This window comes from Elaeis guineensis, chromosome 2, assembly GCF_000442705.2.
Source record: "Elaeis guineensis isolate ETL-2024a chromosome 2, EG11, whole genome shotgun sequence".
Taxonomy (NCBI): Eukaryota; Viridiplantae; Streptophyta; class Magnoliopsida; order Arecales; family Arecaceae; genus Elaeis; species Elaeis guineensis.
Window position 1 is genome coordinate 72,053,152 of NC_025994.2, and position 72,089 is coordinate 72,125,240.

The 72,089-nt window shown below is 37.6% G+C and overlaps 4 protein-coding genes across 5 annotated transcripts; 2 read left to right on the plus strand and 2 right to left on the minus strand.

Annotated features, from left to right (window-relative positions):
- Positions 1-22,822: 22,822 nt before the first annotated feature.
- Positions 22,823-27,146, minus strand: LOC105058713 (uncharacterized). Its single transcript, XM_010941733.3, is given in 8 exon segments — positions 22,823-23,161; positions 23,703-23,810; positions 23,903-24,146; positions 24,903-25,138; positions 25,989-26,083; positions 26,086-26,178; positions 26,316-26,553; positions 26,696-27,146. Coding segments are annotated over 8 exon segments (1,377 nt in total). The 5' UTR covers positions 26,915-27,146; the 3' UTR covers positions 22,823-23,017.
- A 4,219-nt stretch (positions 27,147-31,365) lies between these two features.
- On the minus strand, positions 31,366-36,985 carry LOC105058674 (uncharacterized). Of its 2 annotated transcripts, none has more exons than XM_010941723.3 (7): positions 36,579-36,985; positions 35,735-35,972; positions 35,395-35,585; positions 33,447-33,682; positions 32,475-32,718; positions 32,207-32,314; positions 31,366-31,697 (listed from the first exon to the last, which is right to left on the minus strand). In XM_010941723.3, the coding sequence occupies exons 1-7, from the start codon at positions 36,795-36,797 to the stop codon at positions 31,560-31,562; spliced, it is 1,374 nt and encodes a 457-aa protein (XP_010940025.2). In that variant the 5' UTR covers positions 36,798-36,985; the 3' UTR covers positions 31,366-31,559. The 2 variants fall into 2 exon arrangements, with proteins under 2 accessions (XP_010940025.2, XP_010940010.2); XM_010941708.4 differs by having other exon boundaries at positions 35,395-35,606; positions 36,579-36,981.
- A 2,903-nt stretch (positions 36,986-39,888) lies between these two features.
- LOC140855633 (LOB domain-containing protein 37-like) lies at positions 39,889-40,999 on the plus strand. Its single transcript, XM_073251833.1, has 2 exons — positions 39,889-40,267; positions 40,382-40,999. Exons 1-2 carry the CDS (start codon positions 40,084-40,086, stop codon positions 40,774-40,776), a joined length of 579 nt encoding a protein of 192 aa, XP_073107934.1. The 5' UTR covers positions 39,889-40,083; the 3' UTR covers positions 40,777-40,999.
- A 7,448-nt stretch (positions 41,000-48,447) lies between these two features.
- Positions 48,448-49,041, plus strand: LOC140855268 (uncharacterized). Its single transcript, XM_073251137.1, has one exon. The coding sequence runs from the start codon at positions 48,448-48,450 to the stop codon at positions 49,039-49,041; it is 594 nt and encodes a 197-aa protein (XP_073107238.1).
- The last annotated feature ends 23,048 nt before the right edge of the window (positions 49,042-72,089 follow it).

Consider the following 72,089-nt stretch of genomic DNA (forward strand, 5'->3'; position numbering starts at 1 on the left):
ACTCGTATCAAGAGAGAAGTGATGCTAGAAAAACCAGCATCCTAGTCTTCTCCTCAACATTCTCACAAACGCTGAGGAGATCGGTGAGGATCTTTTGGAAGTGACTTAGATACTCTTGCACGCTCTGTCCCTCAGCCATCCGTAGCTGGTAAAATTGCCTCCAGAGGAAAAGAGTGTTGGTGAGAGATTTCGTCATGTACAACTCCTCGAGCTTCGACTATAGTACCATCGGGAAAGTCTCACTAAGCATATAGATCACTGTCTCATCCATTAGATACATAGGATGGTATTCACTGTCTGTATCTGTAGCTGTTTTCAATCCTGCACCTCCATGGTGGTCGGCTTCTCCTCGCACAAGAGAGCATCGATCAACCCTTGTTGGATGAGCACGTCCTTCACCCTTGCCTGCCACAAGGAGAAATTACTCTTTCCATCAAACTTGTTGATCTCCATCTTGATTGATCCTGTCTTCTCCATCTTCAGTCTTGCTCACCATCACTGTAATCTGCATCCTTGTACCTCCTTACTCTGATACCACTTGTTGGATGGATGTCTGGCCAGGACACCATCTCCTAAGACTTTTTCGATACTGTGCGATGCAGCAGGAAGAAAGAAGAAATAAACAGAAAACAATCAAATACGTGGATCAACCAAAAAGGGCTCGCCTCTACGGGGCAAATTTCACTATGAGAAAAAGAAATATTACGAAAGGAGATCTTTCCCTCAACCCTCGTACACCCAATTTCTCCCTCACAGAAAGTTTTTCCTCACAAATTCTCTCTCTAGGATGACCCCCTGAACCCCTGAAGCGATCGCTGTCCGTTGTCTAGGAGCCCTGCTCCTTCTTTTCTCAGCATCACGTGCTATCTCTCTTCCTGGGTTCACTGCTTTCCATGCAAAATCGTTCGCGGTTGCATCCCGTGTCTCCAGGTTATCAAGCACGGGTCCTTTCTCGTGAAAAACTAAGCCACACCCTCTCTGTTGGTATATAGGCCTTTTATAGGCTTAAACACGTCTTAGATTAGGATTAGGAATCCTAATTAAACCCAAACAAAGCCCAGAAACCTCCCCAAGTCTTTGGATCAAGACCGCAACATCCAGAACCGTCCGATCATGATCGATCCATGGAATAATATCATGGACCGCGAGAAATACCTGAAAAATGCCCACATGGTCCATATGCCCGATCGTGGACCACCCGATCCACCGTGGATCGGAGAATCGGGCTGCTGAGCCTGCCGCGCGCGTGCGCATGGGCCTGGGCCAGCCCGTGCCGTGCACCTGGTCTCGGGCGGCACCCCGTGCGCCAGCACCTGGGCCAGCCCGTGCACCTGCATCTGCACCGCGCCCTGCACGCCCAACCCGCCATCGGCCGCCGACGGTCCTCTATCGCCTCGAGTTTCGTGCCGACTTCAAATGCACGTATCTTCTCCATCCAAGTTCTGTTTGCGCCGGCGCCGCGCCCTGCACGCCCTGCCCGCCATCGGCCGCCGGTGGTCCTCCACTGCCTCGAATTTCGTGCCGACTTCAAACGCGCATATCTTCTCCGTCCGAGTTTCATTTGAGGTGATGTTGATCTCGTTGGACTCCGTTTTTCGTCGTGGACCTCACTGTGAGCTCAATGTGGACCGAATCTTGAGGCATCAAATCTTAATAATTTTTAATTAGACTCACTTATCATGTTCCTTCTGAATCATGTTCCATCTAAACTAAATCCAAGTATAATTCTATAGTTCAAATAATAAAATTATTAAAAAATTTAATAAGTCTAAATCAAAATTAAGAGTTTAGTGTAAAGAAATCAAAAATTAAATTATCAAACCAAATCGAATCATAATTATTTCGATTTGATTTATTTAATTTTAAATTATTTCAATTTAATTTTAATTTTATAAATATAAATTTAAAAAATTAATTTTTTAAAATTTTTATTTAATTTAAATTTAAAAAAAAATGCACGTCCTAACAGAAAATGGTCGTGACTATCGTCGGACAAAGTTAAAGTGCATAGAATCCTCTTATGGTGAAGTACGGAAACTTGATCAAAAAAAAAAAACAGTAAGATCTCGGAAGTACAATCTAACATTTTGCCTCTAGTTTTTCCTTTCGCGGGTGACATCAGTGTTATCGCTGACTTGGATGACATGGATGTTAGATGTGGACGTTTACTGCATGCAACGCTTCTTCAAAATATGGGGTGCTCTTATGGCTTTGTTTAGAGTAGATCACAGTGCCGAGTGAATTAGATTCGTCTTGCTTCAAACAAATATTGTTTCCTGACTAGGTCTCGGCAAACTGATTTTTTTATTTTTTAACTTATTTGCGCCATAGCTTGGTCAAATTTAACTAAGCCTATACAATTAGGTAGGGCTAAGTTCAAGCATATATAAGATTGTTTACATGCGCTAAATATGTGATTCTAAATTAAGTGACGTTTTTTGCATGACTTGAAATGATGAGGATGCAAAAGCTAGTAGAGTAATTGTTAGAAAATTATTTTAAGTGTCTGGCACGCCCCGGCATGCGTAAGTGGCCGAGCCATTTCTTTATGTTGATCATTAGTCTAAGAAATTTCATATTTAGGTCACTGTAAGTGCTTTCTCGGCTCCTTTCACTACTTTTCTATAATACAAATTCAAGTCATCCTCTTTACGATCGTTCATCAAAATTTATGTTGTATGCACTTGCATAACCATAATCAATTATTGAGATCACCAAAATTCTTATCACATGCACTTGTATAATCACAATCACTTGTTGACATTTTTATGACCAGATAGTGTGACCTTATTGAAGAATGAGGAACATCAACAACATTATTTTGTCCCTATAGAAATATTGTTCCATATGTTTCATAGTTCAAGAAACTGTTTGATTTGAAGCATGCTTGGTGCATGCAAATATTGGATTTAGCAAAAGAAAAATATTGGTTGAAGTATGGGCACTATAGCTATGCTCTATTGTGGTAAATAAGTCGGGTTGAGGATGTTTCAACTGGTTCTTTCCAAGATCTTAAGCACAAAGATGTTGAAGGCATGTATCATAATTTTTTTTTTCTTTTTTCCCCAAGCAATGAGGAAGTAAAACTTCCACCAATTTATTAGGATGAAGAAAAGCTGTATAAGAGATGGCAAAAGCAAGAAATGGAAGAGTTAAACAAGAGAATGGAAAAAACAAGAGAATGAGAAGGAAACATCCCTTCTAAGAAGCCAAAGTGTTGTCCAACAAAGCAATCTGAGGGGCCAATCTAGCAACTCTCCTCTAGAGAGCATGAAGACTTTCAATTCCTTTTTCTGCTAAAAGACGCTCCACTATTTGTAAGAACACAAAACCTTGTTGAGGACTGAGTAGATTGAACAATGCTTCTTCACGAAGACTCTTTCATTGGGTTCCGACCAAATGTGCCAAAGGAAAGAGATTAGGAGTTGATCCAATGCCTTTCTCTAAGGCGGCTTAAACTTAATCCTACTCCAAGATGTTCATAATCCATGCAGATTGAGACCGCAGCCTCTTAGACTCAAACATGCTTGAGCGTTGTCCAAATACTTTTGGGTACCCAAGGAAAAGGTCGGGCTGGCTTCTATATATCTTATAACTTAAGAACTAATATTATATCCTTTCATCTATCTCATATCTGTTCGACATATTTTCTGAGAGATAAATAGAGTGGCAGCGCTTCTTCTATTGTTGAGCACACCGAAAATTAGATCTAACGATAGGATGAGATGTGCTCACAGGCCCTACAAGATCTTTTTTTTCTAACTTTATGAATTGTTTTTACACTAGAATCGTGTGATCACTCACCCAAATAAAAAAAAAAGAATATTATAAGCAAACGAAGATTTAATTTGGAATCCATTAATGGTTTATTTTAAATATATTGCAAAACAAGTGAAGTTGGTAAATTTTATTTGCCTTACATCAAAAATCATAAAACTAAAAATTAAATTAAATTTTTATCGTAGATGTGAAAATCTTTTTTGTCACCACATACATGAAATAAGCAAAATGTGACAACTTGATGTGGAGGAGAGGTAGCGGCAAAAATTGACACCTAACGATCTTATCTTACACTTGGGCACTGGGCCATGCCTGGCACGGCCCGGCCCAGGCCCATTGGGCTATGGACCAAACAGCCCATGCCGAGCACAGCCCGTTTACGGCCGATTTCGTAAACGGGCCATGCCTAGCACCACCCGATCACACCAGGCCCCAGCCTGGCACGGCCCTAGGCCCGAGGCTTGGCGGGCTGTGCCTATGGCCCGTCAGGCCCGTGGACCTGATGGCCCGACCTTTTTATTTTTTTTTTAAAAAATATTAGTCCAAATGGATCGTGCCTTGTGCGGCTTATTTGAGCCCATTATAAGCCGTGCCAGGCATGGCCCGTTTAAGGCCATTACGGGTCAGACCCGGTCTGTAACGGCTAAAACCTTTTTTCTTTGAGGGGGTTATAATGGTTATATTTGAAAAAATGATCATTTTGATATTAGTAATAAAATTATGTCTGCTATATATGGTATTAGTAATAAAATTATATCTATTACATTTGATAATGCATCTAATAATAATGTACCTGTCTAATTATTGAAGGGCTCTTTTCATGACATTCTTAATGGAAATTTGTTTCATATTAGATGTGCATGTCATATTTTTGAATCTTTCTGTTCAAGCTAGAATGGATATTGTTCAAGATATAATTGTAAGAATTAAGAATGCAGTATCTTTTATTCAATTCTTCAAAAGCACGATTCCAAAAATTTAAACAATTATGTCTAGACCATGATAACCATTTCAAAAAATTTAAACTTGTGTAGTTACCCATTAGAATTCTATATATACAATGACGCATAATGCATATTCATACAAAAATCTATTAAGTGCATATATAAATGATCATAGATTAGGTTTTATTTTGACTGAAATTGATTGGAAAAAAAATTTTTAGAAGATTTTTTAGTTAGTTTTTATAATGCTACAAATACTCTTTCTGGTATTTATCTTCTAACCTCTTGTATATTTTTACAACAAGCATATATAATTTATGATCAATTTGCACAATATAGATATGATGATGTGTTACTCCTTAGATTGATTTTGATGATTACAAAGCAGTTGAAGGGGTACTAATGTTTCTAACTTGAAAAAGACTTATTGCTCTTCAGGGGCAAAATTATAATTTTACCAAAACCCTGATTTGAAAGTATCAAATGATAGAACAAAAGATTTGTGATCCACTGATAAAAATTTTATTGATTTTGGACTTGTATTTTGAAAGATATGCATGTTTGAAAATCATGAGTCGACCCATGAGTCGACTCATGGCACATGAGATGACTGGCACGCTGAAATTTCTGGCCGGCACAGACTTGACACATCCTGTGAGTCGACCCATGAGTCGACCTCCAAGGCATGAGTCGACCCATGAGTCGACCTCTGCGGGTTTTAAGTCAGTTTTACAGAACCTTGCATCCCGTTCGATTCTCTGATGTTTTTCCACAGAGGTCGACCCATGAGTCGAGCCCCAGGCATGAGTCGACCCATGAGTCGACCCCTGTGATGAGATTTTTCTGCAACGGCTAGTTTTTAACCCATTTTAAATACTTTTAATGCTCATTTAATGTGGTCTAACGGCTCTTTTTCAGCCTAGAATATTTTCCACTATTTCTTAAAGCTATAAAAGGGACAAAAAGGTGAGAATCAATGAGAGAAATCAAGAAGAGAGATTTTGAAAAAGGATTTCAAGCAAACTTTTCAGCCCTAAGCAAGAGCTCACTCAAAGCATTCAAGAAGCCTTTAATCCAAGCTCACTAACTCCTCAAGTGCACATTCAAGTCTCCAACTACCTTGAGGAAATCAAAAAGAGTCTTCTTCTCTTTGAGTAAAGTGTATTTAAAATCTTATTCGCTCATTAAAGGAGCTTTCTTTGTACTTATTTGTGCTATTGATTGTTATACTCGGTTTGAGTGATTGTTTTTGTTTTGGAAGCATTCCAAAACAAGAGAAGGTTGATCCGAACCTAGAATCGGAGTGTATTGGGTTGGCTTGTATCCGTGAAACAAGTGGTCTAGCTTGGGATAGCTAGAGTCGGAGTTTTCGATGTTTGTATTCGGGTTGAATACAAGATTAGTGGATTGAAATTCCCAAGTAGGAGCTTGGAGAGTGGATGTAGGTGCAAGGTTGGCACCGAACCACTATAAATCTTTTTGTTTGTGGTGTGTCTAATTGCTCTTCTTTAACTCTTCATTATTCTCTTGCATTCTTGCTCGTAGCCATTAGTCTTGAATTAATTTTACTCTCCCTATTTATTTAGCTTTGTCAAACATTTCTCATAAGTCATAAGTTAAGCTTAAAATTTTTAGAAACCCAATTGACCCCCCCTCTTGGGTTGCATAGCTGGGCAACAAGTGGTATCAGAGCTCGGTGCTCTAGCCCTACTTTGATTTAAACAATCAAAGAGCCAAAGATCTATGACAACTCAAGTCGGCACTTCTCTAGCCGAGGGGCAATCCACCAACCGACCTCCACTTTTCAATGGGTCTAATTACACCTATTGGAAAGCTCGGATGAAAATATTCATTCAAGCACTCGACTATGATATGTGGAGTATCATAGTGAACGGTCCTCACACACCCACTAAAAGTATAGATGGTCTGGAATCAGCCAAATCCGAGAAAGAATGGGATGAGATTGATAAGAAAATGGCTTAATTAAATGCTAAAGCAATGAATGTTCTTTATTGTGCTCTTGATGCTAATGAATTTAATCGCATTTCTACTTGCTCATCTGCTAAAGAAATATGGGATAGGTTAGAAGTAACCCATGAAGGAACCAATCAAGTAAAGGAGTCTAAAATCAACATGCTTGTGCATAAATATGAATTGTTTAAAATGGAGCATGATGAGTCCATAACTGAAATGTTTACTCGCTTTACTGATATTATAAATGGTTTAAAGAGTCTTGATAAGTCCTATACTAACAGTGAGTTTGTAAGAAAGATTCTCAGGTCCTTACTAAGAACTTGAGAAGCCAAAGTGATCACCATCCAAGAAGCCAAGGACTTGAACATTCTATCCTTGGAAGAGCTTCTTGGATCATTGATGACTCATGAGCTAAGCATGAAGCAACATCAAGAGGAAGAAGTCAAAAAGAAAAGAATAATTGCCCTCAAATTTACAGCTCCACTAGATGAAGAAACTGATGACACTGAAGATGAAGAACAGGATGAAGAAATGGCACTCATTATCCGAAGATTCAAGAAATTTTTGAGAAAAAAAAATAAGGGATGAGGAAGAGGCCATTCACAAAAGGGGAACAGAGCAAAGAAAAGGAGAAAGACCAACCCCTTATCTGTTACGAGTGCAAGAAGCTGGGATACTTCAAATCCGAATGCCCACAACTGAAGAAGTATCCCAAGAAGTACAAAAAGAAGGCCATGATGGCCACTTGGAGTGCGAGTGATGACTCAAGCTCCAAAGAGAAAAACTCGACTGAACAAGCTAACCTGTGCCTTATGGCACACGAAAATGAGGTAATATCCGAAACTCCTGGTGACTTTACATTTGAAGAATTACATGAAGCTTTTTATGATTTAGTTGATGAATTAAAGAAACTAGGGATGAAGAATAAAGATCTAAAATTAAAAAATTAATCTTTATTGAAACAAAATGAAAGCATTTCAGTTGAAAAATCCACCCTGCTTCAAGAAAATCAAAGTTTAAAGGATGAAATTGCCAAGTTAAAATCATTAGTTGAAAAATTCACCTTGAGTTCAAATAAACTTAATATGATTCTTGAAAATCAAAAGGCCGTGTATGATAAGGCTGGACTTGGCTATAACCCCTTGAAGAAATAAAAATATCTGAAAAATATTTATGTAAACTCTTTAAGTAACAAGTCTTCTAATATTACTTGCTTCAAATGTGGTAGAGTAGGACATAAGTCATACACTTGCTTCTCTAACAAGTCTGTAAATTTAAATATAAAGAAAATATGGGTTCCAAAAGGAACCATTATGACTAACCAAAAAGGACCCAAGAAAGCTTGGGTACCTAAAACAAAAACTTGACTTTTGCTTGCAGGTGTGTCTAGCATCCCAAGGAAGAAACAGAAAATGGTATCTTGACAGTGGATGCTCAAGACACATGACTGGTGATGAATCCCAATTCATCACTCTTGATGCTAAGAATGGAGGGATGGTTACCTTTGGAGACAATGGCAAAGGAAAGATCATCGGTATAGGTAACATTGGTATCACTCCCTCCAAATACATTGAAAATATTTTGTTAGTAGATGGTTTAAAGCATAATTTACTAAGCATTAGTCAATTTTGTGATAAAGGATATAAAGTTATTTTTGAATCGTCTGTTTGCATTGTAACTAGTCCTATTAATGATGGTATTAAATTTATTGGACATAGACATGGTAATGTTTATATGGTAGATTTAAATGATCTAGCCAAAATAAACATGCAATGCCTAGTATCCTTGAATGCTAAAATCAATGAGACTAGTTGGCTTTGGCATCGCAGACTTGCATATATTAGCATGCATTCTCTTTCAAAATTAATTAAGAAAGAATTAGTTCTTGGTTTGCCAAAATTGAATTTTGAAAAGGATAGAATTTGTGATGCATGCCAACTAGGTAAACAAACAAGAGTTTCATTTAAATCCAAAAATGTTGTTTCAACCTCTAAACCTTTAGAGCTTTTGCATATGGACTTATTTGGACCTAATAGAACCACTAGTCTAGGAGAAAAACGATATGGTTTTGTAATTATAGATGATTACTCTCGTTTTACTTGGGTTTTCTTTTTAGCACACAAAGATGAAACTTTTCATGTTTTCACTAAATTTTACCAAAAAGCCAATAATGAGAAAGGATTTTCAATTCAAAATATTCGAAGTGATCATGGAACTGAATTTGAAAATCAAGATTTTGAAAATTTTTGTGATGAAAAAAGAATTGGCCATAACTTCTCTGCTCCTAGGACACCCCAACAAAATGGGGTAGTAGAAAGGAAAAACAGAATCTTAGAAGAAATGGTCCGTACCATGCTATGTGAAAGCAACCTTCCAAGATATTTTTGGGCGGAAGCAATTAACACAGCATGTTACATTTTAAATCGTGCTTTGATTAGACAAATTTTAAAGAAAACCCCCTATGAGCTTTGGAAAGAAAGAAAACCTAATATTGCTTATTTTCATATTTTTGGTTGCCGATGTTTTGTGTTAAATAATGGTAAAGAAAGACCTGAAAAATTTGATGCAAAATCAGATGAAGCAATCTTTCTTGGTTACTCCTCCACTAGTAAAGTTTTTAGAGTTTTTAACAAAAGAACTTTAGTAGTAGAGGAGTCCATACATGTTGTCTTTGATGAATCTAACGATCTTCCTTCAAGGAAGAATGAAGGTGTTGATGATGCAGATCCTCTTATAGATGGAATGAAGGAGATCACTCTGAAAGATCCAACAATTCAAGATGACGAGAACATGAAGACAAACAGGATGAGGGAGGTGAAGAACATCAAGAACAACCTCAAGGTACAAATGACCTACCCAAAGAATGGAGGTATGTTCACAATCACCCTAAGGAGCTAATTATTGGTGATCCTATGCATGGGGTAAAAATTCATTCTTCACTTAAAGATGTATTTAATCATTGTGCTTTTGTCTCTCATCTTGAACAAAAAACTATTGAAGAAGCTGAAAATGATTATAATTGGATTAATGCAATGCAAGAGGAACTTAATCAATTTGAAAGAAATAATGTATGGACTTTAGTATCAAGACCTAAAAATTATTCAATAATTGGCACAAAATAGGTCTTTAGGAACAAATTAGATGAACATGAAAATGTAATAAGAAATAAAGCAAGATTGGTTGCTAAAGGTTATAATCAAGAAGAAGGAATTGATTTTGATGAGACCTTTGCACCTGTTGCTAGATTAGAGGCCATTAGACTTCTACTTGCATATGCTTGCTTTATGAAATTTAAATTATTTTAAATGGATGTCAAAAGTGTATTTTTGAATGGATATATTGCTGAAAAAGTCTATGTAGAACAACCCCCAGATTTTGAAAATCATGCTTTTTCTAATCATATTTTTAAATTAAATAAAGCTCTATATGGTTTGAAACAAGCACCTAGAGCTTGGTATGATAGGCTAAGCTAATTTTTACTAAATAATAATTTTTCAAGAGGTAATGTAGACACAACCCTCTTCATTAAAAGAAATCAAAATGATATGTTAATTATACAAATATATGTTGATGATATTATTTTTGGATCTACTAATGAATCTTTTTGTCAAGACTTTGCTAAGCTCATGCAGGGGGAGTTCGAGATGAGCATGATGGAAGAACTTACATTCTTCCTCGGACTCCAAATCAAACAAACAAAGGAAGGAATCTCCATCACCCAAAGCAAGTACACCAAGGAATTACTCAAGAGATTTGAATGGAGAACTCCAAAGCAATTGGCACACCCATGAGCCCCTCATGTAAGCTTGACAAGGATGAAGAAGGTAAATGTGTAGACTTAAAATATTATAGAGGTATGATTGGCTCTCTATTATATTTGACTGCAAGTAGGCCTGATATCATGTTTAGTGTTTGTCTGTGTGCTAGATGTCAATCTAATCCTAAAGAGTCTCACTTGAATGCTGTTAAAAGAATCCTTAGATATTTAAATGGTACTCAAACTCTAGGATTATGTACTCTAAGGATTCACTAATTGATTTATTAGGATATTCAGATGCTGATTTTGCTGGATGTAGATTAGACAGAAAAAGCACTAGTGGAACTTGCCAATTTCTTGGAGTTAACCTAATCTCCTGGTTTAGCAAGAAACAAAATTCGGTAGCACTGTCTATGGCTGAGGCCGAATACATTGCAGCCGAAAGTTGTTGTGCTCAAATCTTGTGGATTAAGCAACAACTCGAAGACTTTGGTATCAAACTTAATGAAACACCCATAAAATGTGATAACACTAGTGCCATAAATTTTACTAAAAATCCAATTCAACATTCAAGATCTAAACATATTGAAATAAGACATCATTTTATAAGAGAACATGTTCAAAATAAAGATATAATTCTTGACTATGTTTGCACTGAAAATCAATTAGCCGATATCTTTACAAAGACCCTAAGTGAGGATAGATTCTATGAAATTAGGAGAAATCTAAGAATTCTTGATCCATTTGCTTAAATATCTCTCTAATTCTAAGGAATCAATATCAAAATTTTCTTGAGCTTAATTTCCATCATCTCTCTTGGACCTAAAAGCTCAAGATTATCATTCTCACAACTTGTCATTGAGCAAAAATTCTTCTTCCAAAATTCTGAATTTTTTCAAAATTTATTCATATTTTTCCTAAAATTTTGTGAATCATGAGTCGACCCCCTAGGGTCGACCCAATGGCATACTTGAAATTTTTAGCCAACATCCCACGGGTTCATTTCTTTTTAACTTAAAGCCCGTTCATGAGCCGACCCCTCCTTCTTCGTCTTCCTCCCTCCAAAACTCGTCGTCCTCATCTTCATTCTCTCCAAATCCAAAGTTTTAGCCCAAGATCCTTCTCCCATCACCTCTCCACCTCAAATCGCCCATTGGGAAAGGAGCTTTTCGCATTTTTCTCCCTTGATTGAAGCGGTTGGAGTGTGCCCTAGCTTCCACCATTCTTCTCCAAATCGGGATTTCTCTCCGCCAAAAATTTCCTTCCATCCTCTAATAACCCTCCTTCTCCTCACCCATTTGATCTTCCAAGTCTCCTTGCTTGCTCTTGTGGTGAGAATGGCTCCAAAAATGAAACTCCCTCAAAGAAGGAAATCAGTCCGTGAGCTAGAAGAGGGCGTGCGCAGGAAAAAGCAAGCTTCTCAGACCTCCTCTGCTCCCATTCCTGCTTCAGCATCTGCACCTGGTTCCTCTTAGTCTCCTCTCAGCCCTAGCAAAATTCCACTCTCTGACAGAAAGGTAGAAACCGGCAAAAATGTGGACTTCAGATTCTTTGAAAAAGAAGGTTTCTCCTTTGGTTCAAAGATCAAAAATCAAGGTTGGGAATTTTACTGTTCTCTCAAAGAAGTTACATATGTAGATTTTGTTAGAGAGTTTTATCTGAATCTGTGCTATGGCAATGGAACAGTAACTTCTACTGTTAAGAGAATTGATATCTGCTTAGATCCTATTATTTTGAGAGAGATTCTATATTTGCCCTGTGAGGGATATTCAAACATGAAACTCCCAGTGAAGGAAGAAGGGATCAATGTGATTTTAGGAGGAACCTACTCGGAAAGTCTAAATAAATTAGAAGCCAAGATCTTGTCAATTGAAATGAGAATTCTACATCAATTAGTAATAAAGCTTTTCTTCCCGAGAAGTGGTAGACATGACCTCCTTTCTGGCCGAGACATATGTATAATGTTTCATATGATCACCCAAACCCCCTTAAACCTCCCTGCATTAATGATTGAGGCCATGAGAGAAACACTAAATAGATCCAAGGCACATCTGCCTTTTGGTATGGCCCTCACTCTGGTATTCAGGAGGTTTGGAGTTAGTTTTGAGGGGGAGGCATCTGCTAGGCTCTCTCACTCTGACACCATCAACCAACACACTCTGCACCGCATGGGATTCACTAGGATTGATGGTGGTTGGATCAAGGATACAGAAGAAAGAGCTGAGGAGAGAGCTGAGGACAGAGTTGAGGACAGAGCTGAGGAAGAAGGTCCCTCATCACCTCTCCATGACTTCAGGGCAGCATCTCCAGACATCCAGTTTGTTTCAGATCCAGAGGCTGGCCCTTCAGAGTCCACCAGGAGGCACACACCATTTCAGCAGCCAGACAGCAGAGCACCTCCCTTAGAGGTCAGATTGGCTGATGATCAGATTGAGCTGATTTCTCAACGTGTGGCTTCCTTGCTTTCTCGTCAGTGGAGCACTTCAGCTTTTGCATCGGGATCCATATCATTAGATGCATCTGATCAGACCTTGATCCCCCATATCTCCACTGTATTTCAGATGATCTCAGATCAGTCTGTTCGGATTCAGCAGCTCGAGGATTACATTTTGAGACTGACTGGGAGAGTACTTGACTTGCAGGGGCAAGTGTTAGTCTGGCCCATCCACAGCCACAGGAGTGCACTATTGAGGTCTCAGACCTAACTACGGAGGTAGGCAGACTTAGAGGTGTATTGGAGGGTGGATTTGATTTCTTGAGGAGAAAGATCAGAGGCTCTATGAGCATGCTTCTACACAGTTCACTGCACTGCTTCAGTCTGTTTCGAGAGCTCTGAACCTTCTTGACACCATCAGGCTCTCTCTTACAGTTCAGTCTATTGCTTCACAGCCTTCAGGATCATCTCGTCCACCTACTCGTGCCAGCACCTCCACTCGTGGCAGAGGCAGATGGGGTAGAGGACGAGTCCTTGGTCATGATCCATCATCTCCCCACCCCATCTTTGATAACTCTGATTCTGATCCATCTAGTCATGAGCTCTACTAGATCCTTGTAGCTAGCCTTGTCTGTTGTTCTTTCTAGGATCTATCTTTTGGACCATGTAATGATATTAACTGGTTGACTTTTATATTATGGAATATGTATTGGAACAGCTATGGTATCAATCACTTTTTGATTATATATCCACTCTTTGTTGCTATTTCATATCTATGGTACTCAATGGTATATTTTGCTTTATGATTGTTGTATTCAGGGGAAGTAAACATTAATGTCAGTAAAATTAATGATTAGCACAAGAAGTTTAAAAAAATAAAAAAGAGAAAATATATTCAAAAAAAGAGGGAGAGTTAACAATGTTTAATAATGTCAAAAACAGAGAGAAATTAAAGAAAAATATTAAAAGCAAGATTAATAAAAGACTTAAAAAAAAAGAGTGAATTGCTAAGCAAAAAGTATCAAAAGCAAGATTAATAAAAGACTTAAAAATAAAATGAGTGAATTGGGAGAAATTAAAGAAAAGTATCAAAAGCAAGATTAATAAAAGACTTAAAAATAAAATGAGTGAATTGTTAAGCAAAAAGCAAATGAGCAAACTTTAAAATTAATTCTTAGACATGCTCTGATACACCTTAAAATTTGACATGCTCTGATATACTTTAAAATTAATTCTTAGACATGCATTGATACACTTAATTTTTAAACATGCTCTGATACCAAAATTAAATAATCAAATGAGAATGAGCGAATTTTTAAGATGCTAAGAAATTTGAAAAACAAGCAAATGAGCAAATGAGATATTTTCAAACACGCAATTTTCAAATCCTAAGGTAAATTCTGCTTTGCTCTGATAACAAAAATAAATTTTCTGCTCTGATACCAAAATCACGTAATCAAATGAGCAAATTTTTAAATCATTAAGCAATAGGCAAATTATTTATGCAAATGAGCACATGTATCACATACCAAAAGAATCAATCTTCTTTTCAAGCAAATGCACTTATAAGTTGGTAGTAAATTCCTATTTATCTTCAAACTACCTATAATGCATTTCATTCCTTTGAAATTCATGATCATTGATTCATATAAATGCTTTTGTTCAAGTGTTTTGTCATCATCAAAAAGGGAGAGATTGTTGCTCCTTAGATTGATTTTGATGATTACAAAGCAGTTGAAGGGGTACTAATGTTTCTCACTTAAAAAAGACTTATTGCTCTTCAGGGGCAAAATTATAATTTTACCAAAATCCTGATTTGAAAGTATCAAATGATAGAACAAAAGATTTGTGATCCACTGATGAAAATTTTATTGATTTTGGACTTGTATTTTGAAAGATATGCATGTTTGAAAATCATGAGTCGACCCATGAATCGACTCATGGCACATGAGATGACTGGCACGCTGAAATTCCTGGCCGGCACAGACTTGGCACATCCTGTGAGTCGACCTATGAGTCGACCCCCAAGGCATGAGTCGACCCATGAGTCGACCTCTGTGGGTTTTAAGCCAGTTTTACAGAACCTTGCATCCCGTTCGATTCTCTGATGTTTTTCCATAGAGGTCGACCTATGAGTCGACCCCCAGGCATGAGTCGACCCCTGTGACGGAATTTTTCCACAACAGTTAGTTTTTAACCCGTTTTAAATACTTTTAATGCTCATTTAATATGGTATAACGGCTCTTTTTCAGCCTAGAATATTTTCCACTATTTCTTAAAGCTATAAAAGGGACAAAAAGGTGGGAATCAATGAGAGAAATCAAGAAGAGAGATTTTGAAAAAGGGATTTCAAGCAAACTTTTCAGCCCTAAGCAAGAGCTTACTCAAAGTATTCAAGAAGCCTTTAATCCAAGCTCACCAACTCCTCAAGTGCACATTCAAGTCTCCAACCACCTTGAGAAAATCAAAAAGAGTCTTCTTCTCTTTGAGTAAAGTGTATTTAAAGTCTTATTCGCTCATTAAAGGAGCTTTCTTTGTACTTATTTGTGCTATTAATTGTTATACTCGGTTTGAGTGATTATTTTTGTTTTGGAAGCGTTCCAAAACAAGGGAAAGTTGATCCGAACCTAGAATCGGAGTGTATTGGGTTGGCTTGTACCCGTGAAACAAGTGGTCTAGCTTGGGATAGTTAGAGTCGGAGTTTTCGACGTTTGTATTTGGGTTGAATACAAGATTAGTGGATTGAAATTCTCAAATAGGAGCTTGGGGAGTGGATGTAGGTGCAAGGTTGGCACCGAACCACTATAAATCCTTTTGTTTGTGGTGTGTCTAATTGCTCTTCTTTAACTCTTCATTATTCTCTTGCATTCTTGCTCTTAGCCATTAGTCTTGAATTAATTTTACTCTCCCTATTTATTTAGCTTTGTCAAACATTTCTCATAAGTCATAAGTTAAGCTTAAAATTTTTAGAAACCCAATTCACCCCCCCCTCTTGGGTTGCATAGCTGGGCAACATGATGTTTTAATATCTATTTTTTATAAAATGAAAACTAAATGGAATCAGTATTGAGATGTGGTATGTCTCATGCATAACTTAGGTGCTGTATTTAATCCATGGATCAAATTAAGTAGCGTACATATTTTATTTGATGAAATTGGTAAATATATGAATCATGATTCTGAAGTATCTAAAGTTGAAGTAACTCAGCTACTTTATGATATTTTGGCATTATATGATGAAAAAATTCATGGATCTAGAGAGTCTACATCATCTTCACAACTCATTCTTAGTACCTCTCGTTCATCATCTGTTTTCTCATTTCTTGCACATAGGAGATATTCACATACATCTTCTTCATTTGCATCTTCTTCATCTTTAAACAATGAATTAGAATTTTATTTATGAAATAAAATCTCTTCTGCATTAGATGAAAATTAAATAGAAAATCTTGATGTGTTGGTCTAGTAAAAGAGTATAAAAAATTAATATCCTATTATGTCTGCAATTGCACATGATATTTTAGCTATATCGATGTCTACAGTAGTATCGAAATCAGCTTTTAGTGTAGATCAGTGCATTTTGGATGAAAAGAGGAGCAGGACGACGGATGAGATAGTTGAGATGCTGCTCTGCTTCAAAGATTGACTGGATGCGGAGGCGAAACTTCAGGACAGAGGAGGATATGATATTGGATCTGATGATAAGGACGACACAAAAGGCATAGATAATTAATAAGATTTATTTTTAATTCTTAATTTTTTAAAATTATATATTTTTATTTTTTATTTATTGAGATGAGTCATCTCTATTTTCTTCTCTCTCTCCCTCGTTGTATTCTGGAGGTCAGGCCTAGCCCTCTTCCTTCTTTTGTATAATTTTGATTTATATTAATAAACTGATAGGGATCCATGTCAAACCTTCCACTATTTCAAGGTGGGCTTTACTTTTATAAAAAAATTTCAATATCTTCTATTTTTTTTAATTTATCCCCCAAGTCTCCAATCTATTTTATTTTATAAAAAATATTTTTAAAATAAAAATTTTAAAAATCTGTGATACCAAATGGGCTGTGCCAGGCCCGGGCATGTGCTGTGCCCCTTGAAAGGCCGTGCCGAGCCTGGGCCACGAGCCACCAAACCCCCAGCCTGATCCGGCCCTTAGTATTGGGCCGTGCCAGGAACGGCCCAGTTCGTGCTAAGCCGGGCCGGCCCATTGGTGGCCCGGCCCGATGCCCATCTCTATTTTGGTAGGTTGGGACCAAGGTTTTCCGGTATAGACTTAAGTGCAAGTCAAATTTTTTTGAGTTAAAATATGAATATAGAACAAAAACTTTAATATAATTTGAGCAATGAGAGTGACATTCTATTTGGATGAGACAACTTAGATTGGGTTGAGTCATGACATTGGATAAAATTTTATGGATGATTAGTTCTTTTTAATTTTAACTATTCAATTTATCTTGAAAATTAGACATATAATTGTTCTAAAAATTCAGTTAGATAAATTAATTTGGATTGACCATAGGTCAAGTATTATAAATTAAAAATTGTCTTGCGGATTAAATGGATCAAATTGGGTCACGGCGCTTGATGGTACAAAAAGAAGGGTAGAGAACATAATATCCGTGGAGTCTGGTACCACCAACGTTTTTAATATATATATATATATATATTGGCAGAAAGCCAAGGTTTTGTGAAGCATGAGACTAAGAAACCTACTAGTTTTACTATTCACTCGGGTCTCCCACCATACTTATTCTCCCCCTTCTTTCCTTCCATCCTTCACAATTCTCTCATCCATTCTCTTCTTTTATAATGACACAGTCTGGTTTGATTCGGGGGATGGGGATCTGGCGAGCAAGACTGGAAAGGTGGCGCCTTTGGTCGTCAGCGATCCTGGCGCTCCCAAGGCGTTTGTCATTTTGTTTAGCTGCAAGTATTTCTTTTATGTTCTTGCGATTTGTACTTTAGTGTATGCTTGTAGTTAGTTGACGTGGGTTTTTGGAAGCGCCGGCAATGCTTGCTGCCACTTGCTTCAAAGAAATTTTATGGCCAATACTTAGTGCGTTGTGGCATCTCGGCGCATTTAACAATTGGCTGTCTTCATTTGTTCATCAGTTTGCAGAACTATAATAGAAACTAATCTGTAATGGTGTCTTGGGATTAAAAACAGAAATAACGCCAATTTAACCGAACAGGACCTTAAACAACGAAGACAAGTTATAATCATGTAATAAGTTATCAGTATTTTATATTTAAATGAGTGGGACTTTGAAATCTCAATGATTGGATTAGAGATAGTAACGTGGATATCTACGTAATGTTTAAATATTTTAAGGTTTAACCAACATTTCTTTTTTCTTGACATAATTTTTTGGGTAGATCTGTTGAGTATGACATCATTTGTGTTGGATAGTCCATCTTGATGTGGGACTTTAATTCCTAAAATAAATGGTAAAGAAAAGAGAGTCCTTCCATGGCTCTATTAAAGGCCTATTTAATGTGGTCAGAGGACTTTGAATGGTGTATGCGCGAAAACCAAAAACCTTCAGCGTGCATGAAAGCCTGGTGGCGCGCGGAGAAAACAGGGGCGTGGCGTGGAAGAAGAAAAAGAAGCGTTGTTGGAAGTTTCATGGGAAGGTCGGATAGTTGATTCTATATTTATTTTGATAAAATTTTAATATATTATTTTTAATATTAAAAATTATAAATTAATTAATTTTTAATTTTTTTATAAATTATTTTAATTATCCACACGTCTAGTGAGATCTGTTTATGTTTATTTTTGATATACACTTTATTGATGATGATTATTTTATTATAAAATTAAGATTTATTCTTGATGATATATATTTGTATAGCCTTTAATTGATTTAGAGAAGATATATAGTAATCCCATTATATTTATAGTAGAAGATTTCCAACACAAATATGGTGTCCTTACGCTAGATTTGATTTATATTCGTTAAATTTGATATTGTTGAGTTATTACCTATTTTAATTTATACATAAAGGATAGAATTTATCTTGGATATAATTTTATTTATGATCCTTTCATTCCAACAACTGATATCAGACTATTGTGGATAGACAGTTAGTGTGGTTTATACTAATTAAAATAGAGGATAAATTCAGTATTATTAAATTAACTTCATCGAATTATTTCTTGTGGAGAATGATGATGGAGGATTTGTTATATTATCGAGATTTGTTTGAGTCGAGTGAATTGCAGGAAAAAATGCCAGATAATGTAAAAACTGATAAATGGAAAAAGTAGAACAGGAAAGCCACGACTATGATCAGATAGTAGATTCATGTGAGTGTAATCCATAATATTGCTACAAAGACAGATGCTTACTAGGTTTGCAAGAAACTAGAGGATCTATATTAGCGGAAGAATATACAGAATAAAGTTATCTGATCACAAGACTTGTGAACCTGAAGTATAAGGATGGGTAGAATACTTCAGAGCACTTAAATAATTTTCAAAAGATCCTGAATTAGTTGGCTATGATGAAACTACTTTTTGATGATGAGGTGCAGGCATTGATCTTGCTGAGTTCCTTATCAGATGGAAGACATTGATGGTGACACTGAGTAATTCTACTGTCAGTGATAAACTTATTTTGACTATAGTGAAGGATAGTATATTGAATAAAGCAAACAGATAAAAGGAGCAAGATTTGATAGATACAAGTTTTGAGATACTGGTTACAAAACAGAGGGGGAGAAGTGGAAATAGATCCTCCTACAGCAAAAAGGATGGTGAGTCCCATGACAAAAAAGATAAGAAAAAATCCAAAGGCTGATCAAAGTCCAGGAGGTGTCACTTGCTGCTACCGTAAGAAATCAGGATATTTTTAGAGAAAGAGCTGATAGTATAAGAGGAATCAGGATAAGAGTGATGAAAAAGAGAAGAGATAGAGTACAACTATAATTATATTTGATGATGATGTCATGATTGTCTGTGATGACGAGTATATTAATGTCACGTGCCAGGAATCCAGTTGGATAATTGATTCGACTGTTTCATATCATGTTACATCTCGGAGAGACATTTTTTTGTCCTACTTTAAAGATGATTTTGGGCATGTCAGGATGGAAAATGATGTAGTGGCTTAGATTGTTGGCATGAGAGATGTTTGGTTGGAGATTAACATTGTGTGTAAACTGCTGTTGAGAAATGTGAGGTATGTTCCTGATATCTGGTTGCACTTGATTTCTGCCTGTGTCCTAGACGGTGAGGGCTACTCTATTTGTTTTGATGAAAGAAAACGGAAGTTTACTAAAGATTCCTTGATTGTAGCAAAAGACAAGAAAGCTGGATTTTCAGATTGTAGGCTATGGTATGTAGTGGAAATGTAAATGCAGTTGAGGAGACCTCTATTGACTTGTGGCATCAACGACTTAGCCATTTGAGTGAGAAGGGACTTGATGCTCTATCCAGGCATAATTTGCTTCCTTTAAAAGATATGTACTTGAGATCTTGTACTTACTGTTTATATGACAAGCTGCATAAGATTTTATTTCATAAGCTCTCCTCATATAGGAGATCACATGTATTAAATTTAGTTCACACCGATACATGCTCCATGATCACAAAGACATTTGATGGTGCACTATATTTTGTTACTTTTATTGATGACCATTCTCAAAAGTTGTGGACTTTTGTTTTAAGATCTAAAGATTAGATGTTCGATGTCTTCAAAAAATTTCATACTAGTGTTGAAAGGGAGAATGGAAGAAAACTGAGATGCATCCGAACAGATAATGGTGATGAATACTGAGATCTATTTTGACAGATACTGTAGACAATATGGTGTTAGATTGGAGAAAACTATCTCAAAGACACTTCAACAAAATAGAGTGGCAAAGAGGATAAACCATATCATTATTGAAAGAGTCCAATATATGCTTTCTCATTCGAGGTTGCCTAACTCTTTCTGAGGTGAAGTTATGAGGACTATGGTTGACTTGATTAATCTTTTTCCTTCATATACCTTTAAGGGGTCGTTCTTTGGTGGGTAAATATCATAAAAAAATTGGTTAATTTTTTTATTGACCAACTTATCCATGTTCTCATACTTTTCAAGATGGATAAGTTACTTTATCATGGGCAATATTTACCCACAAAATGAAAAAATTTTATCCATCCAGGGGGTGGCTAAATCATTTTTCCATCAACCAGTAAAGTAGGCATTTAATGCTGTACCTAAAATGTCCATCTTCATTTTCAATGTCTCCATCATTCAATGCTTAATAACTTAGTCAAATCTAAAAAGCATAAGGAATATCATCAAAAATATGGATAAATTTTATCAATTTATCGAGAAAAGTAGTAATGTAAAAAAACATGAGTAACAAATTTCGAAGCCACTTTCCTATGTGTAAAAGAATATAGGTAAATTATTTTTCTATATAAATAATGCCTGAAAAATATTTATCCAGAAAAATATGGATTTTCAGGCAAATTTTTTATCTGTAAAAGAACGGGCCCTAATAGTGATGTTCCTAAGAAGATATGGACAAGAAAATCAGTTTCTTATGACCATCTCAGAGTATTTAGATGTAGGGCCTTTGTTCATATTCCTAGAGAAGAGCGATCAAAGCTTGACAACAAATTAAAGGAGTGCATTTTTCTTTAGTATGGACATAAACAGTTTGGATACAGGCTATGGGATCTAATAGCGAAGAAGCTAGTCAGAAGCCGAGATGTAGTATTCTTTGAGGATCAGACTATTAAGAACAAAAAGAAAGCAGATAAGCCAGAATCTACTATAGAGTTATTTATTGATCCACCTCCTGTATCTCAAATCAGAGCAAATGTTGATGATGGACAAACTGCAGAGGATGGTAATGTGATGAATGATAAGCCTACATATGGTGATAGTATATCATATGAGCATAGTGAGTAAGCTTCTACACAGTAAATGATAGAACAGTAGCTGAGAAGGTCTATCAAATAGCATCAGTCTTTTCAAAGATAGTCTTCACACGAGTATGTGATGGTGACTGATGGAAAATAGTCAGAATATTTCAAGAGGCTATGTCACCTGCATAGAAAGGAAAGTGGTTAAAAGACATGCAAGATATGATCAAATTTCTATATGAGAACTGCACTTTTGAGTTGGTGGAAACTCCCATATGATGAGGGGGATATTTGTTGGATAGTCCCTCTTCACGTGGGATTTTAATTTCTAAAATAAAAGAAAAAGAAAAGAGAGTCCTTTCATGACTCTATTAAAGGCCTGTTTAATGTGGACAAGAGAGCTTTGGATCGTGTGTGCGTGAAAACCAAAAACCTTCAGTGTGCGTGAAAGCCTGGTGGCGCGCTGAGCAAATAGGGGCGCAGCATGAGGCGCAGCAAAGAACAAGGAAGAAGAAAAAGAAAAGTTCTTTAAAGCTTTTTTATCGAATGATGGGATTATTGGTTCTTTTTCGATTTTGATAAAATTCTAGTATATTATTTCTAACATCGAGAGCTACAAGTTAATCAGTTCTGATCTTTGAAAAGTCTTCTCCATAAATTATTTCAAGCATCTACATTTGATGAGATCTGTCCCTATTTATTGTTGATATCCATTTTATTGGTGATGATTATTTTATTATGAAGTCAAGATTTATTCTTGATGATATATATTTATATAGCTTCGAGTTGATTTAGAAAAAACCTACAGTAATCCTATTATTTTATATAGTAAAAGATTCACAACACAAATCTGATGTCTTTGTATTGAGTTTGATTTATATTTGTTAGATTTGATATTGTTAAGTTATTATCTCTTTTAATCCGCACATAGGAGGTAAAATTTATCTTATATATAATTCTATTTGTGGTCCTTTCACCCCAACAAATTGTTCATGGCTCTTGACATGAATCACCTGGGCATCGAGGGTGAATGTATTTTTATTGATTTAAATAACAGCCACAGGTCCGCAACAGAGAATAAATTTTTATTTTTACTGAGAGAAATATGCCACAATTAGCCAATAATACTTTTCAACCCTGATTTTTGCCTTCTGAAGGGAAGCAAATGGCAATTCATGCATGAGGCAATTGACTGTAGTAGCATTAGGAACTGCATCAGGAGCTACCTTCGATCCACAAATTAATACAAAGCAACAGCATCAATCATCACTAAGTAGACTTAGTCTTGCCCCTGGGTTTGGTGTGATGGGCAAATTTCCATCATAAGTGCACTTTAGGACGTCAGGTGTTCTCTTCACAATTCGCGGTCCTGCTGGCACTTTCCTAGATTTCGGCCGTACGTCCTTCGCTCCCATTGCATAATAGTTTCATACATACAATAGAAAAAACAAAAGCACAATATTAGTTATGATCAGCTATTGCTTGAAATTCCCCCAGAGACTGGAATGAGCTGAATACTTCAGATTGCAAGAATAGTTTAGCTGGCTGCTAGGGAGTGTGAACTTGTATCTTGAGTGTTTTTTACAGGAGAAAGAGTTTTGCAGCAGCAATACGTGTTCCTAATTGAGAAGCTCCCAAGAAAACCAACTCTAATATTACTGAGGTGGGTGTGGTGACAGATACCAAGAGAGGGCCCTTAGTATCTTTTGCATTTGATCTCTTTAAGTGCTTCTGGGGAATGAATTTATGTCATTTCTGCAGAAACTGGCACGCGTACCTTTTGGGATCATGATGGAGTTTCTTATATGGTAGGGGGCAAATGGAAAGGCACGCCAAAGGCAGTCATATCAAGAAGAGTATGGAGCTGGTAAGGGAACTTCAGTTTTATAACTCAAGGGGAGGGGGATACAGATGAGGATCATTGACTAGCACTGGACTACCAACCTGATCAAAAATGGCAGTAGGGACGGCAAGGGTTGCAACAGCATTGGGCGAGTCCACAATTCCTGAAATCCTCCCTTCACAGGGGCAGCAAGACAGTAGCAGATAAACCTGAATAGGATACATTCACAACACATGGCTGTTGTTACTCTTAAGAGCATGAAATATTAGATTGTGATAGCAAGGTTTTGTATACCACCTACCTGCTCTTTTGAGTACCCAAACTTTGAGAGGTAGTCGATGGCATTGAGGACTGCACGCTTATAGGCAACTGTGGCATCTAGGTAGTGCTGCCGCCCAGCCTCATCCACACTGATGCCCTCAAAGACTAACCACTCTGAGAACCTAGGCTCCACAGGCCCTATCTCAAAGATTGGGCTTACATGTAGCGGGGTGGGGCCCATGGGTGTCAGATACTCTCTCATTCCTCCTCTTATGATCTCACACCTGAAAAGCACGAATGCATTTCAAATTACTGCAAGCATTGGTACAACATGGTTGGCATATAAGCATGACTATGTTTGTCTGGTTATTCGATACAAAACATTTTGGTATCTTGGCGTTTGAACCATATAAGCTAACTAGAAATATAATGCTGCTCAGACTACTTCAATATTTTGCAAGTTTGGAAAATTCCTGGACATTGTCTCTAATCATTGGCACAGTCCATGTGCTTTTAGTGATGTTAAAGTTAACAGCTGTGTCAGTATCTATGAATTATACTCACTTATAATACGAAATGGAAATAGGCCTGTTTGCTGATTTCTTGTGTAGATGGAGTACTAAGTTGATTCATGGAAGTACTTTAAGGATGTTGTTAACGGAAACAAGCTTGTTCACTAGTTTCTAGAGTAGTTGGGGTAGGTTCAATCATGAGAGTACTTTAACGGGTGTTGTTAGGGGCTGGCTACTGATTTCTCTATTACTTCTTGTTGTGAGGTATCTTGTGGATTGAGGTGCTGATCTGTTGATGAATTATAGTTGTTCTTTATTGCTGCTTGATACTACTGGTTAAGAATAATATATCAACTCATGTAACACCCACCTTAACCATCCTCCCCCAAAGCTTTTCTTTTCAGAAAAAGAATTATGCTGGATTCTCTGTTTCTTTAGAATTATTATCAGTCTATCCTTAAATGCATGCACTATGATAGGAAAAGGAGAAGATTTTATGATGAGAAAGAAATGAAATTGGAATGTTACTTGAGCTCAAGGAATCCGCTCATCTCTATTGCTCCACAAAATGAAACTTCACCATCACCTTGAGAGAAGTGCATATCACCAGTACTAAGATTTGCTCCATCTACAAATACTGGGAGATATACCTTTGAACCCCTGCTCAGATTTTTGATGTCACAATTCCCTCCATTTTCCCTTCCAGGGATTGTCCTTGCAGCTTCATTTGCAATCCTTTCCCATTCTGGTGTTCCTTCTTCAATCTGCAAATGTGCAAGTATAAAATATTGCTTAGTTCTGGTTCTCACCATGCAGAAATATAAATTTGAAAATATTATTATGAATAAAATTCAGGCAGTCCATCAACAAGTTTTGCAGATTTATGTAATTCAAATTAGACCTAACTTTATTTATCTTTTTTACCGTAAACATTTGCTGGCATCCAAAATGGTACAAGGTGGAGAACTTGTCAAGATGACTTGTATATAAAACTACTTGCGTGAAGCTGTTGGTATTTAGTGAATCTAGTAAGATGTACATATTTCATGAAATGATAAAATAAGTTTAATTCCACATTTCTTGTGAAACAATTTAAGTTATCAACATGATTAATATTAAGATTGCTAGATGGTTTGTGATAAATGTTGGGAGTTGAATGTGATGAGTGAATTTGGATCAGAAATTTTGAGAACATGGTTAATTTTTGAGGAGCAAGGAGATTACAGTATGTAGAAGTAACAACTGGATATGCTCTTAATTGGGTGATCTATGCCAGTTTAGGAGGTTAGGAGGAAAAATAAGAATTTAATTAAGGTTGTTGGACTTGTTACAGATAATTTTGCATGCGAGGGTTTGAATGCTCTGTATTATGATACTACCAAATTATGGTTTCACTAAAAAAGGAAAAAAATGGTTCATAATATTCTCGTGTTTGGCCTCATAAACCAACTACAAAGTTATAGGAGTACAGATGCACAAGGTGGGGTGGGAATTTAATTTTCCCTTGTTGCTTTTTACAATTCCACGTCTCAGTTGTAACACTTGGATCTTTTTTCAGTCTAATTATTTCGGTGTTCTTTGTTTAAGAAAGCAACCTCTAGTACTAATTCTTACCAATCCAAGAAGGCAACTCTTTGCAGTTGGTAGGCTTACAAGTGGCCGTTGATGCAAGACTTCACAAAGTGTCCAAGACCCAGTGCCATCTTCTGCAATTTCTTTTCCCTTTCGTGCCAAATAGACAAAAGCTCGAGTGAGGGTGCAGTTCCAACCACCCCAGGGTGAGTTAAACCTGGAAAGCGTACACCTGTCGAGTAGAGATGAATAGTCTTCCAATAGTGAAATATTGTCCGGGCTCGGCCATTCTCAAACTAATTTACATCCTGGAATTTTTATACTCAGAAATTGTGGGGAAAAGGAGGAGCAGGGGACAGCGAGGTGTACCTGGAATATGAGGGGAGTATGCGTATATTCCTTCAAAATACCAGATTGCTTTCGTTGCAGAAGGGAAGTGGTCAGTTAAGAAGCAGCCACCTTTTTCTCTATCAAACGTTGCCGTATAACCCCACTCATCACCTGGAAGTAGACCCAAGTTGCAGATTTCAACAGCAAGAAGGTCGCCAGGCTTCGCTGGAACTCCTTTTGTATCCAAAACTCTTAATGGCCCACTAAGATAATGGGGCTGCAGACAATGGAGATTCTGTTGCTAAATTTTTCTTTTAACTTAAACATCATTCTTCAATGAAATTTTTAATATATTCAAACAATTAAAGCCATGCAACTACGTACTTCTTAAATTTTCAGCAAAAAGTAATATTTCTTACAGCAGTGAGGTCTATAGATTGGATGTCTTCGGCGGAGTTGTTATCGCCGACTTGACCTCCAAGCGCGTCCACCATCTCAACTCGAAAGAGCTCTCCTTCCTTTACGTCTGCAACAGGGGGTATGTGTGGGTGCCAGCGATTATGGAGGGGAAGCTTTTGTTCCCATGGCTTCTTCTTCACATCTACGGGCACCACCAGTCTTGGAGTTTGTGGAGCCATAGCTGCAACGGAAGCCCTAGGTTGGCTGCTAAATGACTTGAACTCGCTTTGGTGCTCCTAATAACAAAGAGTAGGAGACTTGGTTGCCTCAAGATTCCGTCCTTGTCTCGATCACTAAACTACCAAACGGCTAAAATATTTTGTTTTTCATGGATTATTGAGGGGGATTTGGCCACTATGGCTGGCCGGATGCGGGGGCAATCCAAAGATGCTATGCGCTCCTATAGAACATATAGCGACCGGAGGGGGAGTGCACCTCAATGCTCATCAAACATATCTTTTGGGAGGCATGTGGTGTCGCAGATTGGATGTCTTCATAGATTGCAGAAAATATCAGAGAGATCTTATCGACCGGTGCTGTTGATTTTCTAACGTCATTTTATGATTTTTTTCTGATCTTTTTGATTATATTCATCCTAGATTTATATGAATGCTTGTAATAATATTTTAGTAAACATGGAAGATTTCTAATAAAATTATGGATGGATAATCCTTCCGTACCCATAAAAAAATTAATAAATATAGAATATGATGCCGTTAAAAAGTGCTATATTATCCAAAATTGTGGGAAAAAAAAAAATCCCAGACGACCCTTCTTTCTCCCTCTATTTAGATAATCATTTATACATTGAATAATATTTAGTTGAATGCCATGGATTTTCCTTTCATGTATTAATTGAAAGATCCCACTTAATCTTCAGATTAGCAGTCCATTCAATTATGTCCTCCTTCTGCCCCGAAATAATTTAAATTTAAAATTCTTTCTGTTAACAACACAGTCAAAACCAAAGAGTTAATCTATTATTGGAAGCCATAATGCCTCTGGATTTCCAAAAATAGTTACAATTAGTTACAATTAATTTTCTTACCCAAAAATATGATTTACTTGAGTTTCCAATAATTCAAAGTTTCTCTCCTATAGTTCAGATTAATTTCCATATCAAAAAAAAAAAAAAAATGATCAAAATAATCTGATATAACAGTTATCTAAGAATATAAGGAAACATATACATCTTCCTTCCCATCCAAGAGTAATTTCGGCTTTTCACAGGAGATAAATGATTTTGCTAACATCTTTTAATTTAAGTAGGTATAAATATAGATTTTGCAAATTATTGGATTTACATATAACAAACATAAATCTTAAAGAGGTCTTTGTAATTTAATCTAGGTTCTCCTGCCAAATGATATGATTAATTACAAATTTCTTCTCATAATTATGTCAGTTGCCTTGGAACAATTTCAAGCCATGAAAGGACAGCTTAAATTAGTGCTTCGTTGAATCAATCAAATTCACTCCAATGCACGGTTGCCGGTTCACTTTCGGAGCTCAAATGGGATCAAGGATAGGAACAAAAACCCGCTCCATAGATTGATTTTCTTTTCTCCGATCGGACGTCACCGCTTACGTATCAACCATGGAACAACAAGAAATTTTACTAAAAAATATCCCATGGAAAAATAAGGCTGGACCCGCAAACTTGTCTGAAGGCCATGATGTGCACGTCTGACGGATCCATCCATGATGCTACCCAATATCTCAAATGATTCCTACCACATCAGAACAAATGAAAAAATTCGCATCATCTCATACATAGTTCTCATCTGAGGCATTTTTTCTAAAACAACAAAACTGGCACGTCGTTCTCAATCTGTCACTGGACCAGTGTGCCAGCTGAAGATAGGGCTGAAAATTGGCTGGGTTTCGCCGGACCACACCCCAACTCTAGCCCAGTCTGAATTTTTTTTGGAGCTTCAGGATAGACTTAGGTCTAAAAATTTTTAAAAAATTCAGATCCGAGCATTTTGCCTTTCTCTGATTTTCACCATCCATGTTGTCACTGTTTTTGGTGACATGGATGTTAGATGTGGACATATGTTGCAAGTAATACTTCAAATATGTATTAATTACCACCTTGGTCTAGCCTGGCTTAACTTTTTTTCTTCCTTTTTTTTTTTTTTTTTTTAAGCTTATTTATGTCATATCTTTGTCAAATTTAACTAAGTCTATCCCATCAGGTAGGGTTAAATTCAAGCATGTATGAGATTGTTTACACATGCTACTTATATGATTCTAAATTAAGTAATAATCTCATGACTTGCTTGCATTCTTGGTGAATTGCCATGTGGCTTTGAAATGATGAGTATCCAAAAGCTAGTAGAGTAATTGGTAGGAAATTATTTTAGTTGTTTAATCTCTGGCATGACCCAGACACGTTGTGCCTCATCATATGTAAGTGGTCGAGTCACCTCTTCATGCTGATCATTAATCTCAGATCCATCTATATTTCTTATATCACTCTTTATTATATAAATATTATTATATATAATAATATATTATAATATATTATATTATCATGGTGTTTTATAGGGATACTTCATATTTGGGTCATTGTGAGTGCTCTCTCAGCTCCTTTCACCAAATATTGCAAATTCAAGTCATCCTCCTTAAGATGGTTCACCAAAATTTGTGTTGCATGCACCTGTTTAATCACAATCAATTGTTGGTGTCATCAAAGTTCTTGTTACAGGCACATGCATAATCCCAATCAATTGACATTTTTTATAACTGGATGGTGTGACCTTATTAAAGACAGGCACATCAACCACATTATTTTGTTCCTATAAAAATTTTATTCTACATGTTTCTTAGTTCAAGAAGCGTGTTTGATTTGGATCATGCTTGGCGCATGCAAATTTTGGATTTAGCAAAAGAAAAATATTGGTGGAAGTATGAGGCACCATAGCTGTTCCCCAGTGTAGTAAATAACTCATATTGAGGATGTTTCAGGCTTTCAGCTGGTTCTTTCAAGAATCTCAAGCAGCCAAAATGTTGAAGGTATCTATAATACCTTTTTTTTAAAAAAAAAAAAAATTAAAGTAACAAGGTGGAAGTTAGACTTCCCCCAATTTATTAGGCTAAGGAAAAGCTGTACAAGAGATGGCAAGGGCAAGAAATAGAAGTGCCATACAAGAGAATGAAAAGAAAATGTCCCTTCTAAGAAGCCGAAGTGTTATCCAACAGAGCAACCAGCGAGGCCAATCCAGCAACTCTTCTCCAGAGGTAACGATGATCTTCAATTACTTTTTCTGAACAAAGATGCTCCCATTGTGTGCAAGGACTGAGTAGATCGAACGGTGATTCTTGAGGAAGACTCTTCCATTGTGTTCCAACCAAATGTGCAAAGAAACAAATAAGTTGATCCCTTGCCTCTTAGATTGGAAGGCCATAATTCATGCAGATTGGAGGGCCAACCTCTTAGATTCGAATATGTTATGACCATTGCCCAAATACTTTCAGAAAAACGGCAACTAAGGAACAGGTAGGAATGACTTTTATTAATCCTGTAACTTAAGAAGTTAGATTATCAGTAATTAAAAATTCAGCTTTGGATCTATCAATAGTTTATTTAAATAATTGAAAAACAAGTGAAGCTGTAAATTTGGTTGGCCTTGCATCAAAATTCACAAAAACTAAAATTAATTTAAAGTTTTATCGTAGATGTGAAAATGTTTTCATCACCACATATATGAAATCAGCAAATTGACATCTTGATGTGGAGGAGAGGTAGTGGCAAAAGTTGACACCTAATGATCTTATCTTATTTTCTATAGGTTGGGACCAAGGTTTTTCAGTTTAGGCCAAGCACAACTCAGATTTTTTGACTTAAAATATAAATGTGGCAGGCAAAACTTTGATATGATTTGAACAATGAGAATGAAATTCTATTTGGGCAAGACAACTTAGATTGGGTTGAGTTATGACCTTGGATAAAGATTTTATGGATGATTAGTCCTTTTTAATTTTAGTTATTTAATTTATCCTGAAAATGAGATATATTGTAGTTCTAAAAAAATTCAGTTAAATAATTAAACTCAATTGGCCGAAGATCAAGTATTATAAATTAAAAATTGTGTTATGGATTAAAAGGGTCAATGGAGTCATGGCCTTCAAAGAAATTTTATGGCCGATTCTCGGTGCATTTGACTTGCACTGCGGCATCTGTGAATTTATCAATAAGGTTGGCTATTTTCATTTGTTCATCTGTATGCAGAACCATCATGAAACAAATCTACAATGGTGTTTTGTAGAGAGGAAAAACAAAAATAATGCCAATTTTACTGAACATGACCTTAAACTACCAACACAAGTTATCATGCACTACTTGAAATTTCATTCAGCATTTTAAACATAAATGTGTTGGAATTCTGAAATTTGAATGATTGGATTAGTGCTTATAGCTTCGATACCTATGTAATATTTACTTATTTTAAGGTTTAACCAATGTATTGTTTTCTTGGCATAATTATTTGGGTTGATCTGTTGAGTATGACATCTTACGGTGTGTTTTTTGAGACAATTGTTCATGGCTTTGGTATGACATGGATCTCTTGACATCAATGTTTGAAAGTATTCTATTAATTTAAATAACTACCATAGGTCCACAACAGAGAATAAAATTTTGCATTTGCCATAAGAGAAAAATGGCACATTTAACCAATAATATTTTTGAACCCTGTTTTCTTTTTCCCCCTTCTGAAAGGGAGCAAGCAGCAATTTATGCATGAGGCAATTGATGACAGTAGCACTAGGAACCATATCAGGAGCTACCTTCCATCCAAAAATTAATACAAAGCAACAACATCAATCATCAGTAAGTAGACCTGCCGCTGGGTTTGGTGTGATGGGCAAATTTCCATCATATGTGCACTTTAGGATGTCTGGTGTTCTCTTCACAATTTGCGGTCCTGCTGGTATTTTCCCAGATTTTGGCCGTACGTCCTTTGCTCCCATTGCATCATAGTCATACATACAAGAGAAAAAACAAAAGCACAAAATTAGTTATGATCAGCTAGCTATTGCTTGAAATTCCCCCAAGACTAATGCTTAAGATAAGATAGCAAGAGTAGTTTAGTTGGCTGCCGGGAAGTCTGAACTCCTGTATTAAGTTTTTCAGAGGGGAAAGAGCTTTGCTGCAGTAATATGTGTTTTGCTGCAGTAATATGTGTTTCTACTAGAGAAGCTCCTAAAAAAACCATATCTAATATGACTCTGAGGTGGGTGTGGTGACAGGTACAAAGAGAGGGCCAGAGTGTATTTTGCATTCGATCTCTTTAAGTGCTTCCGCAAAATGAATGTCATTTCTCCAGTAACTGACATGCATTGCTTTTGGGTTCATGATGGAGTTTCTTATGTGGCAGTACACAAATGGAGAGACATGACAAATGCAGTCAAATCAAGAAGAGATACAACACTAGGGAGCTGGTCTGAACAAGCACCAAACTACCAACCTGATCAAAAATGGCAGTAGGGATGGCAAGGGTTGCAACAGCATTGGGCGAGTCCACAATTCCTGAAATCCTCCCTTCACAGGGGCAGCAAGACAGTAGCAGATAAACCTGAATAGGATGCATTGACAACCCATGGCTATTGTTACTCTTGAGAGCATGAAATATTATATTGTGGTTTTTCTTTTTGATGCAATGGGAGGGCGAGCCTCCCTTTATTAATAAGGGAGTATCCAATTTTTGGTAAGTTAGCAAGGTTTTGTTTACCTACCTGCTCTTTGGAGTATCCAAATTTTGAGAGGTAGTCGATGGCATGGAGGACTGCACGCTTGTAGGCAACTGTGGCATCGAGGTAGTGCTGCCGCCCAGCCTCATCCACACTGATGCCCTCAAAGACTAACCACTCTGAGAACCTAGGCTCCACAGGTCCTATCTCAAAGATTGGATTCACATGCAGTGGGCTGGGGCCCATGGGTGTTAGATACTCTCTCATTCCGCCTCTTATGATCTCACACCTGAAAAGCAGGAATGCATTTCAAATTACCGCAAGCATTAGAACAAGTTGTCATATAAGCACAGTTTTGTTTGTCTGGTTATTCGATGCATACAATTATGGCGTCTTGGCATTGGAACCAGACAACCTAACTAGAAATTTTAATGCAGGTTGGATTACTTCAACATTCTATAAGTTTGGAAATTCCCTGGACATTGTTTCTAAACATCAACATAGTGCATGTGCTTTTAGTGATGCTGAACTTAACAGCCATGCCAATAAATGTGAATTGTACGCACTTATAGTATGAAAATGGAAATAACCTTGTTTACTGGTTTCAAGTGTAGTTGGGATAAATTGATTCATGGAAGAAGAACTGTGAAGGTGTTATTAATGGAAATAAGCCATGTTAACTTGTTTCTTGTGTAGTTGGGGTAAGTTGATATGTGGAAGTACTTTAAAGGTGTTGTTGGGAATGGTCGCATATTTCTATTTCTATTTTTTTTGTTTTGAGGTATCTTGTGGATGGAGGTGCTGATCTGTTCATGGATGATGATTATTCGTTATTGCTGCTTCATGCTACTGGTTAAGAGATATATCAACTCATGTAACACATGCCCTAACTGTCGCCACACCCCCATTTTTTCATTTTACAAAAAGATTACGCTGGACTCCCTGTTTCTTTAGAATTACTGTCAGTCATCACTAAATGTATGCACTATGATAGGAAAAGGGAAATTAGGATGTTACTTGAGCTCAAGGAATCCGCTCATCTCTATTGCTCCACAAAATGAAACTTCACCATCACCTTGCGAAAAGTGCATGTCACCAGTACTAAGATTTGCTCCATCTACAAATACTGGAAGATATACCTTTGAACCCCTACTTAGATTTTTGATGTCGCAATTCCCTCCATTTTCCCTTCCAGGGATTGTCCTTGCAGCCTCATTTGCAATCCTTTCCCATTCTGGTGTCCCTTCTTCAATCTTCATATGTTGCATAGATAAAATGCTTAGCTCTTGTTCTAACTATGCAGTAATATAAATTTGAAAATATTCTGATGAATATAATTTAGGCAGCCCAACAACAAGTTTTGCAGATTTACATAACTCAAATTTGGCCTAACTTTATGTATCTGATTTTACTGCAAACATTTCCTGGCAACCATACTGGTATAAAGTGGAGAAGCAGTCTAGATGGTATGTTTATAAAATGACAAGATGGTGTTGGTATTTAGTGAATCTAGTAAGATGTGGTTGTATGCATTTCATGAATGACAAAATAAGTTTAATTCAGTTTTAAGTTCTCCAAATGATTAATAACGGTATTGCTAAATGGTTTGTGAAAAATGTTGTAAGTTGAATGCGCAAACTGTAACAAAATGAGGAGAATTTGGATCAGACAGTTTTCAAGATGTGGTTAATCAGAAAAACATGGTCCATAATATTCTGGTAATAGGCCTCATAAGCCAAGTGAATGGGACTGGGGCACAGGGTGGAGGTGGAAGTTTAATTTTCCCATGTTGCTTTTAGAATTCCATGTCTCGGTTTTAGCACTTGGATATTTTTTCAGTCTAATAATTTAGCGTGCTTTTTTGAAGAAATCAACTTGTAGCACTAAAATTGAAAGATCGATGAACTTTTTGATGTGCACTGAAAGCTCATACAACCGAAATGAGGCATAACACCTTGCATATAATATACAATGTATGCGAAATACATGGAGCCCCTCATGTTCAATGTGCAAAAGATCAATGAATGCACTAATATGTGCATATGATACAACAAGATATCCTTATATTGGGTGATACTCTTGCTTCCTCCTGCCTAGAAACTCAGAGATTATAGTCTTAGTCATTGCTTGATAGATGGTGATAATGTCTAAAATGTCAGAGTCTTTTTTTCAGAGAAATGAACTTCTAAAATTTACAGATGAATATATGACAGAATTCTTATAGTAACTTTAAACATCTATGTGAGTTTGTCTTTCCAGATGGTCAGACTGGATATGGAGAGCAGTATGTTTGCTGCCTCCACATTCTCTCAGTTCTAGGAAACATATTTTTGAATTGCAAGTCTCAAAGATTGTGTCTTGATTATCTATACAGTATTACTGCTTCTATAACTAAGTAAGAATTTAGCTATATATACATTTATCATGTCACTTATCATCTTATCCTGAAAGACATTCTTGAAAAATTATACCTGTCACAGAACTGTTTGCCACTTCTAGTTATGATCTGAGAATAATAAAAAGGCCATTTTGTTCTGATTGACACCTGCTTTGCAAAAGCTCAATCCTTGCTTCTCTGGGAATTTTGATCCTACTGTTTTCAAATGGAGCATTCATGTTTCATACATCTGTTGAAAACTAAAGCCTGTTTTTAAGTTCTGATGTGGCTTTCGAGTAGAATTACTGTGGCTCAGCTGATTATAATGTCTTAACAAGATCTGTGACCTTATATTTTGTATATGGTTCTAGTCAAACAATTAAAAAAAGAAATTGACACATGGGAACTTGAAACTGCTTGGCTAAGAGAGTGGAACAATTACAACAGCATGGTCAGACAAGCCATTATGTGCATGCCAAAACCAAGGATCTTAACACTTATGTTACATATTCCATTATCGAAATTAATGCAAGCACTGTTGCTATCATCTTTAAACAATATCTGCATAATTCTTAGCAGTATTCTTACCAATCCAAGAAGGCAATTCTTCCCAGTTGGTAGGTTGGCAAGTGGCCGTTGATGCAAGACTTCGCATAATGTCAGAGATCCAGCGCCACCTTCTGCTAATTTCTTTTCCCTTTCATTCCAAATAGACAAAAGTTTGGGTGAAGGTGCAGTTCCAACTATCCCAGGGTGAGTTAAACCTGGAAATCGAACACCTGTTGAACAGAGCAATATTCCTGTAAGATTGAAATATTGTACAGGCTCAGCCATTCTCAAACTAATTTGGCAGATCATCAGAAAGCTTTTACCTCCGGAATTTTTAATAATCAGAAATAGGGGGAAAAGGAGGAGCGGCGAGGTATACCTGGAATATGAGGGGAGTATGCGAATATTCCTTCAAAATACCAGATTGCTTTTGTTGCGGAAGGGAAGTGGTCGGTTAAGAAGCCACCACCGTTTTCTCTATCAAACGTTGCTGTATAGCCCCATTCATCACCTGGAAGTGGACCTAAGTTGCAGATTTCAACAGCAAGAAGGTCACCAGCCTTAGCTGGAACTCCTTTTGTATCTAAAACTCTCAAGGGCCCACTGAGGTAATGGGTCTGTGGACAGTAGTTGCGGTCAGTTTGCGTACTCAGCGTGGAAAAGATTGTCATGTTGAACTGAATAAAGCTGCTAGTTGCAATATGTAATGTCATATGAAATAAAGAAGGAAATATATGCCAGCCTAAAGTATCAATCTTATCGGAAGAAGCAATGAACTGAACATTATTGAACTTTGTATCTTATCCTGGTCTCTCTTTGATAAGCAAGCTCCTGTTACAAGGAGACAGTTTGGTGATGGGTCTTTGATTTCAGTTGTGTACTATAAGTACCTGTATACACTTGCTTGTTAAAAGTCCAAAATACAGCAGAAACAGTTTGAGGATGACCTTGCATATTTGATTTTTTTTTTTTTTGCTTCTTTCTTCATCTGTTTATTTTGTTTTACTTAATCTTGCTTGATATAATTGAATAAATCCCTAACAACTGTTATGTATTCTGCTCAATTTTTTTGTTCTTTATAGAACTGTCTTACTTTTTGATTGGATGGTAAAGATTCTGTTGCTAAACTTTCTTTTATATCAAATTGGTTGTTGTTGGATTAACAACATAACATATGCAAATAAGCAACTACACAGTTTCAGCAGAAAAGTAATACTTCTTACAATGGTGAGGTCCAAAAACTTTATGTCTGCAGCCGAGTCATTGTCCCCCACGCATCCTCCCGTCCAATCCATCATCTCCACTCGAAAGAGCTCCCCTTCCTTTACATCTGCAACAGGGGGTATGTGTGGGTGCCAGCGATTATGGAGGGGAAGCTTTTGTTCCCATGGCTTTTTCTTCACGTCGATGGGCACCACCAGTCTTGGAGTTCGTGGTGCCATGTCCAGAGGGCTGGGTCGCAGGGAAACGCGAAGCAGAAAGTGAGAAGCGGGGATAGTAGAGAAGAATAGGCAATCCCCGTTTGGGATGATTCACCGCTGGATTTCAAGGATCCAGCAGATGAGCAAAGGGATGATGGAGACGGAAGAAATTGAGAGCGAGGAAGATGATAATGCCAAGCCTGGCACCAATAAGATGGAGTGGTTCTCATCGATGATTGGAGGATGGGATTGCTAATTTGCTACGGCACCACAACAGGCCTGGAATTTAGACTACAATACCCTGGAACTCGTGTTTTAGCCCAGCCTAGCCCGAACCTGGGCCAGGTGTAAGCCTGACCTGATTCTGAGCAGGCCGAGCCTAAACGGGAAAACGTTTGAAGTCTCGGCTGGCCCTGAAAAGAACGGGCCTTTTCCGGCTAGAAAAATTGTTTCTGCACCGCAGGCAGTGAACGCGTACATCGCCTACAATGATAGCTCACACATAGAATCGAAATGTGGTATATGAAAATTTTTTTTTTTTTTTTTTAACTCCTCGCATGAGTCAATCACCGGAACGGTGTGCAAGTTCTGCACCGTTCATGGTGCATTAAGAATTTCTCTTTCCAAATAAGATTTCAATCTGGGCCGAATTGCCCAAGACCCACTTGATCCTAGGGTCGAATCACTCATGCCAGCCAAGCCCATTCGCACCCCTTTTACTGGGACGGGCTAGTATTTTTCATGCAGTTTCATGATAGGCAAAATTCTTTGTGCACCGCAGGTGATATAGAAATCCGACGTAGAGTGCACCGTCTCGTCTGATTTTCTACGTAGTCATCATTTTCCAACGCATATTTAATGCTTGTAAATCGATTTTTTTATTAAAAAATTTTATATGATGAAAATACCTCTGTTCTTTGAAAAAATTGACATTTTATGTCTATATTATAACATCTTGCGTCTATAATATACACAGGATGTCATAATTTTTTTCTAAAGAATAAGAGTATTTTCGTCGTTCAAAACTTTCAAACAAAAAAGTCGACTTACAGACATTAAATACGTATTGAAAAGTGATTGGATAAAAATATTCTTTTCATATTATGATATCCAAGGCCACATTATGACATTCTTGATTATACTACATCACATGATATCATAATTTTTTTCAAGAGACAGAGATATTTTTCATCATATAAAATTTTTAAATAAAAAAATCGACCTGCACATGTGTTGGATAGTGGTAACTATATGAATCAATCGAATAAAATGATGCACTCCATGTCGGATCTTTTGCACCACTCATGATGTACAAAAAAATTTGATAACTATATAAATCAACGGATAGAATGATGCACTTCATGTCGGATCTTTTGCACCACCCGCGGTGCACAAGAAAATTTCTCGTGATAGGCAGTAGGCTGAGATACACTTTAAGAAGTTGAAAAAAAAAAAAAGTTTATGCGGTAGTATGCTATCTTGGAAAGAAGCATATGTGAGATATGCATAATTTCACATGGCCTGACTAGTACTTGTCGAGGTTCTAAATGTAAATTCGCATGTAATTTTTGGTTCGTGGAAATATATATACTGTTCTGTCACCTAACTCGTGCCCAATTTGATTTTGATATCAAAAACTGTGGTAGTAGCTGAAGGCAGGTAGGTTTATTTACGAATGTTACACCTCTAAATACTTAAGGTGTGTTCGATTAGTCATTAAAAAAATATTTTTTATTTTTTAATTTTAAAAAATAAAAATTAAAAAATAATATTTGGTAATATTATAAAAATCAAAAATTAAAATCAAAAAAATTAAAATAATTACTTTATATGTAAAATAAATATTTTTTACTTTTCAAAATTTATTTTTTTACTTTTTCTACCTTCACGCATTTAAAAGTCAAATCAAAAAGTAAATAGTCCGAATTTTTCTTCCTCATCGAACTCTTCACCTCCCCATTACTTTCTCCCTCTCTTTTCGAATCTTTCTCTATTGTCGAGCTCTTCACCTGTCATTCTTGTTTTATAGCAACATAGTTATCGAACATATTTTTTATTTTTTTATTTTTATTCAATAATAAAATAAAAAAATAAAAATAATTTTTAAAAATTAAAAATTAAAATGGGTAACCAAATGTACCCTTAATTAATGGAGTTCAAGTTACAATAACTCCAATTCACTACAAATCCAATTATTCACTACTTTTCTTTACCATCAACCAAATATACTTGTTGCATCCAGAAAGCCAAACTTAGTTATAAACTTACAAGTTGTGTCCACTTTGATTTACTTTTCTTTATCAAAAAAAATAAAAAAAAAAAGAAAATCCTGCAAGATTCAAAGTTTTACGAATAATACGAAACAATCGGAGCTATTTCTAGTTCCACACGTAGCACATGCATGTAATGCAGTAAGACTGCACGAACACACGCCGCTTATCTTGACCTGATCATCTAATTAACCTATAAAAGTTCTAGACAGCCACTTGCTCCCTCAGAGAATTATTAGTGATTTAAACATGGCTGAACAGATGTCATTGCTCCTTATCAAAAAAATGGAGAAAAAACATGTCTTTGCTGACTTTAGACTTTTGCTGATTCCTGACACTTGGGAGCGCATACCAGCCCAGAGCCACCTCCCCTCTTATATGTTGCTGTCACCATAGTTGTTTGATTATTACCCCACAAGCACTTACATTACAGTACACTCAATAGCCGTTGTGCCCACCAGCCACCTTAGCTTTGATCTTATCCTTCCAAGCCCAATTTCGTTACATAAAGAAGGCAAATTAGATACGACCGTTCGCCGCTGCCAGAGGCCGATATATACCAGGCACGTATTAGTATCCATCAGCCATTAGATGTGGAACCCATCATAATCTCTATTCTCTCCCTTCCTTCGCTCCAGGGAAATAGGGAATCCAACGGCTCAGCCAATCACTTCCTTCCGCGGAAACACGGAGCCGCCCCCACCACCCCCTCCCCACGTCCTTGGAACTCTCCCTCTCTAACCACTCTCTTACTTCCATTTAACCACTCTTAAACCCCAAGGTCGAGTTCAATTAACTCTATACGTCCATCCACCAACTCTTTTCTGTATAAATAAAGGTCCCCTTCTGCCTCTCATCCGACCCTCTTGTCTTCCTCTGTTCCTTTCTTTCTTTCTCCCCTCACGTCCTTCCGCCTTAATACATAAACATCTGCTTAAATTGGAGGTCTACGAGAGAGAAACAAAGCAGAAAGAATTAGTTGTTTCGTTTGATGAGATTGGAGAGGCGGTCATTGGGTGAGGAGGAATTTATATAGGATGAGCTGCAACGGGTGCCGCGTGCTTCGAAAAGGTTGCAGCGACACGTGCATCCTCCGGCCGTGCCTCGACTGGATCGAGAGCGCGGAGGCCCAGGCCCACGCCACCGTCTTCGTCGCCAAGTTCTTCGGCCGCGCCGGCCTCATGTCCTTCCTCTCCTCCGTCCCCTCTCCCCACCGCCCCTGTATCCGCCCCCCCCCCCCCCCTTTCCTCTCTTTCTGTAATCCGAATCCTCTGCTCTCGAATGAATCGCTGGGTCATTTGATTCTAATAGTTTCTTTCTTGGATTTTGTTCTAGCTCTGTTCCGATCGCTGCTGTTCGAGGCGTGCGGGAGGACGATAAATCCGGTGAGCGGCGCGGTGGGCCTGCTGTGGGCCAGGAAGTGGCACCTCTGCCAGGCGGCGGTGGAGACGGTGCTCCGCGGCGGAGCTCTCCGCCCGCTGCCGGACGTCGGCGTTGTTGCTGCCGGCGAGGTCGAGGAGCTCTACGGGCCGCCTCCCAACATCGGACGGACGTCCTCGGAGAGTTCTCCTCTGTGTGATCTGGACTTGTGTCTGATGCCGAGGTCACCGGTGGAGGCCGGGGAGCCTCGGCGGCGGGCGGCGACGCCGTCGAGGAAGTCGGAGGAGTCGGTGACGACGAGCGCAGGGACCGGCGATGAAAAGCCGGGGCTTTTGAACCTTTTCGTCTGAGCGCGGCGGCCGTCGTGCAGGGGGGGAGGTGTGGGGGGACTCTGTCGGTGTTTCTCGTCCCCGTTGACCGTTTTTTAAATGCGGAAATGGGAAGCCGAGAAGGATCTCTTCTGCTCTTTTTTTTTCCTCTCTTTTTTTTCCATATCGGTGTAATTACTGGCATTGAGCTCAAGACGCAGAAAAATGAAATAGATGTCGGTAGTCTACGTATTTGTAACTCTTACATCAATTGTTTGCTGTTGTTATTATCTTAGATTTTTTTTTTTTTTTTTTTTTTTTTTTTGGGTGGAAATCTTAGATGCTACACTTTCAACGAATAATTTTAATCTCAATTTATAATTTATAATTAATTAATTAATTAATTTTGACACTGGATGCTATACGTGTGATCACACTGTTATCCACACACACAAACAGTGGGTGCATCTAATAAAAAAATGAAGAGGAGAAGCTATCATTTATGTGAGCCAGCAAAATTCAGACAAAATCGTATCAAAAATTTAAAATCAAAACCGTCGTACCACCGACAAAAATCATAATTTATATCTTGTGAGCAGTGGTGAAATCTGACATCAAATATGGAAGAACAAAATAATAATTTATTAATAATTTTTAAAATAATATTTATAATAAATAATAAAATAAAAATATATATTTAAAAATAAAAATAAATAAAAATATTATTTTATTAATCTGCAAAATAATTTTGATTATATAAAAATTTTAATAATTTTTTCATATTAAAAATTGAAAATAAATAAGATTAAAAAATAAATAAACAACTATTTATTTTTAAAAAAATTATTAATTTTTAATAAAAAATAATATATAAATTAATTATATTATTTTTTAAAATTGATGGATTGATAATATGTGTAAAATTAAAATATTAAGAAAGTCATTATATATATATATATATATAATAAATATTTTAAAATTATGTGAGGGACTGTGGCTCTCGCTCTCCCTCAGAGTCCCTCTTATGCTCTACCATGCTCTGCTACTGCTTGTGAGTCGTGAAGGGATAACATGTTCTGAACTGTCCAGGATATTAAAAGAAAAATATCACTGTTATTGTCTCTGAAACAAAATATGACTCGAAAAAATCACGTAGTTGGCATGCAAAAGAGGCCTGTATGATTTGCGAGTAGTCATTGTTTAAGAAGTGGATCCATCCGCTGCAGTTAGGTGTTCTAATTATGCAATGCACCATCCTCGTAATATTTACCCATGGAAAGTTTCCAAGTTCGGGGGTTGTGGGCGTGGTGCGAGAAGGTGGGAGAAAGACGGCTCTTGGGAGAGGAAAGAGACAAATCAAATTAAGGCTATGAGATGGATGGGATAGGCCTGGGTCCCCCTCACACGCGAGATTGACAGAAAGGCTCAGAACAATCTTGCAGCGGCCAACATTAATCCACAGTGAGACCCGCTTTTTCTCCCACATGCTGTTTGATGACATGTCGATTTCCAATTGGTCCTTATGTCCACGCACACAATTGCTACCGTTAGATTTGTAGTGGAGTCCGCCGCTACGTAATCTAGAGAGAGAGGACGGGCCAATGGGAGATCGAAACGTCAGCAGACAGGGATCGATCGTGGGAGCTGGGATGTGGGACGTTGGCATTCGCTGCGGCCACCATCTGCATAAAGAAATGGGGACGTGGGGTTTGGGTGATGACTGGGGGAGGCAGCTAAGATCGGTCAGCATCAGAGTCGACTGCATAAGATGGGATCCAAGGGCTTCCCCACCGAGGGCAAAAACCTATTGCTGATGTCAAAAGTATATCCGGGAAGGACCTCTTGGAACGCCCTGCCTACTGCACATGCCCAACCACGCATAAGATAATAATAATTTATCTAGCAGAACTCACTAAAAAAAAAAAAAAAAAAAAAAAAAAAAAGGAGGAAGGAGAGAACTTTTGGCAGCCATCGATGTCTCCTCCCCGCCACCACTTTCTCATTGTCCCAGATCTTCCTCTCCCTCCCTGTCTAGCACCTTTAGGGTCCATTTTCTCCTCTGTTTACATTATCATGATTGCCGCGGTCCTCATACATATTTATCTTTTAAAAATTTAATATTTTTTTATTTAATCCATCATCTCATTCTTTGTAAGTAGTGATCATAGTAAGAACTGATTTAACTGGACTCATCAGATCACATCTATCTCTAATCTTGTCCAAAATGAAAAAATATTTTTTGTTTTTTTGCATCTGTTCATTGAAAAGAGATCTGGTGCTGGCGTCCCGATCGATGACCAACATTACGGCGTGATCTTACAATTTGCTGATATCTAATTTATTGTCTCATTGAGATATATTTACATTTTACTGATAAACATCTTAAACGGAAGACACATATAGTTAAATTATTATTATGTCTAAATATATATTACGCATCTGACTAATATACATGTGAGTTTTTTCAATAAAATGATATATATATATATTCAAAAAATTTATAGATATGTCCCTTCTATTTTGTCGATACATGCCCTTACATTTGTATACACCACAAATATGATATAGTTTTCAATGCACACTTGAGCCCACTTGGTATCTCATCTATGTTGATTTGTATACGTTCCCGAGGAATCGAATGATGGCTCCATCCATTGCTCATGGTATAGTTTCTTCACAGGACGATGATGGTGATGTTGGGAGGTAGAGGCCATCGTCGATAAGACAAAAGTGCGAGGGTTGATAATTATAAAAAAAAATAGGGTGACTGGGGAGAAGGGAATAATTGGTAATAATCAGTCGGTGGCGTTTTTGTTGAAGGAGAAGAAAAAAAAGGAAAGGGAAAATATTTATCTTTAGATTTTTTTTTAAAAAATTGTACTCGAGGAGATGTAAGCCTGACGGCATCCTTCCTTCTCAGATGGTTGGTTGAGCTGTGCTTCTCCGTGAGAGTCGCGTGTCGTCAGCGAGGAAAAGGCCTCGTACGATTCTCCCTTTATCCACCGTTCCATCCCCTCTTAACTGTTTCTGGGTTTTTGGACGTGCCCACCAAGTGGATCGCCGACCTAGCGATCAAATCAGTACATTCTGGCCCCACCGATGCAAGAAGGTCCAAACTTATCCAACAGGTTATGTATGGTTTTAAAAATTAAAAAATAATACAAAGTACGCCCAACACAATAACTTATTTCCATTTTTGCGTGCTCGGATCTTCTGAATGACATTTAAAATTAAGTTTTTTATGCTTAAAATAAGTAGTACAGTTGCTAGCTCTACGCAGCTTCTTCTTTTTTTTCTTTTTTTTCTTTTTTTTTTTTTTATTTTTAATTATAAAAAAATTTATATAAAAAAATAATTAATATAAAATTTTATTAATCTTTCACATAAAGACTGTTACGATAATTACTATAAATATCTTCAATCAACATGACAATCATGAAATACCTCAGATCTTCAAATTATTATTAGAATTAAAGCATGGAGCCGCATGCAGGACAGAGCTACTTACATCTTATTCGCTATGTGGTCTGTCCGACGTATTCTTTTGTCTCGATGGGCCAATATCTTAGTACATGAACTGTTCCTATTATCACAGTCGGTTCACCTCATGATGAGTGCAACAGCTGTCCACTTCGATTGGATACACTCAAGCATAACCGACTCCCTTAACCTCATGGGAGCGATTGAAGGTTGAATTATATCATCCGCAATGGCATGTTCAACGATATTGCAATTTTGAGATCGTACGATCTCACAGCTATTCGATCAGCTGTTTGATGGCCTTCTATATAAGCGATTAAAGCCTCGAGGATCAGATAAGTCAATCAATCCCTCAGAGAATTTGTTGCTGTTCCTGTTGTTCTCTGAATCTGACTTGAGCATCGAAAGATCCTCGTCGGAGTGAAAATCTCTGGTTTGGACTTGTTTTGTAGGTCACTCAGTGCCATCATCTCTGTGCGAGGCTCATCATCTTCTTTTCGATCTTAACCAAATCGAGCAGCAACAGATAGAGGAAGGACATAATCTTCATCATGCCTCCAAGACAAACATCATCTTGGCTCTCCAATGCCGCCGCCTCTCGTCGGGTGGAGAGCCAAGCTAACATCTGAGTGTAGCAACCGACGATTGAGACTCCTCTGCCAGCCCAGCCGTCGTTGATCATGACGGATCAATTCAACTTGCTCTTTCAGTAGGTTCAAAACTTGACGGTTACCGTCAGACGATTCAAACTGTTCTGGCATCTCCCCCAATGGTGCCGCAGCCTGCTCAGACTACCCTACACCTCCTTCAGTGGTGCAATCGATGGCCCTCTCGATCGCACCATTGGCGGTTCCCACGGTGGTGCCCCCATCAAATCTGATTTTGCACTCAGCTCCTCAACTGCCACCACAGCTAGAGCCGCATGTGCCTCCTCAGAGCTTGAAGAGGAGACACATCCATTAGAGCCATCAACCGACCAGACGAAGATCTCCAAGTCCACGATCAGGGCATGATTCAACCCCCGATCGCCATTCTCCACAGTACTTTGAAGCCTGCACCATCCGAGATCTTGATATCAAAAGGCAGTTCTAAGCTCTCGGCAAACAGATAGAGAAGAGAATAGAAAATGCACTCAATAATAACACTCCTTGGCACAGCCCTACGAGGGGTATAATAATGAGCCGCCCTTCATCCCGAAGATAGTACAGGAGCCGCTCCCTCGGTACTTCAAGTTGCCTCAGCTCGAGGTCTATGATGGGACCGCCGACCCCATCGATCACTTGAAAATCTTCAAGGCGGCCATGCTCCTCCTGGGAGCATTTGATGCAATCCTCTATCGAGCATTCTCTCTGACTCTCAAGGGAGCGGCTCGAAAGTGGTACTCTAGTTTGAAGCTGGCTTCCATCCACTCTTTTGAGGATTTGTGCTGATCTTTCATCGATCACTTTGTCAGTAGTCGGTGGCAGCAGAAGCGGTCCGACTACCTCCACACCATCAAGCAGAAGAAAGACGAGTCGATCCGTACCTTTGTCAACCATTTTAATGCAACACCTCTGGAGGTCTGAGATCTGGACTAGTAGACTACGATGGCCATGATGATGGGTGGCCTGTTGAAGAATAACTTGAAGAAGTCATTAACCAAAACTTATTCTCAAAATTTTTCGGATATGCTTGTCTGTGCGAAGAAATATGCACGCACGGAGGAGGCCTTTGTCGAAGAGACCTCTATCGGTTCTATTGCGGCAAGACAGAATGAGGAGCGCTCTTCAAGATGAAAGGGGAGAAACCGCCAGTACTCTTGATCCCCACTTCAGAGGTGGAAGAATGGAGGTCGAAACCGTCGATCTCGAAGTCCTCAAAGAAAAGATCGACGACCTTCACCCTTCGAGCATTATAATAATTACACACCCTTAATCATTTCTGGGGGGGAGGTATTGATGGAAATTCAGGTCGAGCTACCTCAGCCTCCTCAAATACAGATGAAATCAGAGTACCATCGTAATCCAAATAAGTATTGCCATTATCATCGTGACCACGATCACGATACTGAAGATTGGCTACAGCTCCATGATGACATTGAGAGGCTCATCAGAAAGAAGAGACTGAATCACTTCATCCGGAGGAGAGCACCTCTACGAGACCTCCTTCAGGAGCGCAACGGTCACCTCTTCTGCCTCAGCAGCCACTCCCTTTGCCTCAGTCGCAGCCAGCACCAATGTAGCCGGTGAGACAGGAAGCAGGGGGACTAGCAACAGTTGAAGACTGACCCATCCATGGTGAAATTTACATGATAACTGGAGGGTCACTTGGGTCGTTGGAGCTTTCGGAGGTGAAGAGGCCAAGACTCGAAGATGAGGGCGAGGATGCTATCATCTTCACTGAGAGGAATGCTGAGGGTGTGCTTGCCCTGCACAATGATGCGGTGGTTGTAACGGCCAATATTATCGATTTTAATATGCACCGTGTATTCATTGATAATGAAAGCTCGATCGATATTTTATATTTTTTTATTTTTACCCAGATGGGATTCACCCTAGATTAGCTAACTAGATTTAACACCTCGATTCAGGATTTCTTCGAAAGTTCGATGATTTTAGAGGGGATGATTAAACTCCCTCTTACTGTGGTTACTGCATCAAAGTGGACGATGATCCAAATTGACTTCTTGGTAGTCAAGCTCCCTTCAGTTTATAATGTAATCCTTAGCTGTCCGAGCTTATGGACTCTAAAGGCTGTGGTGTTGAGCTACCACTTGATGGTGAAGTTTTTAATGCCGAATGGAGTGGGGCAAAATAGGGGTAATCAGGCCATGGCTCGATAATATGTTACTGCCAAACTTCAAGCAGAAGGCTAGCCATCATAGGTGGGAATTCAATCCAAACTTTCTATTGGGTTGGATGTCCGATATGACCTATCCAAGGAACGAGCCCAGCTATCCGAGGACCTCCTGAAGATTTCACTGAGGAAGGAGAATCCCAAACAAACTGCAGAGATCGGCTCACAACCTGGATGAGGTAACGAAGGATCAGCTAACTATTTTTTTATAGAAAAATATGGATCTCTTTGTCTGGTCGACTGCAGACATATCCGATATCGACCCTGAGGTGATGTCCCATCACCTGAAAGTGGATTTAACCTATCGATCAGTTAAACAGAAGAAGCAGAACTTCGCCCCAGAGTGCAAGAAGGCCATATTCAAGGAGATGGACAAACTACTCAAAGCTAGCTTCATTCGAGAAGCATTGTATCCAGATTGACTGACAAATGTTGTCCTAATCAAAAAGATGAATGAAAAGTGGCGTATGTGCATCGACTTCATCAATCTGTCAAGGCCTACCCAAAGGATAGTTATCTATTGTCTTGGATAGATTAGATGGTGGATGCTACTTTTAGACATGAGCTTTTCAGCTTCATGGATGTCTTTTTCGGTTATAATCAGATCTGGATGGCACCTAAAGATGAGAAGAAAACAGCCTTTATTACTGACCATGGACTTTATTATTACAGGATGATGCTCTTTGACTTAAAAAATACAGGGGCTATCTACCAGCGGCTGGTGGACAAGATCTTTAAAGATCAGCTCAGCCGTAATATGGAGACATATGTAGATGATATGCTGGTTAAGAGCCGTGCAGTCCCAGACCACATTGCAGACCTCCAGGAGACCTTCGGCACCGTCCGTCAATTCCAAATAAGGCTAAATCCAGTGAAGTGCACCTTAGGAGTTACCATTAAAAAATTCTTGAGATTCATGATCTCACAAAGAGGTATTGAGGCGAATCCCGAGAAGATCAGGACAATCCTTGAGATGACTCCATTGAAAATAGTTGGAAAGGTGTAGCATCTCACTGGCAGGATCGCTTTGCTCAACCACTTCATCTCTAGATCGATCGAGAGGTGTTTTTCATTTTTTCAGATCCTCAGATAGCCAAAAGACTTCTAATGGACCATTGAATACCAAAAAGTATTTGAGGAATTAAAATAATATCTCAGTTCTCCATCATTGCTCACAAAGCCTCAACTTGGCGAGAACTGAGGCTATACCTCACTGTCTCTCCAATGGTGATCAATGCAGTTCTTGTTTGGAAAGAAGAGTGAATTCAGAGGCCCATATATTATACCAGCAAAGTTCTTCACGATGCAGAGATCAGATACTCTAAGCTTGAGAAGCTAATTTTTATATTGGTTGTCACGATAAAAAAACTGCGACCTTATTTTCAGGCTCATATAGTGATGCTGCTCACAGATCAACCAATCAAGACCGTTCTCCACCGTTTGGACATCTCAAGATGGATTGCAAAGTGGGCATTGGAACTTGTCAAACTAGACGTGCAGTACCATCCAAAGCTCGCTATAAAAGCCCAGGTGCTGGCGGACTTCATTTTTGAATGTATCATCCCGAACAGGCAAAGCTCACAAGATGGAGAACGCTCAAGGGCTGTCGAGTGCTCAAAAGCTGGTGAAAGCTCGAGGTATGAGGAGACAGACATAGGATCTGACCTTGAAGAGTTATGGACACTGCATGTCAACGGCTCGTCGAATGCTTTTGGAGCTAGAGCCGGGCTAATTTTGACCGATCTTGAAGGTGACGTTGCAGGATACGCACTGCGCTATAAATTTTTGGCCACTAATAATACAACAGAATATGAAGCTCTACTTGTCGGTCTCAAAGTGGTGAGAGAAGCCAGAGCACCGCACCTCAAAGTCTTCAATGACTTTCAGCTTGTGATGGGACATATAAAGGGCGGATACAAGACACGAGAGGAGAACATAAAAAAAATATCTCTAAAAGATAAAAGATTTAACCTCAGTCTTTCTGAGCTTTGACATTCAACAAGTCCCCATAACAGACAATGCTAGGGCAGATGCACTATTAAAGCTAGTAGTCTTAGCGTCTGCTGATTTAGAGAACGGGACCTACTTCAAGGTGCTCAAAGCTTTGACCCTTGAGGAGCCTTTCATTGTCCAGAAGAACCCTACTGGATCGATCTCCTGCTCAAGTACCTTAGGTCAAGTGAGCTACCCACTGACCGCAAGAAAGTTTGGAAGATAAGGAAGTAGGCCGTCCGCTATGTCTTGCATGATAACAAACCGTACAAGCGTTGTTCTCTCCACCTCTCCTAAAATGTCTATACTCATTTGAGGCAGATTATGTGCTACCAGAGGTCTACGAAGGAATCTACGAAAGCCACTTGGGGGGTAGATCCCTCTCTTACAAAATTTTTTGATAAGGCTACTACTGACCTATTATGCAGCAGGATGCAGGTGCCTTCGTCAGAAAATACGATCGATGCCAGAGAATCTCTAATATTCAGTGTCAACTGATATCACTTCTAACTCCCATCAGCACCCCGTGGCTATTCGCTCAATGGGGAATGGTTATCCTTGGTCCTTTCCCCCTCGTGTCTGGTCAGTGCAAGTTCCTACTGATGGCCATTGACTATTTTACAAAATGGATCGAGGCTGAGCCTCTGGCTCGTATATTCGAGATGAAGGTAAAAAATTTTATCTAGAAATCAATCATCTACCGTTATGGTCTTCTCCGAGTACTGATCATAGATAACAGTAGGTAGTTTATGGTGCCTGGCTTCATAATTTTATAAAGAATATGAATAGAGCACCGCTTTACCTTAGTTGGCCACCCACAGGCAAATGAGAGGTGAGGTGACCAACAGAATTCTCTTGCAAGGCTTGAAGGCCAGAATTGACCAACTGGGGGGTCCGAGGCAAACGAGCTTCATCATGTATTATGCACCTATCGAACCACTCAGAGGCTTCCAACGGACGAGACTCCTTTCAACCTTGCATTTGAAATAAAGCAGTCATTTCTATGAAATTGAGCTCCCATCTCTTAGAGTCGAAGAATATAATGAAGATACTAATTCCATATAGCTTCAAGCCAATCTCACTTGATCGAAGAAAGCAGAAAATGTGCTGCTGTCAGAATGGCTATCTAGCTATCGTCAGAGGTTGGCCAGATACTACAACACCCGGATTAAAATCAAAGAATTTTGAGTTGGTGACCTAGTATTGTGGCGAGTTTAAATGTGACAGCCCACTGAGTAGGAAAAGCTATCACCCAAATGGGAATGTCCTTATTAGGTAAATAAAGTAGTACATTCGGAGACCTATCAAACCAAGCAACTCGACAAGACTCCACTTTTAGACCTTGGATCTCTACCAACTTGCGCATATATCATCAGTACTATTGTAATGTTGTCATTGTATATCAATACAAATGCTCAAAATCACTAATCTCTACTTGTTCCTGCATCATGAATGATCTATACTTCTTTCACTATGAAAAATTTTCCTGATCATAGCTATGTCTAACAGATGAGGGTTAACCACAGGGACCCTCGGTGATCAATGATCAATCCTCCATAATTTAGAGGTGCGGCTAACTTATAAGACCCCATCAGAGCTCGAGTCATGCAAGAATGAAGGAAGACCCTAAGGAATCTCTGGAGGGCTAACTTATAAGACCCTCAGTTTGTAATCGTGAGATGTGCATACGCTATCTACGGATAGATGTAGCCTCTCACGTGAAGATGAAAAGTGTATATAGTACTTATAGGCACATGCTGCCTCTCGTGTGAAGACGAGAAGTGCACACGCTACCTATAGGCACACACTGTCTCTCGCGTGAAGATGAGATATGCACACGTCGCCCATGGGCATATGCTGTCTCTAGTGTGAAGATGAGAAGTGCACACACTGTCTACGGCACACGCTACCTCTCGCATGAAGATAAGAAGTACACATGCTGCCCATGGGACATGCTGTCTCTCGTACGAAGATGAGAAGTGCACATGCTACCTTTCAAGCACACGCTGTCTCTCGCATGAAGATGAGATGTGTATATGCTGCTTTACTCACAAGCTGAGCCAAGCACACGCTGCCTCTCACATAATAATGGGCATATGCTACTCACTCACAAGATGAGATGAGCACACATTGCCTCTTCCCCATAGGACAGAGCCAAGCCACCACCCATAGGGTCGAGCCAAGCTACCACCTATGGAATAGAGCTCAGTTGCCATCTACTGAGCAAAACTAGCAGCCCTCTAGATGAGGTCATCTTCGGCAAGGTTTGTTCGACGTAATTTTATCTCGAATAAGAACGAACTCATTTCAATTCCTTGGGTTTGGATTAACCTGGATCGAAACAATTCTAAGGGCCTTAGATCGAGGTCAGTCTCTACGTGTTAAGCTAAAAGTATGCAAGCTTGCAAAAAATAAATTTTATTCATTTTTGATGTTTATAAGAAGAAGGACAGCATCTTCAGTGCCACATTGCAAAAAGACATTTGCAAGAAGAAGGATAGCATCTTCAGTGCCATATTACAAAAAGATATTTACAAGAATAAGGATAGTGTCTTCAGCACCACCTTACAAATTTTTTTTACAAGGATGGTGTCCTCAGCACCACATTACAAAAAAAAGAGGGAGAAAGTAATGTAAAATAGAAGAGAGCCACAAAGATCATGCCGGTCCAGAAGCAGATCTCCATCAATCAGTAAACCTAGTTCAGAGCTCTCATCGTCATAGATGATAGCAACGATTAGGTAGTGGATACTCTCCTCGATCTCCAGCTCAAGGATGAGGAAGCTCAGTCCTCATCTGACTAGGAAGCCTTCTCATCGTTATTTTCGGACTGAAAGGAGTGGAGCTCCAAATACGACATTATCTATAGTAGACGGGCCTTGCAGTTCTCAAAACTATCGATAAACCCATCGACGACAATGTCGATGATCTTCCTCCTAAACTCTGCAAAATTCTAATACTCTTGAATGTAGCAGTTTCGGATGTCAGGAGAAATCCGCTCGAACTGGGGGGTACGATGACCCCTGAGCCATGGCAGAGACTGTGAGGTGGAAGGCACTCAGCAAGAGGAAGATGGACCAGCAACCCCGGCTCTCGTCCTTCTCCTGACCTCTCTTATAAAGGCCCATCTCTCCTTCCTCTAGCCTTCACTACCAGCAACGAAGGGTACAAAAGGGAATGTGGGGGTGATGCCACCACGATAGATGGGAGAAATTTCTGTGAAGGGTGGAGATAGGAGATTAAGTTTCTCTGCCTGTGGACCTATATTTATAAGCACCAAAGCCTATCTCAACCACCAACTGATGGCTTGAGTGAATACAGTTATCCACCACCTAATAAATGATGTTATCTTCCCTCAGTCAGAAATAAATCTTAATGATGCTTCGAGAATTAGAACACCGCTATGTGGCATGTGCCTATTGGCCCCATGTCTTCCCTAGGCATTATCCTAGTGGAAGAGTCAGCAGCTACTATTCCCACGACCGCTAGCATTGAAAAAGGATAGAACGAAAGTGCCGCTTGATATTTGTCTAAGATCGGTGCACTCAAGTAATTACCCCAAATCAGCTGGTGTGGGAAGTTGCCTCAGATCAGCATGCACAGCACAAATAAAGACAAGATATGAAAGAAAATAAATTTTATTCATTCCTTCAAAAGCTTTTACAATAATCTCAAGGGATCCAAGGTATAAAAAGAAAAGAAAGCAAAAATCTAAGAAGCTGCATTCGGAGCCGAGGCACCTATCACAAGTTCATCGACTGCAGTTGGGTCCTAAACTTCATTTAAAAAGTCTAAATTCAGTGTTGGATATTTAGCAATAACCCTATCTCAGACCGACTGCTTCCAAGGTCATAAGCATCAGTAGCAAAATCGATCTTCTCATCCTGGCACTCTACTGATGCTCGAAAGTTTGTAATGGCTTTAAGGGCGGCCTCCACCACCTTCTTCTCGGCTACCTTCGGTTGAGCTTCGAGTTTCTTTATTAGTCCTTGTAGTCAAGAGTTTTCTTCGACTATGATTGCACTCCTTTCGAGTTGAGCCTCAAGCCCTTCTATTTTTATTAACAATCGAGAGTTCTCCTCGATGGCCCCTCTCAATGCCGTCTCGGCATCCTCGACTCTTCTCTCGATGGCATCGGCTCTCAGGAGTGTTAAAAAATCGCCACGATTTCATACGTATAGTTCAAAAATTATTTCTAAATATAAATATAGCAAAAATAAATAAATTAAAATATTTTTAATTTATTCACATACCAGATCTAATCTGAACACCATAGTTGGGATCTTGATATGAACATTCAACCATAATCTAAAATCTGAAAAAAAATAAATCATTAAAAAAATCAAATGGAAATCGGATCTCCATATCTCAGATCCTGCGGATGTTTTGGATTTTGATCGTAGCCACGCACGACCCGACCTATGCTAGTATCCACACGAAAATATCTGATTGAAGTACCGAGATCATTAGTGTGCTAACACCTTAAAGATCTCGCTCTTCATCCTTGAATCTAGATCTCTTCTTTCAATCTTGAAGAAAGAGATCGCTGCACGAATTCTTTTACGCAGATCCGATGGGATCTAAACCAGATCATCATAAAGAGAAGAAGAACCTTTTTTTTCTCTTCTCTCTCTTTTCTCTTCTTAGATCTGATCACCATCAGATCTGGACATTGGATGAAGGGGAGAAGGGAGGAGGAGGCATTGAAAAGGAGAGCATGTCCTAAAGAAGTCGCCACTTCTTATTTCATGCAAGACCTCATGCCTTTTTTTTATTTTATCACACAACCTCTCATATCCCATGCACAACTCCTTCTTAATGCCTAAGAGATCTCATCTCTTTTAATCCAAGGCATTCAAAATCAAATCAAAGGATAGATGTGCATTGTGATAAGCGAAGAATGAAAAGAATTGTTTCACGCACACAACTAGCGCATGCCAATTCCTTTCCATAATTTTTTATCGCATAAAAGCTTCTTCCTTACATGCTCAATCAGATGAGTTTTATCCTATTTTGAATCATATTTAAATAAAAAAAATTGAATGAGAAAGAATTTCAGATAAGGTGGGGTGGCGCCCCCTCTCCTTCACGTGCGCAAGAAGAGAAGCAGCGAGAAAACCATCGCCCCACTTCCTTCTTGGCATGATTTCTGGGGAGAGAGTCTCAAGAGACTTAGGCTCTCTGAGTCATGGTTCATCTGATTCAAATTAGATCTCAATCAGGTTCAAATCGAGTCCGAAACCAGTCGAATTCGAAAAGACTATCAAGCCTGATCCAATCAAGCTTAAAATTCAAATCTGATTTGGATAATTGAATCTAATTAATATTAAATTAAATTAAATCTAATTAAATTAATTTAATTTAAATTAATAAAAATTTAATTCATAATTTAATCTATCTCAATAAAATTATAATATTTATAATTAAGTCTCTGTGCTAACAATTAGTAGCTGCCAAAATTGTAACGATTACAAATTATCTATTCTAAAATTCAAACTATCAATCCGATTGATAATTCGAATATGATCCAAGTCATTGATCAGGTCATGCTCTTTTTGTGTGTGGCCCCTCAGGTTCTATTCTATCTGGTAGTGAGACATACCATGATCTCTATCACAGTATCATCGAAACTCTTTTTGATGGATTAAAATGATTCCAACTCATCTCAACAAAGATCGTTGATCCGAAAATGATCTTAGTGAGTTCTTACGATCCACCATTGACGTCTAGCAATATATAGTAGCAATCTAGTAGAATAGAAAAGTGAATCTCTAAGTGCAGTTATTGTGTGATACAATTCCTCTATCATGAGTTCTGACTAGACGGAGGTCATGGAGAACCCATCAAACTCTATCGTCAGTCATATGCTAGATTGGCTCAACTCGAGTTCATCTATGAATCCCATAAATTTTTTTTTCAATATTCATACTTACTCTGGTTAGAGATTTTCTGAACTCAATCTTACGAATCGCATAGGACTTCTTCTTTTCTACCAAGGTCGATAGATTCCATCTAGATGCATCCTACTTCAAACAACGAACTTAAACCTATAATAGCCAATATACACAGTAAGAATCGAATGGCTAGAAATCAAGAGAACGTACAGTCAAACTAAGTAGCCTCACTGCAAATAGCCAATACACCACAGGTCAAAGGATCAATCACACCACTACAGCATCTAGAAGATCACTGACGAGTGAGTAGACATTCAAGTAGTTTTTCATGTTGGTCATGCTTAGTGCAAGTTATTTTCTAGCAACCACCTGCACTCTCACCTCAATGTCTCTACACGGCAGACTCGAGACTCATCTGTCTAAAGGGAGGTGATCGTGCACCGATCTTGAATAGATTGATCACTGTCTTTCATGACGATCCTTCGATGAGAGTATTTAAAAATTAATCACTAATGATGTATGTCTCAAATTCTCAATACCTTGAGAATATACAAAATCATCTTTGTTAATTTTTAGGATAAATCATGGACACATAAGACATTATTGATTATAAAGACTGCCCATCAAGTATAAAATATGTCCTAGATAAAAATATGTGTCAGTTAAGATTGACTTCTAAGGCACACATCTAACAAACTCTCACTTGCACTAAAACCAATCTACCATGTACCTGAACCCCATCTTCTGAAGACAGGCTTTGGTGTTTAGCTGGCTAAGTGACTCGGGCCTACCACTATTATGTGGAGTCTACTCTCTGTACCTTCATATATTTCTACTTGAGGTAATTGCGTATATCTCTATTCTATATGTATGGACTTCTGATGAAACCTTGGCTCCTTAACAAGGGTTATGGACCATTATCTTTACAGTACAATGTCATAGCATCAAATGGTATGACATCTAGTTCCACAACTATTAAAAGAATCAGAACGTATTATGCACATCTATAGTATATTCAGCTTTTATTGGTCGATTGTCTGGAATCCTTCCAACATACCAAACCAACATAATTCAAGAATACATGCTGATGTAGATATTCTACCATCACATTAGTGTATCCTCTCACTCTTAGCTCTAATCCTTGTTCAAAGATGAGGAATAATCTTTTAGTGCTTCTCAAGTATTTAGAAATATTTTTATAGCAATCCAATGCTCCCAATCTGGATCAACTAATATCTGCTCGTGATTTTTACAGTAAGATACACCAAGTCGAGTACATAGCATGGTATACACCCATGCCCAAGAGGATAATGGATTTCTCTTGAAGGTTTCAATGCGGAACCTTTCAGTACCTCTTCTATGTACTTATCTATGAAAACCAAACATCCTTTTAGGATCCATCTCTATAGACCTTTATTTTCAGAATACAGGATGTTTGATCTAGATCTTTGATAAGAAAATTCTATATGTAACCATATCAAATCGATGTCAACATGGAACCCTCCCACTGACCTTCATGTAAGTATATAATATTTCATATCACATCGTTGTAGGTTTTGGGATCATCTCTATATTTTCAATCTTCCTCGAGAAATACTTTCTCTAAATCTTTTGTAAGAATACCAAGCACCTTTCTAAAAGATAGAAGATCCTACTAGATCTACGAGGTGGAGGAGGTACTACATATACTGGCTCATCTTAAATAGATTGTATAGGTCCTATGACTCATTGTTCTTTAAAGATTTTTCTTTGATTTCATCCTCCCACTATTTCTAAGAAAATAGTATAATTACTCACAATCACATTGTGAACACTGAAAAGAGAAAGTAATATTCCAAATACTTTTGGGATACCCCATAAATGAGCTTTCATAGATCTATTCTCTAACTTATCCACTATATCATATCTCATATGGTATGGTGAAACCAACTTTAGAAAAAATTAATTTAAATTTTAAAAATTAAATCTTGTTCCTAAAGAAATAATAGTTAAATTAGTGACGTTTATGATGGATCGGATCATATCTCATATAGTGCCATTGCACCTCACAAATACACCATTGAGCTGAGGTGTATAAAGAGAATTCTATCATGAAATTATGCTATTCTCTTTAGATAATCGATAATTTTTTATTTGTATTGTATCCTTGATCTGATCGAAATACCTTTAAAAATTTTTTGATTTATCTTTTTTACTTCACATCTAAATTTTTGAACTTTTCAAAGTCTTTCAGATTTGTATCTCAAATACATACCGATATTATGACTGCTCATCGATAAAGATAATGAAGTAATAATTACCTCCTAGTTTGGCTCATCAAATGAGCCATACATATCGTATGTGTATTAGGATAAGTATCTCAGTGGTCCTATATCTTTAACCCATAAAGGATAGCTTGTCATTAATCCTCAAAGAGATGATTCACAGACTAGATATGACTTAACAGTCAATAAGCCCAAATATCTATTTTCTCCATCGGCAAATCATTTTTTCTCATACATGACCTAACTAAAGGAACCATCTATATACTTCAGGTTATTTGATTCTAGATCTCTTAGACCCAATGGCATTCACTATGTTCTAAATAAGTTCACAAATGCATCACTATATAAATGATCAAGAACTAAATCTAAACGGTAATCACTGAGATTAGGTGCTCACAGCCTTAGTGCAATGTTTGAACCATTGCTGACTCAAAAGAGTCACTTTATCTTCTTTCAGTCTTCTTCTTTGCTTAGACCTTATATTAAAGTACGTAATATGCACTAGAGTCTAATGAAAAAAAAATTGTAAGATCAAATTTGAATAATTCGATGTACCTTCTAAAGGCATGTCATTGTTTCTTTAGGTTCTCCAGGTATGTACTTCTGAACTTTTCAAGATCTCACAGTTACCAGCATATTGATCAATTCAATTAAAGTGCTCTAATATTTATTCATATAATAGTTCTATAAACTATTCGTATGAATAAGAAATTGCAGGATCAAATCCATTAGTAATTTTTTATGCATAGTCATATCGAGTTATTTAAGCTCTTCAATGTCCTTGATCATCGATCATGGACAAACTGTCCATCATGCATCTCATGTACAGTGTGACTCAGATCATCTCATAATTATTGCAGATGAATCAGCATATCATTGACAGTTTACATATCCTTATGCATATATTAGATTTCATCAACTATAAAATTTAATTTATAGCACTTAACCTAATTGTCAATGTCCAACTATTTATCAAGTATAGCTCGTTGATCATGACTTGGACAAGCTGATGATATTGGGTTAACCTGATTAAGAACATGACTTAATTTCTAAAAGCTAAGAACTATTCTTAGATGTTTGAGCCAGAATATATAATTGATTTCGATTAAGTGGTTGATATTTAGGATTCGAACTAGAGGGTTGGAAGCTGAAGAATTGATCATAGAGAGTAAAATTTTAATTAGATGATTGTACTTATAATAGTTTGTTCTAGGGACTATAAAAATAAACAAAGGCTCTCACTAATTTTTTGAGTCTTTCACACTCCTCGGATGGAGAAACGAAAATCTTAATACGATAAATAGTTCTAGTAGATGTTGCGATCCCATCGATGTACGTCACCTCATCTAACAGTTATTGATGACATGTATATCAATGTATGAATAACTCTATCCAGATGCTTCTCCAAGCATGTTACAGTGACTTGAGCTCTAAGTTCTGTGGTCTCACCTAACAGTTATTAACATATTTCTTAGTTAAGTCCGACCCACCATTCACTAGCAAGTACAAAGCCATCATTGGATCCCTCACCTAATAGTTATTGGGTCCAACCCCATCTTTACCCTGAGGCATTTAATACCAATAGAGTGGTTGTGCTTTTCTGATGCAACCGAACTACTGTAACTAGCCAAAAATGATCAACGTCAGAAAAGGCACCCGCATCTCTACAATGGTAGAAGACCAGTAGACTTAATATTGAGTGAGAAATTTATATTCAGATCTCTTCTAATTGTCACATATATCTGATATAATGACTAATCTGGTTTGGGTTAGCATATTTCATATCTGTCCAACCTAGTCAGCATGGGTGAACTCGAGTCAATAAGTAACCTAATACAAAATATAATCTCCCAAGATGGCCAGATAAGTAAAGATGAGTGGGGGTCCTCCCGTTGCTTTCCTTAGACACCAATGAATTAGTCAGATCAGACAATGGAATCAATTAAATAACTACCATCTAATACTTACCTTAGATACTAAATTGGTTGATTAGAATCAATTAGGTTAACCTATAGATTCGAGGTCGAATCGTTGAGCCAAATTCGATCTTGACTTAATCAATTCACATCACATGTAAATCAATTTAACCAACTACAACTAAATTCAATTTTGAGCCCCTTTGACCTAATCCCAACCAACTCTTGATTAGGTTTGATCAACTGCTCAAAATAAAAAAAGATTCTAACCTAATCTAATCAATGACTCTAGTCGTAGTTTAGTCTTTAAACCTAATTTGTTCAACCCATATTCGAAGCTCATGTTTTATGCATTGAAATTTAGATCTTAAATTCATAATTTTAGATCTTATAATTTTAAATCTTAATTTTCAATTAAGTGTAGAATCGAGTTGAGTCACCCTGGTATACGAATCGATTTGTCACAATGAGTCGGCATATACTGAGATAAACAGAAATCTATAGACCTAGCCTGCACAATTGAGTCACTCATCAGCAAATAAGCTGATCTATCAGGATTTGAGTTGACTCCAACAAAAATGAGTCAACTCACCAAGAACTCGAGTCGACCTAATTAAAATCGAGTCGACTCCACAGGCATACCAGTCATAGTTTCATATTTTTATGCAAACAGAACCTAAAGTTTTGGATCTAGAATTTTATAAAAATTAAATTTTAGATTATGTTAAAATAATATATCATATATAATATTTTACCAATCTAAAATATATAAAAAATACGTGCATAATTTGATTTAAATATAAAATATATATCATATATAATTTTTTCGTTCGCTGTTCATCTTCATGAAAAACATCACCGTCGGTACCCCTATGCGTCATAAGAAAGAATCCATCGAATAGGCAAGAGAGGGACTTTAATCCTTTCATCATCTTATGACCGGATGGCTATGGTGATTGTCCTAATTCGATTACTAAGCTACTAAAAATTTAATCTAATATATCACATATTTAATCAATTAAAAATCAGATCTAATTATCTTTCACATATCAAACATATGAACAATAACTATGAATCTATGCATGTAAGAAAAATTTTAGTAATCAAACTAGATCCAAATTAAATCTTAATTAATATATTCAGATCTAAAATTAATTTTAGATTTGAATAACTTATGATTTATTTCAGATCTGAAATAATTTTAGATCCAAAATAATCCTGTAATCATATTACAGTATGTAAAAAATTCAGATCTAATTTTAATCGATGTCTTACATCATTCTAGGACAACCGTTCAGCATAATAGGATTATGCCAGAAAAATCTTATTTCAAAATGAGTAGATCATCAAACTAACTTTCAGATCTAATTTCTATAAATTAGACTTCAAATCTGAGGGATTTTTATGTTCATATCAGAACTTATACTCTGATACTACTGTTAGAAAACTGCTACGATTTCGTATGTATAGTTCAAAATTTTTTTCTAAACATAAATATAGTGAAAATAAATAAATTAAAATATTTTTAATTTATTCATGTATTAGATCTAATTTGAAAATCATAGTTAGGATCTTGATACGAGCATTTAACCACGATCTGAAATCTGAAAAAAAAAATAAATCATTAGAAAAATTAAACGGAGATCGGATCTTCATACCTCGGATCTTACAGATGTCCCAAATTTTGATCGTAGCCGCGTATGCATGCGACCTCTGCTGTTATCCACACGAAGATATCTGATTGGAGCACCGAGATCACCAGTGTGCTAGCACCATGCAGATCTCGCTCCTCATCCTTGGATCTAGATCTCTTCTTTCAGATCTTGAAGAAGGAGATCGCTGCGCAAATTTTTTCGCACAGATCCGATGGGATCTGAACTTGATCATCATGAAGAGAAAAAGAACCTTTCTTCTTCTCTTCTTCTTTTTTTTTTTCTCTTCTTAGATCTGAACACCATCAAATCTGGGCATTGAATGAAGGGGAGAAGGGAGGAGGAGGCATTGAAAAGGAGAGCATGTCCTAAAGAAGTCACCAATTCTTATTTCATGCAAGACCTCACGCTCTTTTTTTTATTTTGTCGCACAACCCCTCATATCCCATGCACAACTCCTTCTTAATACCTAAGAGATCTCATCTCTTTTAATCCAAGGCATTCAAAATCAAATCAAAGGATAGATGTGCATTGTGATGAGGGAAGAAAGAAAAGAATTGTTTCACGCACACAACTAGCGCATGCCAATTCCTTTTCATAATTTTTTGTTGCACAAAAATTCTTCCTTGTATGCCCAATTAGATGAGTTTTATTTTATTTTGATTCATATTCAAATAAAAAAAAATCTGGATGAAAAAGAATTTCAGATAAGGTGGGGCGCCAATAGTTGGTGCCCCCTCTCCTACACACATGCAAGAGGAGAAGCAGTGAGAAAACCATCACCTCACTTCCTTCTTGGCATGAGTTTTGGAGAAAGAGTCTTAAAGAACTTGAGCTCTCTAAGTCATGGTTAATCTGGTTCAAATTGGATCTCAATCATATTCAAAATGAGTCTGAAATGAGTCGAATTCGAAAAGACTGTCAAACCTGATCTAATCAAGCTTAAAATCCAAATCTGATTTGGATAATTGAACCCAATTAATATTAAATTAAATTAAATTAAATTAAATTTGATTTAAATTAATTAAAATTTAATTTATAATTTAATCAGTACCAATGAAATTTTAACATTCGCAATTAAGTTCTTGTGCTAACAATTAGCAGCTGCCAAAACTATAACGATTACAAATTAGTAGTTTCTAACATTCAAACTATCAATCCGAATGATAATTCGAATATGATTCAAGTTATTGATTAGGTCACACTCCTTTTGTATGTGATCCCTCAGGTTCTAATCTATCTAATAGTGAGATATACTATGATCTTTATCACAGTATCATCGAAACTTTTTTCGATGGGCTGAAACGATTCCAACTCACCTCAACAAAGATTATTGATTTGAACATGATCTTAATGAGTTCTTATGATCCACTAGTGAGTCTAGCAACATATAGTGGCAACCTAGTAGAGCAAAAAAGTGAACTCCTAGGTGCAGTTATCGTGTGATACAATCTCTCTATCGTAAGTCCCGATTAGACGAAGGTTATGGAAAACTCGTTAAATCTCATCGTCAGTCTATGCTAGATTGGCTCGACTCAAGTTCATCTGTGAATTTTGTGAAAATTTTTTTTTAGTATTCACACTTACTCTGGTCAGATATTTTTTAAACTCAGTCTTACGAATCGCATAAGACTTCTTCTTTTCTATCAAGGTCGATAAATTCTATCTATGTGCATCCTACTCCAAACAGTGAATCTGAATCTATAATAGCTAACATACACAACAAGAACTCGAATGGCTAGAGATCAAGAAAACGTGCAGTCAAACTAAGTAGCCTCACTGTGAATAGCCAACACACCGCAAGTTAAAAAATCAGTCACACCACTGCAGCATTGAGAAGACCATTGACGAGTAAGTAGATATCCAAGTGGTTTGTCATGTTGGTCACGCTCAGTGCAAGTTATTATCTAACAACCACCTACACTCTCACCTCAATGTTCTACACCACAGACTCGAGACTCATTTACCCTAAAAGAAAGTGATCCGTGCACCGATCTTGAATAGATTGATCACTGTCCTTCATGATGATTCTTCAATCGAGAGCATTTAGAAATTAATCACTAATGATGTATGTCTCAAATTCTCAATACCTTGAGAATATACAAAATCATCTTTATTAACTTTTAAGATAAATCATGGATACATAAGATATGATTGATTATAAAGACTATCCATCAAGTATAAAATATGCCCTAGATAAAAGTATATGTCAGTCAAGATTGACTTTTAGAGTACACATCTAACAAGGAGGGCCTCTCCAGCCTCTCTTGTTGCCTTGTTTTTGGCTTCCCCAAGCATCTCAGCTTCGAGCTGGTACTTTTTTGCCTCAGTCGAGAGGTCACGATAGCTCTCAATGTATCTATTTAAATAATAAAAATACTGGTAAGAGGTATTTCTTGTCAATAAGCACCATAAATATATATGCAAGATAAATAAAATTATGGGAGTCCTAACTTACTTGGATAATGCACTCCATAGCTTTTCTTCTCACCTCCTTCCGTGGTACACTCAATAGTTCATTTGCATCAGCCGGAAGAAGCATCCAAGAAAAAAGCTCGCTCGCCAACTTGTAATCTCTCAAAGCCGAGGCCTCGAGCCTTAAACCGATCGGTGCTGCTTCGGAACCAGAAATCTTGGGTGCAGCCTTAGAAGTCCTAGTCTCCTTGGCTGGTTCATCTCTTGGGGAAACTTCAATGGTAGGAGGGGCCGGCAAATTCAGAATTATATTCTCAGGGGCCTGACTCGTTTGGCTCCTTCGATCTCCATCGAAGATCGGAGAGGTCGAGCCAACCCTTATCATTCTGAGGTCGCTGGCATGGGAATGTTCAAAACCTCCTGATTCGAAAGCCAGTAGTGCTAGAGGACTTTTGATTCTGATGTAGATGCTCTAACTGCTCCCAGGCTCGACTGTCCTTTTTCGATGGACCTTCTTATCTAATTTATCCGAGGAGCCCGCATCCTTCTCTGCGACCATCTCTGCAACAAAGTGAAGTAAGTTATCGGCAAGAGCATCATGAAAATCAGAGAGTGTAAGACCCAAGGAGCGGACGATATGCACCTCGAGGAGGAACCTGGCTAATGCCGACGTTGAACAATGTTTAGACTGATAGCAGCTCCTTCAGCTCTGAAATCTCAAAGCTGCGCATGATTGCCAACTCCTGCATCAGGTGTTCATTCATAGAAGGCTCTTTTAGTGAGGCCTCTTGAGGTTCACCCCAAGCAGCGAACCCCCAATCCTCACCGGACATTTGAGAGACAAAGAAAAATCGTGGTTTCCAACCATGAACAGCAATGGAGATCCCCAAAAAAGACAGTGGTTGGACGTCCTTCTTCCTCTACGGCATTACGTACAACTAGTCATGGGACTCCAGATGCCTCTTGAGGTTGATGAGGGAGAAAAAGAGTGCGATGCTCAGGTTGATCCCTATCAATATGCATACTGCAGTAAAGCGGCAGATATACCGCTATGAGTTTGAGACCATCAAGCATGGTGACATCCCGAGATATTGAAGGATAGCCACGATGAAAGGGTGAAGAGAAAGCTGCAATCCAGTCCGAAAGCATTCCTCGTAGAGACTCATCCGGCCTAAGGGTAGTTGGCAGACTCGATCATCTGACCCTGGGACTTCCAGCTGTCCAATTAAAATATCGGAGGGATTTGAAATTATTCATGGAGTAGTACTATATCCATCACAATCAGCTCAGATCGGAATCCCAACGGCACGAAGTTGAGATCTTTGGAAGCCATTCCTCTCACTCGAAAAGAAAATCATAAAAGTAAAAGACAAAAGGGTAGGAGAATAAGCGGCAGAGAAAAGAAGATAATCTGAAACCTAAAGAGACCTACGTTTGATCTTGTCTGGGACTTTAAATAGTCCCAAGTTCAGTGGAGCTTTCAAAAGATACCTTCCATCACGGCATTAATTACAGGAGGCGTGAATCGACAAGGAGCAAACAGATACTCAATGCGTGGCAACCCTTGATGGGTATAATTTCTACATTTGAATTTGATAGTTAATGCCTATGGCAGGCAAATCACACTCTGCGCCACATTTGAAGAGATGTGCGGTAGTACCCACCATGCAAATGCGATTCAAATTTCTATCCTTTCAAGACTTGCATGATAAGTACGAATCGTATAGCTCGGGTCAGTACCTGCCACATGAATGCGATTCAAATTTTTATCCTCTTAAGGCTCGGATCAGAACTTAGTTTATGGTTTGTAGTGCATTTTATTATTTTAATTATATTTAAACTCTCGGTTTAGTTTGGAACTTAACCATTATCGTCCAAAATTTATACTCGCACATCCAAACACTAGATATTAATAAAGGTGAATTTCATTCATTTATATCAAAATAAATACAAAATTCGGATTGCAGAAGAAAAAGAAAAGAGATACAGGTCATCACCTTGGAGCACCACCAAGATGGCTTGTTTCAGAATGGCCTCATTTAGCATCGGGGACTTCTTCAGTTTAAATGGCCACATTGATTTTGTTCGCCTCAACAGAGTGGCGAGATGCCCTGATGAACTTTTCCGCACTATCTGTCATTATGGCGAGTAGACTTTCATCTACAACATCAACTTGAAGAAGCCCGACGCTACCGGCAGGGAGGTGCATCTGGACCATTCTCTTGCACCTCTCAAAGCTTGCTGAGAATGCCATCCTGTAGGCCTGATTTATAATCTCAGCCCTCTTTTTCGTCGACCGACCCATCCTTCTCTCAGTATGTAATACGATCGTGATGTTGTTGTTAGGACACTGTGATTATCAATCTAATTTTGACTTCAATAAAAATTAAAAGTACGTAGAAAGTAGTGAGTCAGGTCGAATCCATAGAGAAAGCATGATTTGGATTTAAAATCTTTGATTTTATAAAAAAATAAAATTTTAAAAAAAATAATTTAAGTCAAAAAATAAAAATTAAAAGTGCGAAAAATAAATTCATACTAAGATCTAGTATTTAGATCCTAGCATCTACTTACAATAAAAATAAATAATAAAAATTTAAAAAATATAAAATAAATTGGTACTAAGATCTACTAATTAGATCTTAGTATCTAATTCAAAAAATAAAAGATAAAAATTTAAAGTGCAAGAAAATAAATTTTACATTAATTGAAATTAAAATTCAAGTACAAAGAATTTAAAAAAAAATAAAATAAAATAAAAATAAAACTATAACAAAGATCTGAAGTTGATCAATCCAGTCTCATCGAAACGATGGTTGATGACCTTTTCTTCTTCCTTCATACTCCATAGAGCGAACTGGCTTCTCTTCTTTTCTCTTTGGGTCCCTAAAGCTCTATTTTTTTTTATTTTTTTTACTTTCTACTGATTTTTTCTTCTCTTAAGACTTATTCTCGGATCTTCTATTTATAGATAAAATTTTCACATTTTTTTGATAGCAAAAGAGTCCTAAAATCCTTAGAAAATATATTATACTCGTATAATTTAATTCTGACCGTCGGATCTCACTTGGACTGTCCAGATCTAATTAAAAATCACTGTTTAAATCTTCTTATGGTCAGATTCATTCTTCAGATTGAATTCGGACCATCGAATGGCGCCTTTTATCTCCTTAACAAAGTTGGGAATGCTGTCAGCCGTTGGATCTCACATTAGATCGAATCTGAGCCATCGATCAGTGCCTTGGATTTTCTAATCAAACTTGAAAATGACGTCAATCGTTAGATCAACCTCTAGATCAATTTTTAGCGTTGGATCATGCAAAACCTTCCTCCTTTCAATCGGCAACCAATGTGGACCATCGGATCTGCTTCAGATTGAATTTGGATCATCGGATTGTGCAAAACCTTTCGCCTCGCCTATAGACTATGCCAGTGGATCACGAAATTATTCTGTGGATTGTGCCCTTGATTCTGTGGACCGAACAGTCAGTCTATCATGCACCGAAGATAATAAAAATTATTTTTTAAGATATTTTGACTTGATTTTTGCTCTAATTTTTGTCTGAAAAATAAGAAAAAATATGCATTAAATTTTTTAAAAATTTTTAATTATTTTGATACTTAAATTCTCAATTAAATCAACATCTATTTTCATAAATATACCCTAATTTTATTTTTTTAAAAATTATCTATTTTTATAAAAAAAATTAATTTATTTATGAAATTAAGTTTTTAAAAGATATTAGTATCATAAATTATCAAAAATATCTACAATAAATACAAAAATATGCTACTTATCATACCCTCCAACTTAAACTTTACTCGTTCTCGAGTAAAAAAAAATTAGAATTAAGTATCATTTAATTTAAAATTTTAAATTTCATCAAATAATTTTTAAAAAAGTTATTTATATTCAGTAAAGCGTGAGTGAGGTATGTCATTGGAGTATTAATACTAATCAATATGGGAGTTAGACTAAGAATACTAAATTTTTTTTAAATTTTTTTAAATTATTCCTATCTTTATCTCCAAATCATTAACCTTCATATAGACAAGTATATTGTTACTTCCGTCTTTCATTTATTGATTATTTTTTTTTTTAACGTTGTACTGCTATTGAATGTCTTAACCCTTAAGCTTTCTATTTGATCCATGTAGCGAGTTTTCAATCAATGACTCTCAAATCAGATGACTTTAGGATACTAAGTATAGAATATCCCTTAGACCTACTTATTCGAATCAAATAGGTTACGAGTTAAAACTAGCTTTACAACAAGCTTCTTTACTTTTATACATTTTGACGTGAAACTCCATGCTTGCTTAGGCAAAAAGATACGATTACTCAGTATGAAGTACTTGAAAACTCTCTTTATATATATATATATATATATATATTATATATATATATATATATATATATATATATATATATATATATATATATATAAATGTATAGTTACCCTACATAAGTCTATAAGAAGTAAACTCTTCTTTGATGCTGGTAGAAAAATTTAGAAATACTCAAAGAAAATTGTTTAAGTTTTAAACTTAACTCTTTATTGAATTTTCTTAATATTTGATCCCTCAATATCTCACAAACTCTTTGGTCTGTGCATCAATTTTTTTTAAAAAAAATACTTGATTTAACTCAATTCTTAAGTGTAATTAGGTGCTTAAATGCTAAATACTAACTTACTTGAGGACTTAAATAAAAATTTTTAAAAATTTTTATTCTTCCCCCCAACTTAATCAATATTGTCCTCAATGGAGTAAAAAAAATAAAGGTGCATGCAAAGAGAAAGAAAAAGAGAGTGTCACCTGATCCAGAAGTCTTTTCAAAATTGATTCTCTCCCCAACTTAGCCAAAATTATCTTCAGATCCCTACAAAAGATACAAAGTAAGACTCGACTAACCTAAAAAAATATAAAAAAAATAAAAACTAAAAATTGGATTGCCTCACAAAAATGTTAAGTTTATCGTCTTCAGTTAGACTATACCTATTCTTTCACCTACCCATATCAAATATTGGATTGACAAATTTTAATAATTTTGGATTACCAATCTCAGGAAGATAGCCTATAATAAATTTTAATATTTTATTATCAATCTTCAGAACGTATTGCATATCTCTGTTCTTAATTGTAGTAAGATAATTTACAAACCCATTCAAAGACCCTTGTTTGTTGAGAATTTCTCCTATTTGTTCTTCTAAAATGCTCATGAATTGAATGTTTGGGTTAGGAATTGAGTTTGAAGTAATTGATACTGAAAGGGTGTCAGTTGATTCTAAATATGTGTACTCAGATATAATCAAAGATGACTTCAGTTCTGGAAGAGGTGATGATTCTAAAGTGAAAGAACCGACTTCTAGGGCTGAAGAGAACAAGACTTTTGATGAATATATCTAGGGTAACTCATCCGCTCTCTTCTTTTCTTTGTCCATTTCACTCAGATCAATAATAATTTAAGACTTAGATTCTTCTATTGGGTTAGCCTCAGTACTAACCTCCTCTTCTAAATTCATACTTTGACTAGCATCAGTACTAGTCTCACTCATCTGGACTTGATATGGGTCCTTAAGAATTTTATCACTTTTAAGCTCAAAGATTACTTTATCATTTTCAAATTAAAGATTCTTAGGTGGGACATTGGATTGTTGACTAGGTTCAGGTGGTTGGTGGGTGGTTGGGTTGTTTTCAAAATTTGATATTTATTGGCTTGATAATTGATCTAGTTCTCTCCTTATAGAAGATTCAACTAATTGACTTATTTGTACTTCTAGTCTGGTGAGAGATTGTTATTAGATCATAATCATTTGTTGGAGTTGGTTGAATCTATCATTGACTAAATTGGTTTGTTGAGGATGGGGGTATGATGGCTGATTGTAATAGGATGGTTGAGTAGGCTGACCTTTATTATAAGCATAATTTTGGTATTGGAGCCTATTCTGAAAGTTTTGTATAGAAAAAATTTGGGTCTTAGCTTGAGTCTATTTGAGTCTCTAAGAAAAATTAGGATGGTTCCTTCAATCTTGGTTATATGCATTTAAGAATGGATCATTGATAGGATTGGAGTAATCTTGAGCAGCTTGAACTTGTTCTTGAATGAAAGGTGGAAACTGTGCAGCCATAAGACATTCACTAACATGATGGGCTAGGCTAACACAGATAGAACAAATCTTCTGATAATTGAAAGGTGGTGTGTATTGCACAGGAGATTGTAAATCTAGGGCTAGGTATTTATCTATAAGAAGATCAACTTTATCTAATTTTTGGGCTAACAGGTTCAAATCGGTCTTCGGACTAGAATTTGAATGTTTGATCCCATAGAATAATGAAAACATCGATGGGTTATAGATAGAAGGAATAAAATATTTCTTCATCTGCCTAGGTGGTTCTCAGAATTTTCAGTCCGTTGATTATTAGGTGTAACATGGATCAGCCGTTCAATTTAATCAGATTGTAAACCTAATAGTTTGATGTATAGTGGCTTTGCTTAGATGTAAATTGCGTATGTTCACACTTCCTTCAACTAGCCAGGTAAGAGGTGGGATCGTGGGGGTCCTCCCGTTGCTTGCCTTAGATACCAATTAGATTGATCAAATAAGCTAACGAAATCAATTAAATAACCATGAGTCTACTTAGGCTGAGCCTTTGTAACCTCTTACCTTAGATACCAGTTTCAGGAGTGAGTCCAAACTTACTTTGCACTTGACTTCACCATAATCTCAAACTAAACTCAATTGATCCTAGGGGCCAATATCTACTTGATTTTAGTTAGGTTTGGGTTAATGCGGGATGCTGGTTGGTTGTTTTTGGGCTAAAGAAGGATGATAAAATCTCTACCTTATCTTGTTATGGATGTTACCCTTAAATTGATTTGCGATGAATATGCACAACCAATTTCAAATAAAAAATTATATGCAGCTAAATTAGATGCATGAAATTAATCAAACTTGAAAGCTTATCTTGTCTCCAGCGATCACCAAAAGAAAATCTAAGATGATGAATGCTTCTAACAATTAAGTTTCTACTCTTGTCATGGTCAGAAACTCTTGCTCTCTAAATTAGAGTCAGAGGCGATCGTGATTTTCTTTTGCTTCCTTCAGTTCCTTCTTCCAGTGGTTTGCCTTTAGCGAGGCTTCTTGAAGCTCGGTGGATGGCTCTAGAATTGCCTGAACCCTTCCAGAAGCAGAGCCTTTCTCCCTCTGTGGAGTTTTTTTGCTGCGACTTCCCTTTTTCGAGGATTTAGCCCTCTTGGCTAAGCTTCTGCTAGAACTCTTCCGAGAATGAGCTTCAGGAAAACCATGGTCTCGACTTCTTTTCCCTTCGAGTGTCCTCCTTAGGTGCTCTAGGTCATCCCAAGCATGGTGTCAATCTCTTTCGACCATTGACCTCTGCCTCTCAGGATCTTCAATTCTTCTTTTAGCCCTCATTAACTCATCATCTCGACGATTAATTATCTCCTGGGCTTTCCAACAAGCCTCCTCAGAGAAATCGAGCTCTTTGGCTCGTTCGCAATTATTTTTCTTCACCTACTCTAATTGATATGTCAGTAAATCAACCTCTTCCTTCGCTGCTATAAGCTCCAACGATGTGGCATCTGAAATAGCATCGACGAAGCTAGCCAAGTAGTGTCCCACCTGTGCAAAAAAAAATTTGCAAACTGACATCAAAATACTGTGTGCTACTGAAAATCAATAAAAAAAAATCTAGAGATTCCTTACATGCACAAGTGACCTCAGGGCGCTAGCCATCCGCCCCTGAGCCCCTTGCTCGTCCATATACAACTTCTCCATAGGTGATAGAAAGCTCCTCAAAAAATCTACTGCTGAATGAAGATTCTCCACCACGGATGGGATAGAAGATACCAGTTCTAAGGGTCCTGCTTGAGAAATAGCCGAAGGAAGACACCCGGCGGGTGTCACCTGATCTAAAGATTTTTCAATTTTCATCACCGCCACTAGAACTCCCTTAGGAAGGATAGCCGCATCCTCCGCTTATGCCGTTGCAGTCGAAACTTTTGTAGGGCTACTAATTACTTCCATTGTCGGCGTCTCCTCTCTTGCCAAAACCTTTTTCGATGGATCTTTCCTCACATCCTCCTATGGAGCAATCGTCGATTCAACAACTGGGGGAAGATTTTCATCCCCGACTGCCATTGGAGTCAATCTGATGATCGAAGCTTGGGCATGGTCACCCTCTGGAGCTGAAAAACTAGCAGTCGGGGCCTTGGCCTGTTTCTTTCAGGCCAACGTTAGTTCAAGCTTTCTCACGAGTTCTGCGCTCATCTTATCTCTAAGAGTCACAATAAAAGTTTGGAGCAGAAAGGTCTCACGATTGCTTTTCTCTGACTAAACGTCCAGGAGCCTGATTTAAAAGGAACAAAGATGAAGACTAAAAGCCACTACCTAAGAAATTAAATTTTTGAAAAGACCGCCAGCTTTAGAGTCCCATCAATTACGATCATTTACAATGATCATGTGAAGATGACATCTGCAACTTTAAATACCAGACATTCACAAAGGCATGAGTGCGTGCATCTCTATATTCGAGGTACGACTTCTGGAATATTTCTTTCACCTGATTCTCAGACTCAGGAGTAGGGAGATACTGTTACAGTGGTTACTGTGAGTATCTCGGATCAGCGTGACAACCATAGGGCACCTCATGTCTTCAAGTGTCATCGGGACTAAAGCATGAAGCCGCATGCAGAGTAGAGCTACTTACGCCTTATCTGCTGCATTGTCTGTTCGGCGCATCCCGTTGCCTTGGTGGGCCAATGTCTTAGCACATGGGTTATTCCTGTTATCACAATCGGCTCACCTCATGATGAGTGCAACAGCTGTCCACTCCGAATGGATAGACTTAGGCGTAACTGACTCTCCTAACCTCGTGAGAGTGATT

Coding starts and splice junctions, on each gene's coding strand:
- LOC140855633 (XM_073251833.1), top strand. CDS start 40,084: ATGAGCTGCAACGGGTGCCGCGTGCTTCGAAAAGGTTGCAGCGACACG. Junction 40,268..40,381: donor CCCCTCTCCCCACCGCCCCT/GTATCCGCCCCC, acceptor ATTTTGTTCTAG/CTCTGTTCCGATCGCTGCTG.
- LOC105058674 (XM_010941708.4), bottom strand. CDS start 36,797: ATGGCACCACGAACTCCAAGACTGGTGGTGCCCATCGACGTGAAGAAA. Junction 32,719..33,446: donor AGCGGATTCCTTGAGCTCAA/GTAACATCCTAA, acceptor CCTGCTTTTCAG/GTGTGAGATCATAAGAGGCG. Junction 31,698..32,206: donor CTACTGCCATTTTTGATCAG/GTTGGTAGTTTG, acceptor ATGGGAGCAAAG/GACGTACGGCCAAAATCTGG.
- LOC140855268 (XM_073251137.1), top strand. CDS start 48,448: ATGCTGCTCACAGATCAACCAATCAAGACCGTTCTCCACCGTTTGGAC.